The sequence below is a fragment of the Amblyomma mixtum genome, chromosome 1 (genome assembly GCF_055824585.1).
Source record: "Amblyomma mixtum isolate Tamu chromosome 1, ASM5582458v1, whole genome shotgun sequence".
NCBI classification, from domain to species: Eukaryota; Metazoa; Arthropoda; class Arachnida; order Ixodida; family Ixodidae; genus Amblyomma; species Amblyomma mixtum.
Window position 1 is genome coordinate 99,372,494 of NC_143012.1, and position 60,173 is coordinate 99,432,666.

At 46.2% G+C, this 60,173-nt stretch overlaps 3 protein-coding genes and 1 non-coding gene across 7 annotated transcripts; 3 read left to right on the plus strand and 1 right to left on the minus strand.

Moving 5' to 3' along the window:
* The first annotated feature begins 5,680 nt into the window (after positions 1–5,680).
* On the plus strand, positions 5,681–10,004 carry LOC149367322 (uncharacterized). 4 transcript variants are annotated; one of them, XM_089554974.1, is made up of 6 exons: positions 5,681–5,827; positions 6,156–6,268; positions 6,589–6,645; positions 6,758–6,908; positions 8,752–8,917; positions 9,288–10,004. In XM_089554974.1, the coding sequence occupies exons 3-5, from the start codon at positions 6,600–6,602 to the stop codon at positions 8,897–8,899; spliced, it is 345 nt and encodes a 114-aa protein (XP_089411100.1). In that variant the 5' UTR covers positions 5,681–5,827; positions 6,156–6,268; positions 6,589–6,599; the 3' UTR covers positions 8,900–8,917; positions 9,288–10,004. The 4 variants fall into 4 exon arrangements, with proteins under 4 accessions (XP_089411100.1, XP_089411099.1, XP_089411103.1 ...); XM_089554973.1 differs by lacking the exon at positions 6,156–6,268; XM_089554977.1 differs by lacking the exon at positions 6,156–6,268 and having other exon boundaries at positions 6,758–6,873.
* Positions 10,005–16,457: 6,453 nt separating this feature from the next.
* Positions 16,458–32,755, minus strand: LOC149367323 (uncharacterized). Its single transcript, XM_089554982.1, has 8 exons — positions 32,578–32,755; positions 32,109–32,262; positions 31,742–31,810; positions 27,867–27,929; positions 27,678–27,750; positions 27,544–27,591; positions 24,555–24,760; positions 16,458–20,545 (listed from the first exon to the last, which is right to left on the minus strand). Exons 1-8 carry the CDS (start codon positions 32,633–32,635, stop codon positions 20,371–20,373), a joined length of 846 nt encoding a protein of 281 aa, XP_089411108.1. The 5' UTR covers positions 32,636–32,755; the 3' UTR covers positions 16,458–20,370.
* An 871-nt stretch (positions 32,756–33,626) lies between these two features.
* On the plus strand, positions 33,627–55,993 carry LOC149367324 (cyanocobalamin reductase / alkylcobalamin dealkylase-like). The gene is made up of 4 exons (XM_089555010.1): positions 33,627–33,890; positions 34,222–34,416; positions 44,027–44,182; positions 46,776–55,993. Exons 1-4 carry the CDS (start codon positions 33,816–33,818, stop codon positions 47,100–47,102), a joined length of 753 nt encoding a protein of 250 aa, XP_089411136.1. The 5' UTR covers positions 33,627–33,815; the 3' UTR covers positions 47,103–55,993.
* On the plus strand, positions 38,083–38,154 carry TRNAS-GCU (transfer RNA serine (anticodon GCU)). The gene has a single exon. It is a non-coding gene; the product is annotated as a tRNA-Ser (tRNA).
* Positions 55,994–60,173: the final 4,180 nt, after the last annotated feature.

Here is a 60,173-nt window from a genome sequence, read left to right on the forward strand (position 1 = left end):
CAACGGCCGCGCTTCTGCCGTAGCAGGCGTCCGCAGGCGTTGCTGGTAAGGGCAGCCGAGCACTTGTGGCAGTCGCGGGGCTGCGGTGCTAGTGGCGGGGACCAGGCGTGACCGGCCAAGGTGGCGCTGAGGGCAGTGCAAATACTTCTTCCTCCACGGTGACGCGTGTTGCCCATAACTGCTCCGCTATCCGCCAAAACCAAAGCAGAAGAAGGATGCAAGCCTCACCTGGATGACACCACCATACTAGGTCACGGGAAAACAAAAAATTACAAGGAACTTTAGCGGCTAAAGGGGTGAAAGGCGAAAGCCTGAGTGCTGCATTCTGCTAAGCGATTGTTCACTTCACATTCTGTTGGTGCATTAATTAACTGCCAATGAATGACGCTTAATCTTTGCCTTTAGGAGTGGAACGTGACAGCGCGTTGTAGCGCTGCCAAGGAGTCCACGGAACGCCACCACCCGTTCGGCGCGATGCGTTGCCCTATGAACACAACGCTTTTTGAGGCAAGGAAATGGCGCTGTAATTCTCTGTCATCTCGGTGGACACTTGAACTGCACCGTGCAGGAAGGGAGGAAGTGGAGTGAACGAAGAAAGAGAAAGAGGGGCCGTAATGAAGAAAGTTAAAATTGTATTTGAGGAAAGGGAATTGCACAGTAACTGTCTTCACATACTTCGGGGGACACCCGTCAAAATTTGCGCGCCGTGACGTCACGACCATTTCGACCAATCTGAAACGCGGACAAATTTGCTAACACGTCTTAGTCGCGACAGTATGAGCCATAAAAGGATTTTGCCTTAAAAACTGAACGTGTGATCATTGAAGCCTTCAAGATCAGGACTATTCGAACAGAAAACTGCGTCGGCACACCGTCAGTAGCTCTCGAAGACAACGAATTAGACTGGTTGAGGTCACTAACCAGATGATAGACAGAAAGGTGAAGGCATCTTTTCAGATGCAAATTGATTATTTCGTTCTTAGATTGTTTATGGCATCCTGCTCTGTATAAAAGCGACACGTTTTGTGAAGTAAACAAGTTGAAAGTACGCGCTTCGTCCGTCTGTGTTTTGGTCTTTCTGTGCCTTTCAGCGCGATTCGATCACTATCCGCTATGCACCCTGGCCAATCCCCCGCCATAAGCCAGAGGACATCATCATCAACTGCTCCGCGCCTGTGAAGTTGGCGTTGGTTGTTTCCGAGCTAACATGCAGCAGTGATTCAACCAGGAATCGTGCGGATCGAGAAGAGTGGTTAAGCCTTTTTTGGACATTCCGCTCGTGTTGAGAGGACTCCTGTTAAGAAATAATGTCGAGCCAGATGACAAAAGTGCGCCGACGTGCCCCTGTTCTCTTGAATGGGACACCGAAGATAAGTGCAGGCTCTTAGAGCGCTAGTTTTTTAGGCGAAGGTTCCGGGCCTATGCGTAGTTGTGGCTGTCAACAACAGGCGTTCCATGGACACTTCAACCGCTCCGTGAGAGCAGCAAGAGAAGAGGAAATGAAAAAAAAAATTGGCAGAGGCTTAGCTTGGTTAAGCCCGGAAGGTTGCAAAAGCAAATTACGAGCAACTTTAGCGACTACAGTAGTGAAAGGCGAAAGCCTGAGTGCTGCACGCAACGCTGGAATTAGCTTAAAGTGCTATTGAAGTGTCCATTAAACCACAGAGTTGGTAAGGTGCCTTTCCTTTCCTCCAAATCAACGCAGTCTGCAACGCTGTCTATGTCAGAGCGCATCAATGAACGCCGGAATTAGCTTAATGTGCTGTTGAGGGGCCCACTAAACCACAGCGTTGGTAAGGCGTCTTTCCTTTCCTAGAAATGAACGCAGTCCCCTTTCTTACTGCCTGGAATCTGCGGCGCCGTCTGTGGCTACCGCTGGGACCACGCCGGCGACTACCGCCGGGACCACGCTGAAGGCTCAAAACCTAGCGTAGTATTGCATTCGCAATAAAAAAAGGAAGAGAGAAGGAAGCGCCTTAGTGGAGGATGGGGAGGGCTGCTGGGTTCTTTACTGCGCACTGGCTCGCACTACACCAGGGGCTTGTTTCAAGTGGGAAAGGAGGGCAGGGGCTCGTGCGAAAAATTCTGCATGGAATATACATGCTCAAACAATTTTCTTGTTCTTGAAGGTAAAACGCGCAATAAATAAATTCCATTGCCTCGCATGGCTTCTACTCGTAGTGTCCACCATCTCACCGTCTACTCCGTCTCATAAATACCTCCCAGCGCTATTGAAGGCAGAGACCTCCTCAGCAAATCAGGAGAGCGCGTTAAAGGGTCAGGGCCGTTTCACATGCATGCGATTCTCGCCTGCGACGCTGCGAATTCTGTCGGTCTGCGACTGGAGAGGGCCGTCGGTCTAGCCGCAGACGGCCTGCGACCAAGTTCCGTCCGGTTGGAATCCAGTCGCAGCGTCGGTGTGTTCGCTCTGCGACTGACCAATGGGCAGCGCCGAGACGGCACGTGACGTGACGTCACGCGGGAGCAGCTGACGCGGCCGAGACCGGTCTCCAGGCGCGCGAGCGAGAGCGCACGTGCGTCGAGACCGGCCGCGGCAACAGCTCGCACGTAACGTGACGTCACGCGCCGTCTCGGCGTGGGGTCACGTGGGAGCTGTTCCCGCGGCATAAGCAAAACTGTTTATTCTAATCAAAACATACGAAATATTGCCTTGCATCTAAAAACACGCTGGTCATAACATCGTCAACACATTCCGTGCAGCGTTTCTGTCGCGTTTAATCGTGGGTTGCCTATGCGAACATCGAGCAACCTTGCGTGTCCCTCCGACCGAATTCGCTGGGTACGCGTTTCATGTGAAAGCACTGTGCGAAAATCGCACTGCGGCATCACCGACTAGGCCGACTATTTTCGTTCTAGTCGCAGCATGTGAAACGGCCCTCAGTCTACTGAATTTTATCGACCATATTTTCTTTGCGGCGACCGATAGCTCTTTACTCAAATTACCGTTTAGCCAGCTGTGGTGCCAAGAAGTGCGGCAGAACATTTTAAAATAGAATTTATTGATGTGGGAACACATCTGTATGAGATGGTAGTCTCATCTGGCAACCATCTGGATTTCCGCCGCGCGGCGACAAACACGGCGGCGCTATAGTACACTGTAGCGGCGCCCGTCGAAGCCGGACCTCCCGCTTCGGACTGAATTCTCGTTCTAGCTGCCTTTTTTCAGTGCGTTCACTGGCCATAAATGGGGCGCCGGTCTTTCGCTCCGTCTAATCTCGCCTATAAGAAAACAAATGAGATAAATTTGCTTTGTTTTAATAATTAGAGTGACGATTCTGCCGCTCCTAGGCTTAAGTGGAGAGTCGGTTTGTTTACAGCAATGGTTCCCCTCCTGACGACCAGATGACGCCACTACAGGCTGAGTTTATTTTTGCGTCTCTGCTAGCATACGCTGAACTAAAGGGAATGTGCCTGCGTTTTGCGTACGTGTAACTATAAATATTCATGTTATTTACAGAAAAAGCGAGCGGTACGCCTTCTACAGTTTACTAAACCAAAACGTGCGTTTCTCTGACATTGGGGCATACAAATGGTACGTAGTATATTCACTTATGCTTCTACAAAAAAAAAGACTACCACCTTCTTGAACAAAATGAACGTTTGGGGTCGCCACCATGGATTTTTACGCTACTTTTAACGCCGAAATAAAATATAAATTAATGCCTAAACCGGGAGCAGTTCCCTCGTTATTGATGTTATATTGTCACCGACAAACGCAGCAGAAAAGCGGGAAGCACAGCGTTTCCTAGGACGAAGCCCGCCGAACCTCCGAGCTCATGCAGAACGAAGACGACGCGCGGCCACGCGCCTGGAGCCAAGGTTCGGCCACCAGGTGGCGCCGGCAGAGTGCCAGCAGTGTGGCAATATGGTGCCAACTACCAGAATATGCCATTCTGCCAGAACACAATTCTCACGGCTGCCGGGAGCCCTTATTTATACACTCATCTCGGTGAGTAAACTGACCCTTTAAAAATCGTCCTCTGCGACTCGTCGTCTGCTCCCGGTGTGCACAGATGGGGTTAGAAAGAGTCTAAATCGACGCTGTTTACGTACCATAAGCGTATGCACGCTTACGTATCTAAACGCAAGCATTTTTCGTGATGTTACGTCATTTGTCACATTATTTTTTTTTTAGCTTAGTGTGTGCAAACCTAGACGCGATGATAAGCTCAGCGTAGTGGCGCCATCTGGTTGTTCTAATGGGAACCACTTTTGTCAAAGAAACGACGCTCTTTTAGGACTGAAAGCGTCAGAACCGTCAGAAGCGTCACTCTGAATCAAAAATAAAGCGAATTTATCACTCGTGTCTTTTGTTTAGGCGAGATGAGACGACGCGAAAGTGAAGTGGCACATTGACGGCCAGTGAACGCGCTGGAAAAGGCAGAGAACCACGGCGGTGCAGAGAACCACGGCTGAATCGAATGCAGCTGGAGGTGCAGGATAGTGGTACACGTGTTTGACGGCGTGAGCAGACGACGCCAGCAGCGCTGAACAAAGGACTGTTGTGGTAGTGGAGGGGCCGGTGTTTCCAGGAGGCGGATCTTACGCTCGCTTATGAGCCTCGCAGGATGCCCAGAGAGGGAACAGTTGGGTTGTTTTCCAAACTAGGACCATAAGCGAGTTAGCGGAATTATAGAAAGTGGAGGAACTCGGGATATCACTGCAGAGCACTACCTTGAAAGTGGTACGCACCTGCGCAAAAGACAGAATGAAAACGAGGAAACACAACCCACGAAACACAAAACGTCTTACAAACGTCTCGGAACAGCTAAAAATGACTACAAACGTCTTGCGCTGCGTTCAAACGTCTCATAGATGTCGACAAGCAGAAGTTTCCTCTGCGACGTCTCTTAAACATCTGCAGTCAGATGTTTGCTGCGAAACTTCTGTGAAACATCTGAAGTCAGATGTTTTCTAGACTTGTTTCTAACACGTGGAACTTGAGACCACGTCAATGAGACGCGCCTAGCAATCAGCAGGGAGTTGCCGCCGTGGATTAAACATGCTGTAAATCACGGCACATAAATTAGATGGCTCTCCTGCTTGACGTTTCGAAGAGCAGGCGCGCCGGTCCACAGACCGCTCTTTGTATTCGAACACTGAAAGCGCGTTTTCTCCTACGTAGTCCGAATCACGTTCCACATCGAGTGCAGCTAAGCCGCCACTCGTAAGGCTGGATTTAGGTAACATATAATGGCCCTGAAAGCCGACGGTAGTTACGCGAGCGAAAAAATTTGCTTCATGTTGCGAACGCCTCTGTTACCCCTCGGCTAGCTGGCGGCAGCACGCGGATTGACAGGCGCAGCGTACGCTGCCTACGCCGCCTTCCCATATGCCTTCCCGCCGCCTTCGCCGGGCTCGCTCGCGCGCTTGTCACCCGCGCGCTATCGTGTCGGCAGATCTTGGAGGCAATAAACTTTCTTGAGTCACGCCGCAGCTTGCTGCTTGGTGTCGCTCCGCACGGTGGCGATGCAGGCTAGTTTGCCACAGTGGTTTTAACCGTTTCAAGCAGAAATAAATCTTAGTGCAAGCTGCAAGTGCTTAGTTTTACATGAAAGTATTAGATTCAGTTTGGTTTTTTTTGGTTCTTTGATGATTTGTTTATTTTTGCGTTTAGAAATTTATTACTTCATTTGGCGTTGCAGAGGCTAGCGATAGCTACGCGCGCAAAGTGGATGCTGCGTACGTTTCGCTGCGCCCTTTTTCTGCGCTGGTTGGCACTTGACGCCGCTGCAGTTTCCCCTTTTTCTGCGGTATCGTTTACTACCAGTTTTGCACTGAGATGTGAGCCTCGTTTTCCGCAAAAGTAAGTAACCTTCCATTTCTTTTCTGTGGTGAAAGTGTCGGCCTTGCTTTAGCTAAGCCTCTAACGCGCCTGATTGAACGGTCGGCTAGTGTGTCACTCCTTTGGTTTACAAATCACAAAACAGTATCAGCCAGTGCTTTACATACCAAAGTGCTATTTGAGCTTCTGTTAAGTGGAAACAGCTAGGCTATGCGAGTTACTTTCTTTACCAAGGCGGTGACAATATGAACGTGACAAAGCTTCAAACCAACCAGCTTTGTTTAAGCGTACGTTGATAAGGCGCGAATTTTTTCCTAGACAAAGTCTGTGCTCTGTTGCATTCTGGCAGGGTTTTATTCTTGCCAAGGACTCTCATCTGGCCACCTGTGTGCTCCAATTCTCCTTGCTGTGATTGCCGTCAGTGAAACTCCCGTTAAAAAGGCTTTGGTTATCTTCACTAAGGTATTTGTTTGGGCTAGTCGGTACATTGTTAAAACTGAAGGCATAAGGCACGAAGGACCTGTCCTGTCCTTCGTGCGCTGTGCCTTCAGTTTTTGGTTATCTTAACTGCGTCAAGCTTTTATTTCATTACGATTGAGAGCCCCGGCACAAAGGTAGTTTACTCAGTGGTGCTGCTCTGTATGTGTGCCGGCTGTTTGACAGTGCAGTGAAGTACTACGGCGCTTTGCAGGCGTGGCAGCTTTTATTTTTTGGGGAACCATTGCGCCATGCACAGCTGGCGTTGTCCCTGCTTCACTGTGTGCATTTCGTTTTGGGTACAGGCTGTTCAACAATGGTTTTCAGAGGACCTCCTTGCCTGCTCAACTTCTCAAGTTTTGGTAAGCACGTTTTGCAGCTGACACCTTTTCTTTCACTTCATGATTTCTTGTATAGGTCTAGGCTCTTTGCTAATGTTCATTCCACAAGCCCCATTATGTGTTTGTCCTTTAGGACCCCAACTGTTGGCCGGAGGAGCAAGGACCTGGTCTAGTTTCACGCAACTTAATCCCAGCACCTTGTACTTGGTTGTTCAGAAGACTTGGCCTGGAGATTGTTTCAGTTCTGAGGTGGGAATGTGGACAAATGCTTCTTGTGCAGTGGTGTAAGTAATCTCTTGCCCGCTGTTTGAGCTTCATCCATGGGCGTCCGGAGGGGGGGGGCAAGGGGAGGCGGCTGCACCCCCCTGGAAAATCACTCACTCGAACCGTGAGTGATGGCCGCACGCCAGGGCAACACCACCTAGGCCAGGGGCGGTGGTGCGCTCAGCCAAAAGGGTAAAAGCAGCCCCGCTTCGACGCTTGGTCACATCTGCGAAATGCCGCGTCCGGGCGCGCGTCGTTCCGCCGTTTTCAAACCACGCCACCGCCAGCTCTGCTGAAGGACGACCTGTTGCAGACATGCAGCGGCACCGGCGAGCATGTGCTTCGAGCCGTCTTGAGATGGGTGTCTGTTTCTTTGATCTCTAGAGAGATAGCGACACGGAGGCAGACAGTGCACAGGGCACAGGTCGCTACGTTCGTACGCCGGCCACCGATGAATTCTTGAGGGGGGAAGGACAAATCAGCCGTGTCCACCCCCGCTTTGTCGGGCTGCTCAGGGGCAAGCGGGCGACGAGTTGGCGCCGCCGCCGCGCGCTGTCTCCTCCGATCCACGGGAGAGCTCGGTGCGGTAGAAGCGCCGCTTTCAGAACCTTCGGCAAAGGGGATTAGCTGCTTTTGTTCACGGCGACGCAGTCTCCAGAGGCGCCCCCACACCAGCGTTCCTTGCGTCTTCTCCGAAAACCAGCGCCTTTGGTCAACGCAGCCCGATGGCGCCTGCCTGGCTCGCCTGTCACCTCTGGCTGGGCCTCAAATCACAACAGCGCCCATGTACTGTGCGTGTCAGTGCATGGTAAAGAGACCCAGGTGGTCGACATTATCCGAAACTCTGTACTACTCCGTCCCTCATAGCCTGAGTCGTTTTGGGGCTCTGAACCCCAAAAAAGCACAAAAACAAATTTTCCGGCCGAATTAGTTGCGGGTGTCCCTTCCCCTCGGAAGTCGCGCGGCGTTCCTTACACCCCAAAAGTGCGCATTCGTGGATATTGTGGCAAGTAAGCCCTTGCACGTGTGCGCGCCTCTGTGTTTGTGCTTCGGTGTTTTTAGTGGCGGGTTGTCAACGAAGGTGAGAACAACCAAGACAGCGGACGAGAAAACGACGAGCGGCGAGCAGTGTGTGTGCGGTTGCTCGACTGTGCGGATGCGCGAGCAAGATGGAGCGAGGTGTATGAAGCTGCGAGCGTGCATTTATCTTGTAAATAAGTTTTCGTTGTATATATATAGTCATCTTTTGTTTTCAACGTACTCGTTCAACCATTTTTCCAATCAATATATATGATGACTGTGCACTGAGAGCGTGTAATGAAGCACAGAAATGAATTTATCACCCGTGTAACTACGCAATTCGCCCAGAAAAATCCGAGGCGCCTACAGTTGCTGTTCAAGGAAGACTGACTGAGTGACTGTAGTTGCGTGTTTGTGAACATATTGCGCTGTGTGCTGGTCATCAATTCAGGTGAGTCGAGAACCCGTATGCAGTAAGACTGAGCACTTCGAGTATTGATAGTATCTTTTTGCATTTTTATTAATTTTAATTGTTTCTTTGTTGATAAACTCCAATGTATCTCTACAATCCGCGCTTTAATTTGCTGCTTGTAATTTTCTTTCATGTGTGTATTTTACTTATTTTTTATTTATATATAAATAAATAAATTTACTCCGCAAATAGTGCCTTTTCGCTACGAATATACCCCCCCCCCCCCTCCGGCGCCAACAACCAATGGGCCCCCCCCTGCAAAAAATTCTGCGGACGCCCTTGGCTTCATCGTACAGATTAGAAAGGGCTTGTTTGGCAATGCAGTGTTAAGAGCCTTATACACACGCACTTTTATTTGTCTTATCTTTCAGATGTGCCCCTGTGTGGCTGTCAAGGTTAGGTCCAAGATTTAACCCATCTCTTGTGTATACTGAAGTGATGCAGGTATTACCAGGACAGCAGCATCTCTTCTATGGTTTTGTGCGACGGTGCAAGATGTCAACCATCAACCACTTTTGATTCAGCCACTTCTTTCAGGTAAGAGAAAGCCTGTTTGCGAGATGCAGCTTAGGAGGTTCTGTGAGTACAGTGTGCATCACAGTAAGGCAGTGCACTTGCTATTGACTGCTTGGCTTTCAGTGTCCATGCACGCTGTTTGAATTTTGCTTCTCTTAAAGGCCTCCACAGTGGTTGACTTCTTGAGTTTATGGTGAGCCGTAGCACTCTGCTGAAATGCCGCTTGCAATGACATCATATGCTTATATGTTTTTGGTTAGCTTATTTTATTGCCTGTGCTGTCACTCCTTGCCATTTCCTGGTCTTATTTGCTTCCGACTCCTCATTGGCCATTCTACATGCACCTGACTGACTGTGCTTTTGGTTACTCTAATATTTTTCACTTCTGCAGGCTGCTGAACAGAGCTGGATTTGACTTCCCCTTGTATACCGTCTAGTTGGCATCCTCCTTGCAAGAAAAGCGATGTTTGGAACACCTAGCGATCTCTTCATTGCCGTCCACATCACAGCAACTTGCTCATCAACGCATCCGTTGTGAACAAGGCACGGGGCCGAATGAATTTTTGATTTAACAATTGGTTGCTGCTCGACACTTTCCCGCCATCCAAGTGCTTACCGTTGTAATGTCAGCCAAACCAGTGAAGCTACCTCCTCCATGGCTTCTAACATTAATTTCCTGGTCCCTTTCTTTTTTGTGTGGGTGTATGCACTGGATTCAATAAAGAGAAATGCAGTGACTGAAAAGTGTGCTCATTTTTCGGGTCTTTGCAAATCAGCTTTGAGTTCATTTTTGAGTGTATACCAGAATAATGAACTATAACATTTTTAAAGCTTTAGAGGGTTTAAAGGCAGCACTAAAAATCAGTCTTGAAATGCGTAAGATATTACAGGCACCCATTTCGGAAAAAAAAGGAACGGCTAAAAAAATTCTAAAAAAGTTCTACCTCAGAAGTTTTCTAGCCGTATACAAGCGTAGCGTTAGCAGAGCTAATAGAGGGCTAGTAGACGTCGAAGTCTAAAAAACTGCTTAGATGAAACTTCTTTTAGATGTCAAGCTTTTTCTTCCGAGACTTTTTTTAGACGTCTATTAGCGCTTTTCGTGTTTCGTGGGAAACGACGTGTACAATGCGCAACTTTTTGGAAGTTGCGCATTCAACATGTCGTTTGTGTTTCCTCGTTTTCGTCCCGTCTTCTGCACAAGTACGTACCACTTTCAAGCTATGAATAACTAGCCCAGATTAGAGTTTTAATAGGGCTTTAACTGGGGAGGACGATCTCATAGGGGCTCTGAAGGGGCTCCCAATAAAGTTGCTGTATGCCTAGGATGTGTGTGCCGCTTCACAAATATCCTCCAGCAAGAAGGCTGAGTTATCTCCCGCCAAAATTTGAATTTACGCCTCTTCGCGCCTTTCTCCTCTCGTCACTTTTTTCACGCTGACATCCCCCCTCCTATCCCCCACATAGTCTATATATAGGAGGTTTTGCCCTCCGCCGACTACCGACGCGCGCGGGAGGACAGGGGGGATGGGGCGGAGCTTCCCAGCAAAAAAAAAAAAACCATTGGAACCAACTGGATTTCCAACTGGTTCCAAATGGTTCCAATTGGACTAGTTGAGATTCCAATTGGTTCCAATTTATTGGAATGGTGTCCCAATTGGACGGTCCAATTGGACTAGCCAATTGAACCATGGTCCAATTGGACTATGCAATTGTGCCATTTGGGTTTTCAATTGGTGGGCCCAATTGGTCTTACCCATTACATCCAATTGGACCGCCCAACTGCACCCAATTTTTCCAATGAATGTTTGCATTTTTGACAAACAAGGTACAACCAATATGGTTCCTATAATAAGAGCTATCAACAGCCTAACCTACTAAATTGTACTCATCATCTGCACCACCACTGCAGCTGAAATTAAATTAAATAACTGCGCTCAGTGGGTGTGGGCAAGCGTCACTGGCCCCAGCTTGAGAGCCTCACAAATGGGGTATATAAGTTGGAGCAGAAGTATGTTCTCTGGATGTACATATTGAGCTAATATATGCTACTAGTGCCTGAATGTTGCTTGCGTGTGATGTATTTGTGCCTGCTGACTTTGATTTCCATAAAAACATGTTAATCTCAATTCCGTAGAACAATGTTGATTGGCACTAGGCACGACACCTCCCCGCAGTCCTCATAAATGAGTTTTCCTTTTGCATATTATAATATGTTCAGTTGTAGAACTATTTGTCCAAGATCTAGAGCATATCATTCACAAACATTTAGCTACCTTTCTCAATGAACATAACATATTTTGTGAATATTTTCTGGGTGAAATAACTGCCTGGCCTAGCTAATGGGTCCAATTGGCTAGTCCAGTTGGATCCAATTGGTCGGGTGTCCAAGAACACCACTGGAAACAATTAGTTCCAATTGGTTGGTTAGTTGGTTTATGGGGTTTAACGTCCCAAAGCGACTGAGGCTATGAGAGACGCCGTAGTGGAGGGCTCCGGAAATTTCAACCACCTGGGGTTCGTTAACGTGCACTGACATCGCAGAGTACACGAGCCTCGAATTTCTCCTCCAAAGAAATTCAACCGCCGCGGCCGGGATCGAACCCGCGTCTTTCGGGCCAGCAGCCGAGCACCATAACCACTGAGCCACTGCGGCGGCGGTTCCAATTGGGAAATCCAATTGGAACCTTTGGGAATGTACTTGGTTATATTTGGAATGTCCAGTTCCAATTGTTTTTTTTTACTGGGTTGCGGCCGCGGCCACGGGAGCTGCGTGACGTCAGAAAGAGGCGCCACGTCGAACCAATGGCAGCCCTTCGCTGGTGACGTAACAAGCGTGGCATGACGCGTTGCGCACGGATTCGGGCGAAAGCTCGGCACTGTAGGTCGCCGCGAGGCGCGGAAGCGCGAATTTTTAAAATTATATTGTAAATGATCGGTTCGCTTTTGAGGTACAGTATGCGGCATGAACACTCGGTGGCCTGTACTCTGCATAATGCAAGCGTATTATAGCCAACCTCGAAAGCACGTTTCAGGGACCCTTTAATAAAAAAATGAATGATAATCTTACAGCTATCATTACGGAATGCGCAGTAAAAATAGGTGGTAGGATAAGTCGACAGGATGCCGACAACTATTTAAGGAGACGGAAGATTTGATTAAGAAGAGCCAAAGAATGACGTACAGCATCTAACCCTACAGAGAGAACAGAACTGGCAGAGCTATGAGAGTTAACACATAAGCGCAAGGTAGCCGACATAAGGAAGTTTAATATGGCGAATCGAGCATGTTCGAAAGAACAGAGGTAGCCTAAAAGCAGTGAAGAGGAAACTCAGCATATGTAAAAACCAGATGTGTGCATTAAGAGACAAAGAGGGCAATGCCATTAGCAATATGGATAAGGTAGTTAAAGTAGCCGAAGAGTTCCACAGAAATCTATAAAGCAGCGAATTCAATCGGAGCGTTAATGAGAGAGACAGTAGGTGCAGCAACGGGACATCCCACCATTCAAGAAAGAGGAACTAGGGAAGGCCCTAGGTCCCAGGAAAAATCAAAAGGGGAAAGCAGCTTGTGGGGATGAGGAAAGAGCAGATCTTTTCAAGTATGGAGGGGAGATTGTGCTACAAAAACTAGCCACCTCGTATACGAAATGGCGTATGACCTTGGGAGCACCAGAAGCGAAAGCTAACATTATCAGAATTCGTAAGAAAGTAGATGTCAATGACTTAAAATTTACATACCCCTCGGTTCGATCCCGGCCGCGGCGGTTGAATTTCTTTGGAGGAGAAATTCTAGAGGCCCGTGTGCTGTGCGATGTCAGTGCGCGTTAAAGAACCCCAGGCAAGAGGTGTTCCAAGGCCTGGATTGGGAACAGTTGGGCATAGGAGTTAATGGAGAATTTACAATTCGCTGAAGACACTGCCTTGCTAAGTCACTCAGGACATGAACTGCAAAGTATGATCAGTGAGTTAGACAAGCAGAGGAGGACGGTGGGCCTAAAAATTAACACGAAGAAAACCAAAGTAATGTTCGAGTTCTCGCAAGGGAACAGCATGCAGTTCACAATTGGGAGCGAGGTGCTGTAAGTGGTAATGGAATACAGCTACTTAGCCTAGGGCAGGTAGTGACCGCTGATCCAGATCATGAAAGGGAGGTAACTATAGAAGAAAAATTTTCCGGGAACTGCACTATAAGTCTGTTTACCTTTAGGATTGTCGCAGTGGACCAACTTCCGCCGACTCATTTTGCGGACACTTCCAGCGTCAATGTAGCAATCTAATGCTCTTGCATTAATAAGAATTGGATGGAGTGCATATCCCTTCACAATGGCGAATTTTTTGTGTTCGAGCACGAAAACTTGTGGTGATTTTTTCCAGTTCAGAAGCACTTAGTAAAAATTATGAAGACAGCAAGTACAATGGTTTCCAAGGGAGAAGCATACCCAGTATACTAGACACTGGGATTTATTTGTTGCATTAGGATTAGCACATTTTCATCTGCACTGCATGGAAGAATTCTCGCCGCTTTCTTCGCTATGAAGCGTAGACTCTGGCTGGAATTTTTCCGCTTCATCGCCCAAGTTCGAATCGACATCAAGGCCTGATCGTCTCCAAACAAAAGTTCCTGTATTTCCTCATTATAGTGAGCATCTTTTCTCCTAATAAACAACCAAATGGTGCTTGAAGTCATGCTACTCGCACTATAAATACACATCAGGATGTGTTGACGACGACATTGGAAGTTATATAATTTTGGCGCCAAAAAATATATAAACTTAAACATAACCTGCTTGCTCGAGGATTTGAACAATAGTGACCAGTATACTGGACATAAAAACATTGCGAAAAAAACTACTCATAACTAAGGCTAACTTTTAACCATATTATTTCAAATTGAGTTTTATTAACTTGCATAAATTTATTTATTTGAATTGCGTGAAAACTTTGAAAGAAATTATTTACTTGAGCACATTGCACATGGCAGGAAAGCTCAGGTGAGACCCGATCGCTATCCGAGCTCCCGCCAGAAAGTGTACCGGAAGTCATGCACTTGCGCAAGGATTACTGGGAGTCTTTGGACGACGGCGTAGTAACGTTGGGCGCAGCGGCGTCGTCTGCTGCACTGCCCGCTGCGCATGCGCACTAAGACTGCGGCCAAGGGAGGGGGGGGGGGTAGCAGGAGTGAACCGGCGTTAAAAAATGTAGCGCCTGTCCTTTCCGTCCTCCATGTTATATCCATGTTTCAATGTGAAAGACGGACGCTATTACTGTGCTGCCCTCCTAAAAAGACGCGTTTGAAAGAGGAGCTATTATGGTCGAGATATTTCTTTTCTCTTCCGGAAGCCGTAGAAAAGGTTTCGGTTTTGATTTATCGCTTTTTCAATTACTTTTTTCTTATGTCCAGTGTGTACTGGTCGCTGGGTCGATAAGGGATACGGAAGGTTCCATCAGAGCATGAGTGGCAGTTTACCACTATCCCTTAAGAGAAAAGTATACAACAACTTTATCTTACCAGTACTCACCTATGGGGCAGAAACGTGGAGGCTAACAAAGAGGGTTCAGCTTAAGGACAACGCAGCGAACTATGGAAAGAAAAAATGATCGGTGTAACATTAATTAGAGACCAGAAGCGGACGGAGTGGGTGAGGGAACAAACGCGAGTTAATGAGATCCTAGTCGAAATCAAGAATGGGCAGTGAATTCAGGTGAGTAGATGAGATTAAGAAGTTCACAGGGGTGTACGGTGGCTGCAGGTAGAAAAGGACAGGGTTAATTGGAGAGGCATGGAAGAGGCTTTTGCCCTGCAGTGGGCATAGTCAGGCTGGTGGTGATGGTGGTTTGTAGTCCGATAAGCAAATATCCAACTCAAGGTTGCATGTCAGTGTTAGGGCGCCGCACCCCCCCCCCCCCCCCCCATCCTTCCTCCTTTTTCTATCTTGATATAAGCACTTTGCGGTCTGTTAGCATGGGCAGTTGACCAGCGGGACGCATGGTCCGACGGCTCCATGACGGCCTTGTCAATCTACTTCCAAGACGCAACATGTTCCGTAAAAGCTAGCCAAGCTTTCAGTTACTAAGGGCCACGACACCATCTCTCCAGCTTTTTTTTTATTACTAATTCTGCTTGAAAGCAAGCGTGCTAATGACTTTGAGTAGCGGTTCTGAATGGGCTAGTAGATAGTGAGACTAGACCAAATAGTGCTAGCTATTAAGCAATTTCAAATATTTACGACAATGAAGTCAGCCCCATCTGCTGTTGAGAACTCTGCCAAGACTGGATGAGAACAGTCCTAGTTCACTTTGATGCAAGATTCTGTTAGTTGCTCAAATGATATGGCAAATTTATTACCAAACAGAAGCCTTAGCAAGCCCTTAAAGGAAACACCACATTTTTGGAAGCATTTTTTTGCATCGGTGTGATCTGCTACACAGTGGTTTACATGAGTTAAGACAAGGAATTCACCTACAACAGTTGAATAATTTATAATGAGATTTTTTTCTCATATTGTTTCATTTTGAACAGCCAAACATGGGCTGCAACATACCAAGATGCGTTCAGCTCATGCGAGGCATGAAAAAAACTGCGATAAAAGCCATTTTGTTCATTTTTTGTCATTGCAACTCTTGAACAGGCTTGCCTAAGAGCCGATGAATTAAGGGGGGAAAAATGACCCAAAAAACAATTTAAAAAAACTGACATTTGTGGAATCTACAGCTATTATGTTCCAACTGTAGCAAACTTTTCCTTCAAGAAATCAACATTTTGACCATAATATTAAATTCAGATCATCGTGTGGGCTTAATTTATGCATGAGCAGACAATTTAATGGCATGAAAATTTTGGACATCTGGCTGTCTTAGTATGTCGATATCTGAACATCTAGGATAGACAGAGATGTCACACTGTTTGCTAAGGGAAGCTGAAGGCACAGTGCGTGCAATAATCAAAGCAGATTTGTTCAATCGCACTTAAAAAATTTATAATTTTCGCAAAGTTTATAGATCCATTACATTCACACCTTGAACACTGATATTCCAAGTGCTGCAAAATTAACTAATGAAAATAAAATGGTTTTGATTATATTGCACTCTTTGCTCACCATACTAAGTAGCCATGGATTAAAAATTATTTTTTATTAAGCAGTTCTTTTTGCACCGAGTTACTAATGAATGACTAATTAAAATTTATTATCTTGGGAACTGACTAATTTGAGAAAGGCAAGTTCATTGTTGAAATCAGTATAAAAACTGAGCAAGGTGGTAGAGTTTTATTAGGATTGAAGTAAAAATAAGGAAAATTGGTCTAAGACCAGTGTCTGCCCTTAAAAATAAAGCGGAAACCATACTGGAGTTCTTGTATGCCTCGTGTTGCCTAAATGCGTCTTGTATAGCAAAGCCACAGTTGGCTACTTAAACAAAAAGAGTACGAGAGAAAAAAAAATTCAAACACAAGTTATTTACCACTTGTTGGCACAATCCACGTGCCTTTCCATGTTTTCTGATGTGCTGTGCACCATTCTAAAGAGAGAAAACAACTAAACCTAAAGCATGGAGTCACCAGATCATTTTAGTGGTCAGCAATTTTTTTTATTCATGAAAGCATGTTCACTGTCCATAACACTTCAGATAAAACACCAGGTCCCTTTCTATGCAGGAAAAAATGCCACTAGAGATGTCTTGTTTAAATGCAGAACAGAAATAACATTTTCATTTCATTTAAAAGAATATAGACATCAATGTTTTGCATGCACGTTTTCTTTTTTCAAATGATGCTACAGACATTAATAAATATAGATCTCCCCATGGTTCTCGTCTACAAACCCTAAATAATTTATAATTTCATTTTCTCTTCATGCTGTTTTGGTTTAATCAGTCGAATGATAGCTCTGACGTGTAGTTAGTATGTAGGTCACATAAGGCATGGAAAAAAAATGGTCATAGAACTATAGCTGATGCGTTGATTCTTGGCATTCCAGCTATTACCTGAGCTCTTTCGTGCCTCATGTGATCTAAACGTCAACTACACGTTAGTCATCGTTCAGTTCATGAAACCAAAACAGCATGAGAGAAGAAATCAGACTAATTTATTTATCGGTTGTAGGCGAATAACGTGGCAATTTATGCATTCTAATGTGTAACACATCATTTGAAAGAAGAAAAACAACTAAAATTAGGTGCCTGTAGTCCTTTAAAACAAACAAACAAAAAAAGCCCGCAACTATGTGCACTGAGCTGCCAACTGAGCACTGTCTACAGTGTGTTGCGCATTTATCTGTCCAAGTTGTAAAAAATTCTCCTGTGCAAACTATTGCTTATTTTGGCTCATTCCATTGGTAGAGCGACTGCCCCGGTGAAGCGGTGGTCCCGGGTTCGAACCCCGGACCAGGATGAATTTTTCTTTAACTGTGATGTTTTTGAGAAAGTTGTATAGCTTTCCTCTGTAGCCGTATGGCTGCGCTTGGGTGGATGTCAATGAGTAATTATTCCCTTATTACAAACCTCTCCATATTAGGGGGTTTCCCCTAAACATTTGACCACCAACCACAAGGTAGCCTACGATAGTCTGCGTTTTTCGATAAATAATTTAACACGGAACTTACTTGGATTGTCCGGAATTTTCGTAGAGGCAAGAAGAACAGGCAATTTGAAAAGCTGTGTCATCTGGGGAACTGGACACCCTACCAGAGTTACGAGCAGGGGCACTGGTTGCTTCACATTCCGCCAGATGGCATAACCTTTCAAATCTGCATTCGCTTGCCTCAATGAAAATTATAAGCGCAGCCGATGGCAGTTTTTCAGTGATTCTGGACAATCCAGGCAAGTTATGATGTTCAAATATTCCTCGAAAAACGCAGACTATCACAAGCTACCTTGTGGTCACCGATTGAGCCCAAATATGTCATTAACTTGCGCAGGTCGATTTTATGCAAACCAGACAGCTAAATACAGAAGACTCGTTATAACAGGCAACAAGAAAAAGGTATATAGCCTCAATGCGATTGTGAAATGGCTCCTCATGGTTTATGATCATTTTTGATCTTGAAGAGAACTAGAAAACATCTACACATCTACACAGCTCCTCTGGAAACAGCAACTTTAGTGAAGAACTAACCACAGTCAAAAAAGAGCTTACAATTCTGCACCTGAGGTGCCTCACATGCAATGGTCCAAAGAGAGTGGCTGCAGAAATTCTTTCACAGTACATGGCTTGGAAAGCAGCTGAATCAAATATGGATACTTAAGCTCATGGCATCTACCTTCTAATATCACAGTCAGCCCAGAGATTAAACGGCATGCAAATTGAAAACAAGACGCTATAGTAAGCACCTGGATAGCATTGCTTGCATTGCAAAGCTCTGTGCTTAAATGCTCACCAAAACAGCACTTAAAAAAAAACATACAAAACATAAAATGTTGTACTGCACAGGAAAGCATCACAATATCTGGACAGCTGCTGCATATATTGCACAATGTAAAAAGAATTTACAAAACATACGAAATGCAAACACAACAAAAAGGTATAAAAATTTTAAATGAAACAGTCACTTCTGACGTGCCTAAACTGTGCGTAAATGCAAAAGTGTAAAAATTGGAATAGTTAGGATAGTCTGTAGAAAGTTTCCCAGCATAGCATTTAGACTCGCCCCCAGCAAACACCATTCATATGCAACCATTCAAGCAAACAACTCAGTTAAAAATAAGAAGCTTTAACAACACTTTTTTCTGCAGAGTTGAACAAAATACATTCAACTCTCCAGCTGAAGAACCTTAGTGTGGGCTAAAGTGCCCCAAGAAAGCTATTATTGTTCACAAACAACAGGATCCGTCCGATACCCCTGTTCTCACAAATCCAGTTATTAAAATGCCCGTCAGCTAGCCAGTAAAAAGCTCTAGTAAACAGACATGCACTGCAGAGAAACGGGAAACTCCCCACACATGTACAGGCAATGGTGGTCCATATAAAATGGGCTTTTGGCACCTCTCGGGCACTGCAATGCTCTAAAGCTTGCATGTTGGGGGGGGGGGGGGGGGGGATGAAATGATAAGGAAGTCATAACTGCCGAAAGAGTTCTGAGCATAAAGCACACTTCAGGCAAAACAGCCTTAAATGTAAGGCATTTAGTTGAGAAGGACGGCAGACCGGGCGAGTTGGTGCTCCATGACAAGAACTCTTTTCAACAGCACTAGACAACAAGACGAATGAGACAAACACGGCACCATGTCTGTCAATTCCTATGTCTGGTCTTGTTATGTAGTGCTGTTGAAAATAGTTCTTGTGATTTATTTAGGAGTATCTGATAATGGCAGAGATACCATGTAGGCACAAGTGGTCAAAGATAGCACTGCTCCCTGCAATTTGATTGCAAGCGTCTAGAAAAAGAAAAAAATTGCCGACGATTACGTTACTTCCTAATGCAAAATTTGAGCACAGCTCATCAGCTGTTTCAGCTTTTCGATAGATTGAGGCAAAGAATTCGAGCAAGACATGCATGTACAATTACAGACTTGTTATTTTTCACACATATTCCTTTTTCAGGAAACACTCCGCTGACAGTTCTTGATTGTTATGACTGGTTTATTGGTTTTTTTCATTTTTCATTTCATTTATTTATTGCTCTTTGTTGCTTTATTATGTTTTATTGGGATTTAACGTACCAAGGCGACTCAGGCTATGAGGGACGCCGTAGTGAAGGGCTCCAGAAATTTCGACCGCCTGGGGTTCTTTAACGAGCACCGACATCACACAGTAGATGAGCCTCTGGAATTTCACCTCCATAGAAATGCGGCCACTATGGCCGGGATTGAACCCGCGTCTTCTGGGCCAGCAGCCGAGTACCGTGACCACTGAGTCACCGCGGCAGGCTCTTGATTGTCATGAAGGAAGCTTTGTAGTTGGAGAAATAGGTAGATATATGCTTGACTTGCTGCACCAATGCCTGGTTCTAAGTTGCGCGGTGAAGAGATAGCAGGGATCGACTGAGTAATGCCGCTAACGCTGCTAGCGAGTAAAGTAAGCGTGGCTGCGTTTCGGCTTGGGATGCAAGCACCGTGATTCGCTGATGCTGAGCCAGCGCTTTGGCAACCGGAGAACACTGCACGCTGTCGCTGCCACAGAGGAAGAAGGGGGGGGGGGGGGGGGGGGGGAAGGGCACAGTGGCGAGCACAGTGGTGAGCACAGTGGCGAACGGCGGCGGCTATGCGTTTTGGTTTGGGCGTGCAGTGAAAAATGGCGCCAGGAGCGCGCGAAGCTAGAGCAGTGCGCTGTGGAGCTGGTTACAAGGGACAACGGCGACGCCGCGAAATGCAGGAACGGGCGCCAAAGAGCTGCGCTCTAAAATTTCTCTTACTGTCGACACGTACCGAGGCCCAAACATATTAAAGCACACAAAAACATCAGAAACATTTCAAAAAATAAACCACTGAGCAAGAGGTAATGAGAAGTGAAGCCAAGCACAGCAGATTGTGGAGAGACGAGGGTCAGTCTCGAAGGCCCAGTTCGGTGACCTTTCGTTGGGCGTAGCTCATGACAATCATGCTGGTCCCGTTGGCCACAAAGCTGCGAATGGAGCCGGGAGCCAGGCCACGGTACATGGCTGTGAAGCCACCCTTCTGGTTGTACACAGTCCGCATCCGTTGGAGCAGGGACACATTTCTGGATGGTAGCAAAGGAAAATTGAGATTTTAAAAACTGAACACACGGCTGCCGGCAAAAAAGTGCATCAGGCAGCACTAAAAAGCACAGTCAACCACATAACACAATAAAATGACGTGACGCACTGCAGCATTTTCACTTTCAAGGATGACTTATTCTCCAGATGCTATCCCCGAAACACTTTGTATTACAAATACAACATGTCTACGTGCATTGAAATACTTTGCTGCTGTTTTCAGATTATGATTTAAGGGCTGTTTCTAAGAATGTTCCAGCTTTCTCCCAATATTAAGGTATATGGTGCTCTTCAAACATTATTATTTTCGCACTGGACGCAAAATTTGTGCTTTCCACCAGGATCACTCATGACTGACGCCACACATCCCTCAATGCGTAGATTTGTCCACTTCTAACGTGGACATAAGAGTACGTGATCTAGCTTCACAGAGTGTCACGCAAGATTAATGCCCAGATTATTGTGGACATTCTAGAAGCAGGTGACCTTGTACAAATATATTGTTTTGGTAGCTAACACAATTTTTTTTATTTAGAATATACTGCAGGCCCTTACAAAAGGCCCAAGCAGCAGTATATAACACGAGGACGGAGGTTGGGACCTAAAAAAGGATTTCTTCACCGCTCCACACGTGCTTTAATTTAACCGCGTGGATCCAACCTTTGCGGTTATTTAACTCGCCATTGAGGAGGTGGCGCTGAGGAGAATCCTGGTGGATTCTGCATTGACGGCCGTGGTCAGGGCCTCCTCGACATTGCAGACCCCGCTTTTGAACTGCCCCTTCTGCCCCACTTCTGTTACAGATGTGGCGTTACATCACTTTATGCTCACTTTCCCCGGACTTCAGGAAGCACGCAAACACCTTGGAAATCACAGTTACCACCCCAGACGCTTGAATCTGGAGCCATGGGCCCCACTACCGGGCCTTGTTGGCTTTTATAGCCGACACTGGCCCGCACATGTACCTATAACCCTATCTCATGTCTATCTAACCCTATCTCATAGTGTTCCTCTCCCTCAGCACCTTGCTCTGTGCGCTCTCTCTCACACACACGCACCCACGCACGCGCGTTTGAAAACTATATATATATCCTATATATCTGAACTGTGGGTGTGTTGGCTTATTGAGGTTTAACGTCCCAAAGCGATCCAGGCTATGATGGACGCCGTAGTGAAGGGCTCTGGAAATTTCGGCCACCTGAGGTTCTTTAACCCTTTCAGTGCCAGGTTTTTTTACTCACATCTGCACACCCCCTGCCGGGTTTTTTTGCATGTTAGTTTCCTGGAAATTTTTTGCTAGTAACGGACTAAAATGCTCTGCAGGACATGTAGATATGTTTATTCAGGATAATCTTATAGATATTAGTTGTAATGAATCAAATCTTCCAGCAACAAACTGGCCTGTCGAATTTCCTCCTTTTACGCGGATTTTTCGGTGGCAGGGGGACTTCATCGCTGTCATCACTCGACAAGGCACTTAGGTCGGCTCCTTCCTCGTTCTCATTATCATTCGACTCCGAATTCACAAGCAATTTTGAATTTCTTCGTCCGTCAAAGCGCGGACGGGTGTGGCACATAGCCTCATGGCTGCTGTGCGCAGACCAAAACGAAGTGACTCGGATGTGAAAACATGCGCGCCATCTGTTGTTTAAAATTTATCCTACAAAATCTATGAATTTACGGAGTCTCTCCATAGATGGCGCTACATGTTTGCTTAGTTTTTTTTACACAAGTATTATCGGGAGCGGCAGGGGGCGAGTTAAAAAGCCAAAACGAGTTAACTCGGGATGGGCAGGGGGTGTGCATATGTGGTAGCCCGAGTTATCTCGGGAGTGGCAGATTAAGGGTTAACGTGCACTGACATCGCACAGCACACGGGCCTCTAGAATTTCTCCTTCATCGAAATTCAGCCGCCATGGCCGGGATCGAACCCACGTCTTTCGGGTCAACAGCCGAGCGCCGTAACCACTGAGCCACCGTGGCAGGACTTGTGTGTGTGTGTGTGTGTGTGTGTGTGTGTGTGTGTGTGTGTGTGTGTGTGTGTGTGTGTGTGTGTATAAAGAGAGAGAGTTCACCAGAAGCCTCTGTTGAGCGAACAGCACAAGAGTGCCAGAAGAAATCTGATCAGGCGTTGCCACAAACAATATTGTGACGAAGACGAAGCTGGCAGTGGCGCGGGTCGGAGCGCTCGCGCTAGGCCAGCGTCCATTAAATCATCTCATAGCCATCGTTCACCACGCCTCATTCTTCGGCTGGCCGCCTCGTAACAATATAGTCCAATGGGGCAGCTCTTTTGTTTAGTAATGATGTCAGCTTGAACCGTTCAAGCTTTGAAGTTTCACATTCATGTCACTGCAAAGGCCCTCAGTAGGCTGGCAGTTTCTGGAGGCTGGACAGGACAGGATGATGAGACAAGCAGAAAAAAAGCCTCATAGGTCCCAACTGGTTGGGAAAAGCCAACCACGCAAGAATCCAGCTACAAAGAATTATCCCTTTGAGGCGCTTTGTGCACAATTGTGCTCACAGCAAAGTCGCAGATTTTTGAGCGTGTGTTACACCTAGAAATGATTTTTTCGTTTCTCAGGTATCATTCACATCACAAGTAGGATGGCTTTTTTAAGCCATATAGAGAAAGGAGTAAATAATAATTCCCAAAACAGTGAACTGACTAGCATGTCATGAGCAATTATCAGCACAAAGATTTCGCCACCTGTTATATAATTGGCTTTCTTTATTAAATTTCAAAACGAATGGACACCTTTTGTGATCCTTGTCATGCTTACCAAACAGATGCTGGCATTTCAATGTTACTTCCAAAAACAGTGACACTTTTAGAGAAATTTTACACATCCCTCAAAGAAATTACCTGCAGGTAATTTATACTCAAAAACTAATACACTACCTTGGTTGAGGCCTGAATGTACAATTTAAGGAAATTAAATACTTTTTTGACAGAAACAAAAAGCACTGCCTGAAAGGTCTATCTAATAAGGAAGTAATTACTCATCCGACATCCACCCGAGCGCAGCCATACGGCTACAAAGGAAACCTGTACAGCTTTCTCAGAAACTTTATAGTTAAAAAAAAAATTCGGCCTGGTCCGGGGTTCGAACCCGGGGCTACCGCTTCACCGGAGCCGTCGCTCTACCAACTGAGCTAACCGGGACGGCAAGCTTATGGTAGGGCGAGAGCGAATTGATCAATAACTCGAAGTGGGAACAGTGTTGGTCAAATGTTTTTAGGGGAATCCCCTAAGGTGGAGTAAATTTGCAATAAGGGAGTAATTACTCATCGACATCCACCCGAGCGTAGCCATACGGCTACAAAGGAAAGCTATACAGCTTTCTCAGAAACTTCGCAGTTAAAGAAAAATTCGTCCTGGTCCCGGGTTCGAACCTGGGACCACTGCTTCACCAGAGTAGAGCGACTGCTCCTGTGAAGCGGTGGTCCCAGGTTCGAATCTCAGACCAGGATGAATTTTATTGCGAAAGCAATACTACTTGCACTTTCAAGCCTTTGCTGTGACGCGGCGGTGACCACCATCGACCTTTCGCATGACCTCTGTGTGACGTCACGCCGAAGAGCTGGGCGACCATCTCGTGCCGTCCTTGTGCGACAGCGGTGCACATGAAGATTGGATTGGATTGGAGTGCACTGGATTAGATTACATTAGATTACATTACATTACATTAGATTGGATTGGCTTGTATAACCGATGCATCACCACAAGCACCACCACCAGCTACACTACAAGCTGAACCATGGCGTAGGTACGGATATTGCTTTCGCAATTACCGGGCTTAACCAAGCTAAGCCTCTGCGAATTTTTTCTTTAACTACGGAGTTTCTGAGAAAGCTGTACAGCTTTCCACTGTAGCCGTATGGCTGCACTCGGGTGGATGTCGATGAGTAATTACTCCCTTATTACAAATCTACTCCACCTTGGGGGATTCCCCTAAACATTTGACCAATGAAAGGTCCATCTATACTCACTGGCCGTAGTGTCCCTGCACCTGTGACTTCATGTACTCCAGTGGCCAGACAATCCACCAGGCGGCCGTTGCTGCCAGGCCAGAGATGAGGAACGGCCCCAGCAGGGGGCGCTGGAAGTACTCGTTGAAGTTACGCCGGCCCGAGTCGAGGAAGATGAAGTACGACGTCATCAGCCCCACTGTCCGCATCCACGTCACACCAAAGCCCTGCACGCAGGCACTACTCGTAACAGTTCCCAGGGTCCTCTCAATTCATCATCTTTTTTCCTGGCTCAAAGCATACGGTGCTTCTCTTAACACATGCCTCAAAACAGCAATCAACTTTGTTGCCGTTTGATTGGAAGATTTGTAGAGAGCTTATCGCTGTCACTGTTAAAGCTCGACACCTTTGATGAGAGTGATGTTGTCGGCATCAACAAAGAAAAAAGATTTGTGCACTTACTCGTCAAAGTAAACTCAGTCTGCAAATAAAAAAGAATGCATGGCATCCCAGCACCAAAATAAAGAGGATTATTCTCAGTGACCTCTCAGGTAGAGCACAATTCACAAACAAACTTGTTCACCCACCTGGCATCAACATCACCATTTGAGAAGCAGAATTTTATTGAATGTAGAAAGGAAGCCAATAGCAACTCCTGACTAAGGCCTTCCTCTCTCGTGCTTTCATTCAGGCTGTTCTCATGCAACAGCTGAGAAATGCTTCCCGTGGCTACTTATGCAATTCTGCAATGCTTTGCTTTCAGTCGCCACTGAAGCATGCAGGCTTAAAGGGTCTAAGAGACAAAGCTTTTGGGTATCTATTTTCTTTTGCCTTGAAAAAGGCATAGTAATCAAGAAAATGACTTCAAAACATCACTGTCCAGCAACAATAATTAAGTACAAATGATCTTGTACTGGCAGTTTCTGTCTCGGTCATGGCCAGCGCTGAAACGCACCGTGACGTCACAGCTGACTGGCCAACCTGAACTAACACACTGCTGATGATGTCAAGTCGCCGGCAAGCACTGGCTGTTTCTGAAAACAATCACTAGGTTCTGGGACGACCCAATAATTGGAATTAGTGCACTCTGCCATTACTGAATTCGGGTGAAAATGCCAAGTGGCTCCTTGGACAACATTCAAAGTCATTAAATTATGTTCCACTCAATGCCTGGGACTGAAACTTGCATCTCCTTAGGCCCATGAAACTAAATCATATTGTATGTTTGTGTTCAAAATTTTATATCTGTACCCCTTTAAATCCTAGCCGCTCGAGTGACTGAGTGGCAACTGAATGCTTTGCCTCTGCAAGCGTACACTGGAAAGGCTTAAAGGTGCCTTGCAACTCTTCCTGAAGCGACGCCCACTGCAAAGCAAATGCCTCTCCCATGTCTATCCAATTAACTGTGTCCCTCGCCAGTTGCGGCCATCGTATCCCCGCAAGCTTCTTAATCTCAACCGACCACCTACCTATCTTCCGCCTCTGATATGCTTACCTTCTCTTAGAACCCGATCTGTTACCCTTAAGGACCAGTGATAATCCTGCCTTTGCATTGCATGCCCTGCCCAAGCCCACTTCTTCCTCTTGATTTCCACCAGGATGTCAGTAACCTGCGTTTGTTCCCTCACCCACTCCACCCACTTCCTGTCTCTTAACATTACACCTACCGTTTTTCTTTCCATAGCTCGCTGCATTGTCCTTAACTTAAGCTGAACCCTCTTTGTTAGCCTCCACGTTTCTGCCCCATAGGTGAGTACCGGTAAGACAAAGCTGTTATATATAGCTGGCATCTATTATGATGCCAGCTATGCTTGAAGTGAATTTTTCGTGTCAGACTGATACTGATTCAACAAGAATTATAGGAATCAGTGCAAGGGAATGGGAGTTATTCAATAAATAAATTTCAAAATACAAGCAAACGAAGTGAAGCCCTCAACTCGATTTTCATGGGACTTCCAATTTTACTTTGCTACTGATGTTACTGGGTGCGGCCAATCAAAACAGCCAATACGAGTGCATCACAAAATTTTGCACACTTCATGGTTGCCTGTTTGCTGCAACTAGTTATCGCTGAAGCTGACAGCCTTCTCCTGTGCTTGGCAAGTTTACAACAAGCCGCAAGGTTCTAATGTGCAGGCACGGTTCACGCTAGTGAGAGGTGCAAGCCATAGATGGCGCTAGCTGTCAGCCACATGCCCACCACTTCGCAGCCACACTTGGTGCCTCGTGGAACCGGATTATTCCTGCACTGCGCACATGCAATTTTTTTTTAACGAGTGGCGAGTGGTAGCCTCCACTCAGCCACTTAGCCATTGTCCGAGCGGTTCAATTGTGTGGGTGTGGGCAGGCTGTGATGACGTCACAAAGTCACGTGACCTAGCCAGCCCATCTAAGTTGCTTCTCAGGGGGATTTGTGCCATTACTCACCAATATCACCGACGCCTATCCAGTCCCTCTGCAACCTTGCAGAGCTGGTTGGCAGGAGGGCAGTATAGGTCATGTGACCTTGTTCATTACTGTATATAGCACAGAGAAAACTCAACTGTGACTGTGAGGAATTTGTTACAGATGAAGCAACTGCACAAAAGCTCTGAAGGTTTCATCCCTTATAGGTTTGATAATGCCATGAAAGTTTGAAAACAAAAATTAAATATGGTGAATTCAATACTAGGAGTGAATATTAAGGTAGCATTGTACGTACCCAATGTTGCGACTGAGAGAAGGATGAAAAGGAAAGTGCACGGGCCTGCCGACTGGCTCGAGCCGAGCCACCACCACTGCCATGTGCAGATAGAGGAGAGTTAGAAGATAAGAGGAAAGAGTTAAAGAAGAGACGCGCATCGCAACAACTCGGTCCGCCGAAGCGAAGACGCTGGCTGAAACATCCTATTACATCCTATTACTCGTTGCTGGCTCACAGGTAAGCTTTTCGTAAACCATTTTTCACATTGCTATCCTCTGAAGTTTGCTTCGAATTAATGCTGGTTTAGACTTGACAGATGCCACTTACCGTATAGACCTTGCGGACAGTCCATGTCTGGCCAATCTGCCGGCTTATCTGCAAACACAGCAATTGAAAGTCACTGTCCGCAAATGCCACCAGATGTGCAAAGGGACTTTTTTTCTTCTCAAAATGAGTCAAACCTTGGCATACTCTAGTGGGCACTCAATTATTGCCCGGGCAGTAGATGCGATGACGCCTCCAATTACAACCCTCCTGCAAGTGGAATACGCAGTGTCAGGCATTCCCCTAAACATTTGACCGACCACCAAAACACAGTTGTTTAGTCTAGTCATAGCTGCAATGTTTGTACAGATTCCATGAGACCTTACGTTTGGAGCCCCGCCGTGAGTGGGATCTGGCTTGTGCATACTGTGTTGTCGAGGTATGTATATCTGCAACACAAATGATAACTGATAATTAACAACGAAAACTGCAAAAAGCCACCAATATACAGGGGAGCAGGAGATATAACTGCACTGGGAAATGATCATGCTTTTCTGAGCACACCAGTAGCTTCACACAGCTGCAATGAACATACAGGTAAATGAGCTTTCAGGCATTCAGAATGTTTTCCAAGCCCTAACCTTTCTTTCATGTCTGTTCACTCCACTTAAGAAAAGTTGTATTTGGTCATATTCATGGTTATCTAGTCAGAACTACTGAGAGCGGCCCACATAGAAACCATAATCAGGTGTTCACTTCTAGCAGTACTTGTTGGGTTGTAGCACCGAAACAGACAACACACAGAAAGCTAGACGGGATGCGCCTGTCCCATCTAGCTTTCTGTGTGTTGTCTGTTTCGGCGCTACTACCCTTTTCTGGATTCACTTCTAGCCTTCACCACGGGAAGCCCTTACACAAAATTTTTGCTGGCACATTTCCTTCTTTGTAATGACGCGCTAGACATTAGAATACAGGGATCACCCCGTGATGTCCCTGTATGGCCACTTAATAATTTGCAATTGAATTTCATCTCTGACGCCATTTCAGTTTCAGTTCCAACAACCAACTATGGTTGTGACATCAAAGGTGGGTTTAGGTCACACTCATGAATCCCACAAGAAACTGCAATACAATCACCGACTGGTCAGTGGCAATCAATGACAATCACCAACCAGTCGTTCTAATTCACTGCAAGGCCAAAGCTATCCTGCTCCAGGAGCTGGAATGACAACAAATAATGTATGCCTCATACAATCAAAGCTTAATTTTACATAAAAAGCCATTGTTTGGCAGTTGAAACAAAGCAAAACAGCACAAAAGAAGAAACTAGATTATAAATTATTTAGCAGCCGTAGGCAAATGCCACAAACACAGAGGGTGATCCCTATGTTCTAATGTCTTATGCATCACTACAGAGAAGAAAACAAGCAACTAAAATGAGGCATATACAGTCCATTAAAAATTATTACTGCAGTTCTAGTAGATGACAGCACCGTATACAATTTCTGAGGTCTGCAGTGTCAGAACTTGATGTCTTGGGCTGCTGTGAGCAAGAACAACTGTCTGAAAACCTCACCCCCCCCGCTCCCCCTCCCTTAAAAAAACAAAAAACTTGAGGCCTTAACAACAAGAAAATGCAACAGCATTTAGGTTGCCTGCTATGGTGTCTACAAGAGGTGTCTACAAGAGGTGTCTACAAGAGGTGTCTACAAGAGGTGTCTACAAGAGGTGTCTACAAGAGGTGTCTACAAGAGGTGTCTACAAGAGGTGTCTACAAGAGGTGTCTACAAGAGGTGTCTACAAGAGGTGTCTACAGTGACAGTCTGCAATGAGCATCTGCAATGAGTGTCTAATGTCCTCGCGATTTTCCTTTTGGTGTGACATTAGGGAGTCTGCATTCTCAGGACACCCAGGGGCAGTTGTGGTGTTAGATGTGAATAGAACACAAATGACTGATGAGCACAGAGAAAATTGGGTGGAAATGAAAAGATATGCACCGTGTAGCATTCCAAAGTGACACGTCGGATATGAAGGATGCCATAGTGGAGGGCTCCGGATTAACCTAAGCCACCCAGGGTTCTTTAATGCACGCCGGCATCGCACAGCACCTCCTGTAGCTCGTCTGCATCTAAATGCAGCCGCTGCAGCTGAGACTGAAGCCGAGTCCTCGAGCAAAGCAGCCAAATGCCCTTACCACTGAGCCACCAAGCTGTATTCAGAATTAAAAAACCTCACCTTATACGAAAGAATGAGGAAAGAGGAATTTGGTTATAACCACAAAACGTCAGTATTTCTGGCATGCACGTCACAACTAACAGGCTATTTAGTTCTGTTTAGTCCAAGAACTGCGAGCTATGAGGCGTTAATCCACGAGCTCAGGCACAGTGCTGCAGATAGGAAAGCTCGACCACATGGCTAAGCACTACTAGCAAACGCAGTACCATCTGCTCATGATTATCACCGACTTGGGGCGGTCGCTTTGTTAAGTAACTGCATGTTAAGTAACTTACGCTGCATGTAAGGACATTGAAAACATCCGTAACGAAAGAAGAGACATCTGGGCTAGTTGGTAAGGTGACATAATGAATAAACAGCGCTGAGGACGAGGACGGAGAGCAAACAGGACGAGCGTTGACTCGCAACTAACATTTATTGAGGAAAAGACAGAATATATCCAAGCCAAGCAGCACCAAAACCACAAAATCATCAAAAACCAAAAACCATGTCATGACAACCCCCTACACATGCCCTGTTCAAGAAATCGAACCTCATTATCTGTTAAAGCAATGGAAGGGTCACTGACACATTCTTCCCCTAATCTCATGATACGTTTGGCCTCAATGGTTCCCCAGTTGATCTTTGCCGAATGGGCATCTAAAATAACTGTGTGATGGAAATGGATGGCAGCCATTACACCCCTTATGAAATAAAAACTGGTATGGCGCAAGAAACGGGGACACAGAAGGCACACAAAACACAGGACTGACGCCATCTGGTTTCCCTTATCTGGTTTCGCATTGTAAGGGGTGTAATGGGAGTTCCTAAGCAGTGACGAGTCGGCGGCGACGGCTGCGGCCATCTGCGCTGCGTGTGACGTCACTCGGTTTCGCGCATGCGCAGAACTGGCAAATCTGTGCACCGGCTCACGCGAAGCTCGGCTCCGACCCTCGTAGTGAAGCTTTTCGCTTCAAAATCTGCCCCATGCACAAAACTCGCAGTGACTCCTCTCCCAAGTGTATTCGAGATGTACAGGTGCGGCCAGTATAATACGGAGCACGCGAAAGGCGGCCAAGCTAGCAGAAATTGCATCTAAGCGCCACCTATCAAAGACATTCCTGGCTATCCGCGCGCAGCGAGAGTGCCCGCCGCCGAGCTACCCTCTTTGCTGTAACCCTACCGTTATCGCTGTTCGAAAGATGCTCAGCTGGTTCGGGCAACACCGCCAGGTGCTGCCTTCATCCAGGCGTTCTCACTTCAGCCTCGGTGGCAGCGCTGACTGAAGGGCCGAGATAACATGTAATGCCAAAACGGCCGTCTTGCGCCCGTTTACAGCGCGCGCCGCTCCTCGATGCGAGAAAGGGGGCAACGAAACGCATGGCACTGCCAGCAGAGTATCAGGCGATCATAGAGCAAGGGATTCCGTGCTATATGCTGCGATGTTGATAGGCCAGCGGAAAAAGTGGGTCCGTGCTACCGGCGCCATTTCGCGCCTCCAAATTAAGATAGTTCCTGTCGCCACTGCTAGGCAGCGCGCATAAGCACGTTTCCGCAGAGATGTGGCATAAGGTTAGAATAGTAGGAAACCGTAGGCAAAGTCGATGGAGAATCTTAATGAGGATTGCCAACACAGTAAACAAAAAAAATAATAAATAAAGAAAAGCTGAGCATGGTGGCAATTGCCACCACCCCGTTTCAAAGGGGGCGCTCCTATCCATCCATCCATCCATCCATCCATCCGCTGCTCCGCGACCCTTCCTGTGCTCCGTATTATTCTGACCGCACCTGTACAGCTGCCAAACTAAACAAAAAATACGGGCAATTGCATGAAGGAAATACAGCTGCTGCTGTTCCTCTAAGTCATTAATCATTCCGGGCGCTCACGCTAGGTCAGAGTGCTCACAAGTGGACTTTTCGGTCCTATGTCGGGCGCAGAGATAAAACATGACAGATAAGATTAAAACTCTAAGATTCACGGATGAGTCATGCAGAATTAACCGGTGCTGTACTGTACGAGTAAAAATTTTCTTTCCAGACCACTTACACAGCCTCGAAGACGGCGAATTGAACGGACCGGTAGATCCCAGAACCCAGGAGCGGCGGTACGCAGCCTCTGTGAAAGCAGAACCGAAACTTGAGCAATTTTATAGTTTTTTTTTTCATTTTTAAGGAGCTTTCTCGCAAAACAGTGGCATGACCGCGGACACAGGAAAACCGGTGGCAACTTTACGTAGTAGACGGGGAACCTGGAACTACTGTAATGACGAGGAGCACGTGCACAGCACGGGGTGGATTTGCATATATGCCACCGGTATAACACAGCAATCAAGCACGGCGGGATGCTTCATGCCCGATACGGAAGAGTGTTCCACAGAGAGCTGAGCTAAATGAAATTGTGAAGCTGCACTGACCTGTACAGTCCGATGACTCCGCCCGTCCTGAGAGTTTTTCGGAAGGACTGATACATACTACAGCTTTCGAAGCCGGCCTGCGCTTGCATTTTCGTCTTAATCGTGTCGAACGGATGACCCACACAGACATTGGTGACTCCATAAAGTACGCCAACTGCAACGAAGCAGTTATGGCGTTAATATTCGGCATCTCACAGACGAGCTGTCGCAAGGCGAGAAAAGCACCACACGATAAGCGCTGAAAGTAAGTAAAAGGCCGTTTCGTGATTATGAATTTACGACATAGAGCGCGCGCTGGCATAGTGTTTAAGCTGCAAGTGGGATAAAAGCTGACGTCAGATACCACGCCGCGGAGCGAAAGGAATTCACGGCGAACGTCCAGGCCAGAACAGCTGCGGTATGGGCCGTTTAAACAGAAGCTCTGTGACGTAAACAAAGCGGGAAAAGATGAGCGCCTCGAAAAACTCACCGCCCAGGCCGATAGCCCCTTCCTTGAACCAATGCGTTCGCTCTTCGTTGTGTGTCATCGCGACGTCTACGTACCTACCGAATCTAACCCAACGTCGTGTTACGAGTGGACGCCCGCCGGACCTTGACTGCGCGCGTTACGATAAAAGTGGGTATCGGTTGCCGTAAGCGCTCTCCACGCGCAACTTTTTTGCTTGTGTTTATGCCCGCCGGCGGACCAACCCAGACAACCAATCACCGGTCGCGCCGGTCAGCAGGCTGTAAAACGCACCGCTTCGCTCCACCAGTTGTATCAATCCGCCGCCGCAAAAGCATAGAGAAACATACTTACGTAAGTAAGTATATTTCTCTATGGCAAAAGTGGCAAGATTGTTTCGGTTTTCTGACCTGTAGCCATGACAACTGTAAACACACTTTCGTTTTCTCGGGACTACCGTGTGCTAGGTAAAGCCCCTCAATAAACCTATCGAGGGGCTAAATTTAGTGCTAGGCAGTTCAGTTCATGGAGCGATAACTCCATGAACTGAACCGTAGTTAACCGTAGTTGCCGTAGTTTCGTTGGTTCCAGACTGGCGGAAAGTTCAAATTGGTTTGCGTTTGTTCAAGGAGCAAAAAGAGGAAAAGGTAGCGGACGGAGCGCTGAGTTTAATATGCACTTGGAGGAAGTTTCCTTCCTCCATGATTACGCAAGTGGCTCTGTCACACGGTGTAAGAAGTTCTTACACCGTGTTCTGTCATCATGGTTTGTACTCCACTCATGTGACTTGCAACATGGGCAGAGACTACGTCCGCGAGGAAACGTAGTTTATGATCAGAGAGTTAAGTAGATATGCCTTTGCGCAATTAAGCCCAACCCAGTGCGTTGTTGTTGTTAACCTCATACAATGGCGCATGCCCACATGGGGGGATCGGCATAGTGAAAAACACAAGCACCGCCACATATTAAAAAAAAAAAAACACTTCTATGAGGTTGGCGGTAAATTTTACGACGAGCTGATGATGATGATGATGATGCTTTTAGCGCTCTTAGCGCCATCCAACGCATAAAGAGCCAAGCTTCAAGTCCCACTCGCGGCCGGTCTCGAGGCCCGTTCACTGATTGCTTCTCGGTGCGTGTTGGCGAATGCCCTCGTGGCGCGGCGGTTTATTGAAGCGCTTCGCTTCTGCTAACCGGCATCCGCTGGGAGAGTCCGCGAAGCGCCGGCACGCACAACGGAGCGCCTTATAGCTCCAGCTGCGATGCAAATCGACATCATAACCACCTTGCTGGAACAACTTCTGTCGCCCGTGGGCATCGAGACATATCCTTTCAAGGTAAGGCGAGCCCGCGAGCTGATCATCATAATTCGCTCATTAGCGAAATCCCTGTCAGTTGTGGGCCCAAACCACTCCATTCGGCGCCATACCAGCCCGCAGCTCCTAGCTACTGTTTTCCCTGTCACAGCGACCGGAGGGGAATCGCAAACGTGTTCTGAATAGATACATTGTGGTTCAAGGCCACGTCGTATTTTGACGAGGCGAGATAGCGGCCCTGTCTGTCGGCGCAAGATAGCGCTTGGGCAACAAACATTGACCACTAGATAGGCGCGGGCTTGGTCTAGTGACACGCACTCATTCATTGAGGAAACGCGTGTGCCGCTTGCAGATTTCGTGGTACAACGAGCGAGTGCCAGAGGCGTTCAGGTTTCCGCATCACCCGGACACGCTGTGTTTCGTGGCCATCAGCACACCGTCGACATTCGAGAAGGCCTTCCTGCCGTTTATCCTGGACAACCGGAACTCGTCGGTGAAGGACCCGTACGATCAGTGCATGAGCGCATGCTTCGCCCGCGTCAAGCAGGTGAGCGGGGCCTCTGCGATCGACTAACCTATTTCCGTACTCTCTCTCTGTCACATGCGCCGTCGATTGTTCAGTGAGTATGGACTGCGCATTTCACTTCACATACTTTCGGGAGTCTGGCCAGATTTCGAATGTGCTCTTCGATTGTGCACACCCGCTGCAAGCTGTTATTCATCTGTGCCTGGGAAAGATAAATTAAACCAAAATAAAGACTACTGGTTTGTTAACTTCCCGAAGCAACTCAGGCTATGAGGGACGCCGTAGTGAAGGGCTCCGGAAATTTCGACCACCTGGGGTTCTACAGGTTGGTTCCGATAACATGCAACACAACTTTCGATATGCTGATTTGTTTCTAAATTAATTAAATCCCTTTCCGAGCATTTCACGGTATGGTTTCCACTTTTTGTGCCAAGCAGTGCTTAATCCTCTGTATTGCGTAAAAGTGGTGAAATGTATCCTGAAAGGCTTGGAGACATAAAGGGTTCCTTGAAAGGTTCATCTTGTGCCCTGAGCTCAGAGGTGCCTCTTTCAATGTCCTGTGTTCAAGTAAATATATGCTCTTTTAAACTGTTTTTATTCCTTGGCTTTCTGTTAGCTCTCTCCGGTTTCTGCCATTGTGTCATCAGGCTGATAACATATCCTTAAGAGTCCAGTAAAATATGACGCACAGCTGATATATTGTGCTAGATGAGAAAAATCTGGCATCTGTTAGATCAAGTAGGTTGAATGAATCCCTTTTGCACAAGTTTTATCATTAACATTGTTTGGAACAGCCACATGCACATAAATCACATGTACCCTTTAATGTTGTTCCTGTCTCTACATAGCTGTAGCTGACAGTGTTATTTTGAGAGATGTAGGAAAAATATCTGGACACTCCAACCAGAGTCTCACGAGAGAGCCGACATTTCAGTTCCGAAATCACAACCGAGAGCGCAGTGCATTGAATTCTGTGGAGTTTGACCATTGTATCGATTTTGAGCATGCGAGGATTGTTGATGCTTAGCTCCAATCCATTGGAGGAGCATCCTATAGAATCCTGGCACATACAAAACACGGCATGAGTGTATGTGTGTGGCTTTGCCACATCGCAAAATCCGCCCGTCGCCATCCTATGATGACCTATTGTTAGCAGCCTCATGAGACGTTGGTCGGGGTGTCATTCTTTTTCCTTAAAGGGACAGAGCACTGAATTTTAAGGACCCCATTTTCTTCGGTCCTGCGGAAAGCTTGCTGTCTATGACGTTGTATTCTACGATGGTTTTATTTAAATACTGTAGGACATTTTTAAATCTGTGCATGCGCCTGTTTTTATGTATTACAATGCTGGAAGCCATGACCAGTGGACAAAAGCGCGGTAACAGAAAGTAATATAAATCTCACCGGCCACGCAGTAATAAGTTATATTTAGTATGTGGACATACATTTCAGTTTTCATACCCAAAGCTGTTATGTCGCAAGGATTTACGCCCCACTGATGAAAGCTTTAGTGGACTGGTTGCCGCTCCATCCAAGAAATTCAAAGCACTGTGGTGCTATCTAGTTACAAAAGCTAAAACCACATGGTCGACGATGCAAAGGGAGCGTTGCTTTTCATCAAATGGCGCACTGGAGAAAGTGTAAAGTATAATAAAACATGATGAACACTCTTAAAAGATAAAAACACTGTCACTGAAAACAGTTAAGCGATATTTTACTGACATGTGGTCACTTGGCGGACTACTTTGATAATGCGGGTTTCGCCTTAGGGTGGCTTTTTATGCAATTTTCGAGGCCCAATAAAAATTATAAATCCTTGTTTCTTTCATATTGCAATGCTCAATTCTTACAGTTTGACGCATGATCTTTTAATTTCTGCCATAATATTGTAACATGTTTTGGTCAGTGTTCAGTCCCTTGTAATTCACCTTGAGGGATGTGTGGCAACTGAAACGTTTTGTGTTAGTAGTCCCTGAGCTTTGGCCCGACTTAACACGCGTTCATGCTCATGTTCTGCTCTCCTATCCTCATCAGATCTGAGCTAAAGTGCGGCCTTTCGGCGTTAATGCGAACACACATCTCAAGTCTCGGCAGCCCCATAATTGTACGCACAAAATCTGGCAGCCGCAAGTCCAACAGTTCTTCCCTTGTGAATTTTCTTCATGTTCTCTGCTAGGGTCTCGGTGTGCATATGTTTGAATGCGTGCGAGACGGAATGCATACTGTTCAACCCTTTCAGGCACCATTTTTTATTTTGACTGAAATCATTTTTTCACCTAAGTAGTACATTCAGGCCTAAAGAAAGGGAATTTGTTAGTTTTAGAACGTGAAAGGCCAGCACGTAAGTTTTTACAACGATGTGGAGAATTGCGTACAAAGTGTCAGGTTTGTTAGAAATAATAACATCGAAATGCTCTCGTGTGTCAGGTAAACACCCCAGGGATCATGGAATCGCTTTGTGTTTCAAAGATCCACATTACGCTCGAAATTGAGCAAAAACCATCGATGTTTTCACCCGCGGCAAAATCTGCCTGCACAAAAACGGCGGACAAAGTGCTACCTGGCTTGCTCTTGTGTGAAATATTATTTACTGTATTCGCTGCATGGTACAAAAAAAGCAACTTATTTGCGACAAGAAGGGTGCTCAATTTGACTGAAATAATGAAATCACTGTTAAGTGCTCCAGTTTCCCAGAAAAAGCTGCAAGTTTGCCGCTTACACAATTGTGTACAAAGCGCCTGAAAGGGTTAACTCAAAATTACGAGAAATCTCATGGGAAATCACGAGTGACTTGAGAGCTGCTTGGCCGTTTGCAAACAGAAATCTTGTTTAGACTAATCAACCAACTTGGGAGGCTGCCCCATCATTTCTGGGAGACTCGTTGAAAAGCTGACTACCAGGGAGCACAGTGAGTGCTCTCAAACCTCTTACGGCACTTAGGCTACTAGAGGGATGCATTTTTTTAGAAATTGCGTGAAAGGCATATGTGCGTTATGATGTACACAGGATCATATGTAACGGAGATCAGTGTCCTCATAAAGTCATCAGCATTAATGATTTAAATAGGCAGAAATGGATGTCGATCTTTGTTTTGGTACGTCCACGACTGTTTGCGGAACGCGGTGAACCTGGTTGTGTATTGTAATGCTGTTGCAAATGTGTTCAAGAGAAAGCGACAAACCTCAGTCCAGCTTCTCGCATGCTTTGTGTTTTGGGGAGAATAAAAAGGTGGACGAAATGTCGGAGCACAACAGGCAGGCATAGACAATTTCACTGCGTCCTGTTACTTCAAATGATCGTTTCGAACAAAACGGTCATAATATTTGCTTAGAAGTAACGAAGGATCGAGTGAGACCGAAAGCTGAAAAACAAAAAGAATGGAAGAAATGCAGTGCGAAAGTGTCCTGTGCTGCATTCAAATGTCATCATCATCATCAGCCTGACTACGCCCACTGCAGGGCAAAGGCCTCTCCCATGTCCCTCACATATTAACCCTCTCTTTCGCCAGTTGCGGCCACCGTATCCCCGCAAACTTCTTAATCTCGTCTGCCCACCTAACTTTCTGCCACCCCCTGCTGCGCTTGCCTTCTCTTGGAATCCACTCTGTTATCCTTAAGGACCAGCGGTTATCTTGCCTTCGCATTACATGCCCTGCCCAAGCTCACTTCTTCCTCTTGATTTTGCGCCGCCGCGGTGGCTCAGTGGTTACAGCGTTCGGCTGCTGACCCGAAAGACGCGGGTTCGATCCCGACCGCGGCGGTTGAATTTCTTTGGAGGAGAAATTCTAGTAGGAAATCGCACAGTAGGAAATTCTACTGTGCGATGTCAGTGCACGTAAAAGAACCCCAGGTGGTCGAAATTTCCGGAGCCCTCCACTACGGCGTCTCTCATAGCCTTAGTCGCTTTGGGACGTTAAACCCCATAAACCAAACCAAACCAAACCTCTTGATTTCGACTAGGATGTCATTAATCTGTGTTCTCTCACCCACTCCGCCCGCTTCCGATCTCTTAACGTTACACCTATCATTTTTCAAATGTACGGAGCTTAAAGCAGCACTGCTTCTGTAGCAGTCTTATCGAATTGTGAATTTGAGCACCTTAATGAGTTAGCGCTTTCCGTTTTCTGCGTTCCTTCATGAGTGCATGGCTATTTTTGAAGTGTGGCTGTGTCAAGCGAGGAGAAAAAAGAAGTTGAGAGATATAGGCAGTGGCAGTCTTCTGTTCAGACCCTTGAGAATAAAACAGGTGTGAGTGAAATGAAAAGGCATGACTCTGTCATAAAACGATTGCATTCTTTTGTTCGGGGCTTTGTGCGCCTCTCGTTACGGCGAGCTAGTTGCTTTTTATTTTAGTTGTTTATTGAAGACTTGCTGGTACTGTTCTGCTCGTCTTGTTGAGGCAGAATGAATGGTAATGGTTGCAGGCCATTTCAGTCTGTTGTGGCACGACTGAAAGTCTTCCTGCTCATTTCTCCCGTTCATTTAATTTCATTTGATCACTATACTCCTAAAGGCTCCCAGAAAGGGGCATAACACAGCGGGGAGCAATGGACACACAAGAATACAAAACAAAATTGGCAAGAAAAAAGGTGCATTTCACAGGTACAGAATTGCATAATACTGGAAGCACTAAAAAACCAACCAGTATTATGCTCATAAATGAAAAAAACAAGAACTAAGGTGCATTTGAGGAATATGACAAATGTCGTTGCAAAACTAAATACCAATATAGCTGAATGAAACTAGTGGTAGCACAACCAGCAAGCAATGCTAGACAGACATTTGTGTTAAGATGCCCTGAAACTTGTTAAGGTTCATTTCTGTGATTATGTGCTATGGTAGTTTATTCCAGTCGATTGTAGCGTGCAAAATGCATTTGATTTTGCAAAAGCAGAAGTGTGGCATGAGATTCATTTCGCTTTTAACTGGCGACATCAGCATGGGGAAAAGTGTGGAGCATTGTGTGCAAATACTCAAGCTCTCCACCATGCTGCAACCTGACACTGACAACCCTCTATTTTCGCCGCCGCGGTGGCTCAGCGGTTATGGTGCTCGGCTGCTGACCCGAAAGACGCAGGTTCAATCCCGGCCGCGGCGGTCGAATTTCTTTGGAGGAGAAATTCTAGAGGCCCGTGTACTGTGCGATGTCAGTGCATGTTGAAGAACCCCAGGTGGTCGAAATTTCCGGAGCCCTCCACTACGGCGTCTCTCATAGCCTTAGTCGCTTTGGGACGTTAAACCCCATAAAACCAAACCAAACCAACCCTCTATTTTCAGTGCAATTTGTTGCATTTGGTAAATCTGGTAAAGAAGCTACTTGTATCAAATGCAGGTTTAATCACTTGAAAAAGTTCTTTTTAAGTTTTTGGACAGCATAACATGAAGCAGTTGTGTGCCTTTCATTTCACAGCATTTAGTTCTTGACTTGTCAAGAAATTTGAGTGTGGAACAAAATCATAAAATATTGATGTCGTGTAATGGCCTCAAGGTTGCATCTGAAATTATGTCTAACATATATTGTCGCGTGATGGTGACAATGCCGTGAACAACAGACGAGCAGACTGATGTTGCATTCAAATGAACTCTTTATCGGACTAATTTGTCTCGAAAAATACTTGAACACCTTGATGGCGGCAATAGCACAAGCGTTCTTGACAGTGATTGAAGAGCAGACTGTCCTTCCTTCTCGGCCGCACTCAGTTTATAAAAGCTAACTGAGACTTTTCACGATAAAATGTGGAAAGCACCTAAAATAAAACTGACTGGATTCCAAGAGAAGGCAAGTGTAGCAGGGGGCTGCAGAAAGTTAGGTGGACGGATGAGATTAAGAAGTTTGCGGGGATACGGTGGCCGCAACTGGCAAAGGACGGGGTTGATTGGAGAGACATGGGAGAGGTTTTTGCCCTGCAGTGGGCGTAGTCAGGCTGATGATGATGATGATGTCTACTATGGTATTGTTATAGCTCGTGTGACCATACCCCACATACCATACCATACCATACCATACCATTGATTTTGGTGTCATCGCCACTGTTTGACTGTCTAAACCAGAACAGCATGAGATAAAATTGTTTGCTGGGTGCTTTTTTTGTGCCAATTTCTTACATATTACTGCGGACAAAGAACACGCAATCAAAGTTTGATGTCTGTACCCCTTCCAAACAAACTAGACCTGTTAATCCTCATTGCAAGTTTCACCTCAAGCCATTTCAGCTGATTGCTGTTCTCACCATAGGTCGGCAGACTCACTCATGAGTCGACTCACTGTGGCTCACTCAGGCTTATTTCAGATCATGATCTGAGTCTTGAATGAGTCCGGGCTTTCATTCAGATCACGATCTGAGTCGTCCTAGTCAGACCAGTATAGTGTGGACCTATCAAATCAAACAAGTCCATGATGTGAGGTTGTACAATCCCACGATCCCAAGTGAATCAATCCATGATGCCGATTGCTCGCGAGTTCGTAACGTTCATAAATGTGAGTTTTCTGTGCACTCGTCATACGGAATGCACTTTTGGTCGAGATGATGATGTAGTGCAATTTCGTTGTTTCGTGGTAATTTTTTGTGGCTGCTGCACTTTCGAACATTACTAAATGATGAGAAAAGTTGATCAGTTGCTGCACTTGGTCTCATTGGATATCAGCTCAGACTTGTTGTATCGTGGTTGTTCTAGTTCTTTCTTTACTGTTTCTTGATTGGTTGGTGAACACATTCAGCAGCCTCAGGTCTTTATGTCCCGCGATCGGTAGATACAGGCCTCTCAGCCAAGTCTGGCTACACGCTAGCTGCAGTTAAGAGTTCATCATATTACCGTGTTTTTAGCAATTTTTTTGGCATTTTAACCACGTAACTTGGGTTGTTGGGCGTAAAAACTATTCAGCTGTCTGATGTGTCCGCTTATAGAAGCTCTGAGTCAAGGTGAGCCTAGGTGAGTGACGAGTTGAAATGTGCGAGTGAGCTCGAATGAGTGAGCGCAGATGAGTCTTGAGTCGAAATGAGTTGAGTCCAGATGAGTCGTGAGTCAAATTGAGTAAGTTCATAGAGTGGTGAGTCGAAATGAGTTCCAGGTGAGTCGTGAGTTGAAATGAGTGAGTGAGCCTAAATGAGTCGTGAGTCTGAGTGAGATGTGAATCACTACGAGTGGTTGACCCTGAATGACTGGTGAGTTTTAGTGAGTGCAAGTGAGTTGTGAGCCTAAATGAGCTTGAGTTCAAGAGTGCGAGTGAGCCCGAGCGCCTCTGAGTGTAAGTTAGAGCGAACCCTTAGGTTGGCCAAACTTTTGCGAGCGAGTCTTAGGTAGTGCTCGTCATTTAGCCGAGGTATGGTTCTCACAAAGGATTTTGGTGCCCGTATCTAGACAGAACAGTCTAAAGGGTGAGTAACACATGAGGCATTATTGACAGTCATTGTCATTTATGCTATAGAAGGGTGTAGCTGCTGGCTTTGCCTGTGTCATCAAATGGAGGTTGCTAAGGAGTGCTTAATCAGGTTGGCAAAATATGCATTTACACGTCAGAGAAAGTTGTGTCCTACCCGCATACGTAGTCTGCACAGACTCGCAGGCAGCTCTGCGTACTTTTAGAGCGCAGCTCTTTGGCGCCCGTTTCTGCGTTTCGCGGCGTCACCGTTGTCCATTGTAACCAGCAGTGGACACCTTAGTCCCGCTTTATGCTGCGGAACCAATGGAGCGAGACCTTGGAAAGCAGAGGGAAGGCGTATAACTGCCTTCTTGGAACAGTGGACACCTCAGTCATGCTTCAAGCTACGTGGCGGTAGTGACAGATGTGCGCTGCATGCGTTGGCATTGACAACATTGTGACAGAAACGCGGCGCTGAAGCCATAGGCCATTGGCGTTCATTGGCGTTGGCGCTTTACGCTCCGATCATTTTAAAGAAAGGAAGTGCGCATAACTGGCTCCGTGGGTCAGTAGTGGACGCCTGAATCGCGCTTAAGTACGTGGGGTGATGAGAGAGAGAGGTGTGGGCTGTATGCGTTAGCGCTGACAACTGTGAACGAACTCTCACTATCAACCATTAACTGCCACGTTCCAGGGTGGCAGGGTGGGTGGGGATTTTAATGTAGATATAAAGTCAAACGGGAATTTCTTACCACTTATGCGGGAGAACATCCCGTTCCTCTCACTCGTAACGCCTCCCACGGCTGTGACGACCTCGCGAAATACTTGCATAGACGTCGTCTTTGAGAAGTAGTCATTGGTGGAGCAAGTCGAGCATGTATCCTTCTATTTCTCTGTCCACAAAGCTTCCTTCACGACAATCAAGAACTGCTAGTGGAGTGTTTCTTGAAGAAGGAATATGTGTGAAAAATAACAAGTTGTCTTTAATTGTACATACAGGGTCGTCCACTCTTAGTTAGAATGCGCTAGCGCATGGCTGCACTCTTCAGAGGGCCACCGCATGCGACACAGTCACTCATCGCAGCAAAGTGGCACAGGAGAAGGTGTTCCTGGATGTGGTCCTTCACGTCATCTGCCGCTTCGCTTCGATGCGCAGCAGTTTCGGACGCAGTGACCCTCCAAAGAGCATGGCCATGCGCTAGCACATTATAACTAGGAGTGGACGACCCTGTACATGTCTTGCACGAATTCTTTGCCTCAATCTATTGAAAAGCTGGAACAGCTGATACGCTGTGCTCAAATTTTGCATTAGGAAGTAACATAATCATCGGCAATTTTTTTACAACAGAGCCCTCCCCTCTTCTACTTGGTTGGTTTGAAATGCCACACTCACAGCATTGAGCCCTCGACTGGTGACTGTTTGGTGGGTCCCTGGTCACGTGGGCATCTCCAGCAGTCATCTGGTTCACCGGCTTGCCTGTGCACTGGGTATCCCATGGAGGCCAGCCTGCCTAGTGTGACTGTACAGGTTCCCAGTGTTATTAAGGCGAAAGCCTGTAATGCCTCATCGTTGCCGACAGAAGGTTGTCAGCAGGGGTGTCACGCTTTTCGGCTGGTTGAAATGGCTGGGACATCAGAGTGCACGGATTCGAAGTAATGAGGTCACCCACGGATGCCTGGCACCCCCTTTTGGAGCAGACGACAATAAAAAATAGTTGTCATCTGCTCCGACAGGGGGCGTAAGGCATCCGTGAGTGACCTCATTACATACCTCATTACTGCAAACAGGGCCATGGATACAACCGAACTCATCAAATCAGAGAGAGAATTGTGCTAAAGAAGCAGTCAAAGTGTGTAGTAATGTGTAGTCAAAGTGTGTAGTCAAATAAAGCACTAGTGCAGCACAAGCAGTCTCGCAGTCAATGCCAGACAGTGCAGTGTTGCAGCACTTTAGAGAGCCATTGTGCTCCCTGAATTTTTGCCTTTGTTTTACCATGAGAGCGTTAGTACCCCATGTCAGAAAACATTTTCTAGCGTGTGCGTATTTCAGGGACCTTTTAATACTGATCAGTGGTGCATGTTCGTCAATGTAAGTGCTGAATGAGCACTGTATATGAAATGACTAGCTTCCTCACCCTGTGTTGCACAGAAGTCCTGAAGATAAAGTGTATGAAATAGATCGCACATTATCACTTAAGGCAGGCCATCTCGTTTTGCCAAAGAAGGCAGCAGCCTGATGAGGTATTGCAGTCTTCCTTCTTCTCCATTGCAGGCCTTCCCTGGCGAAGCACTGGAAGTGATCCAGGACTTTGAGCTGCACCCAAACCGGAGACCCAAGGTCATCATGCAGACGGCCGGCCACGTAGCTGGCGCGGTCCACTACTACAGCAGCCAGGGCCTGCAGTTTGAGGGAGAGCCGCCGAAAAAGGTTCGCCGCACGAACGTTTTGACTTTGCACACTAAGCTCATCAATAAATTCAAAATCTCTGAGGCGAGGGGCTGCTAATTGGGGAGCCTTGGCAACCAGTGGGTGGAGCTTGAGGGGGGAAGCTGGTCTTAGAAAAAAAAATTTTGTTAATGAAGTCACCATAATGGCATCTTCAAGAAATATCTATTTCTGCGTGCTGATTCCAGATAAGTAATTTAATTTTATGTAAAACAAGTCCTTGTGCACTTATATAATATGTTATGTAGCTTTTTGGCGAGAGCTATCAATAAATTTTGCTGTAGGAAACTTGCTAGGACACATGCCATTGGCTTGTCTTGACATCAAACTATGCAATAAGGGCGAAATTATCGTCCTGCCTATCACACAAGTTGAGTTACATGGTTTGAATTTGCCACTTTACGAACGGGAAGAAACTGATGGTTTCAAAATCCTATAACTCACCTTGTATAACAGGCACAATGATAATTTCACCCTTATTGCATACCTTCATGTCAAGAGAAACCAATGGCATGCGATCTATCAAGTTCCCTGCTTTCGGAATTTCTTTCAAACTCTCGGCAAACGTTACCTAGCACATTGCATAAGTGCACAAGGACTTATTGTACATAAAATTAAATTACGTATTTGGAATCTGCATGCAAAAATGTACGTTCCCTGAAGATTTCACAGTTGTGACTTCATTGATGAAAATTTATTTCTAAGACCCTCTTCCCCCCTTAAAGCTCTCTGCCAAGCGGAATGGCATGGAGCTGTCCGGTGATGAGAATTTCCGCCTGAAATTGTGCGTCAGTGATACTTGAAGTATTGCCATCCAGGCGTGACAACACCACAATTCGAGTCGAATTCATCGAGCACAGTGATGGAACAAGCAAGAACCCCCAGCATAGCTGTTCCCCAAGAAAGATGCATCTCAACACTAGTAGGCTCAGTTAAAGCGGCGCACTGATCGTTAATGAAGCGGACGCCGCAGAGCCTGTCAGCGCTTTTCATCTGTCGCTTTGCTTTTTGCGTGTCTCACAAACACACGTCTCTAATTTCTTTGTCGTTTAAAAAGCTCTGGCAACTGAGATCGCTGATTTCCTGTGCGTGAACAGCGTATTCTGCTGCGTAACAACTTATCAGCATTGAAAAGAAGACTACAGCTAGCTCTTGCTAGCAAGAACTAATTCACAGCACCAAGCACCTCAGTTTTTTGCCATTGCGTTGCCAGTTTGCCAGTTGCGTAAGCTGGGAGAGGTCATTGTGATTTCGAAGCCGCTTCTCTGTCTTCGACAGCAGCAAATTTTAGGCGGAGTGGTTTATTGTTGTACTCGGCCACCTGGCATAGGCGTACGCATGTGGTATAGTTCTACTTACATCTTGATGGCTTTGTGCATAGTTTGTATGTGCCTCTGTCTAAAGAAAAGAAGTTTGCGCTTTCCGCAGTGTTGATTAGCACTGTATTCATGTTCACATTTCCAGGCATTATTTTTGTCTTGCCGATGTCTTTCTGGGAAGATTTTCCTCTTGCCGATGCAGGGGCACTCTTGACCAACCACACCTCCTTTTGCCTTTCTTTCGGGGGCCAAGATTTGAGAGACGGTGGCTCAGTGGTTATGGTGCTCGGCTGCTAACCCAAAAGACGCGGGTACAATCCCGGCCGCGGCGGTCGAATTTCGGTGGAGGCAAAATTCTAGACACCCGTGTACTGTGCGATGTCAGTGCACGTAACCCTTTCAGGCGCCATTTTTTGTTCTCACTGAAATCAATTATTTTTTCACCTAAATAGTATATTCAGGCCTCAAGAAAGGAAATTTGTCAGTTTTCGAACATGAAAGACCAGCAGGACAGTTCTTACAACAATACGGAGAATTCCGTACAGAGTGTCAGATTTGTTAGAATTAATAACATCAAAATGTTCTTGTGTGTCAGGTAAACACCCTAGGGATCGTGGAACCGCTTTGTGTTTGGAAGATTCACATTACGCTCGAAGCTGAGCAAAAACCATCGATGTTTTCACTCGCGGCAAAATCTGTCTGCACAAAAACGGTGGACAAAGTGCTACCCAGCTCACTCTTGTGTGAAATATTATTGACTGCGCTCGCTACATGGTACAAAAAAGCAACTTATTTGCAACAAGAAGGGTGCTCAATTTGACTGAAATAATGAAATCACTGTTGAGTGCTCCAGTTTGCCAGAAAAAGATGTAGGTTTGCGGCTTACACAATTGTGTACAAAGCGCCTGAAAGGGTTAAAGATTCCCAGGTGGTCAGAATTTCCGGAGCCCTTCACTGCGGCGTCCCTCATAGCCTGAGTAGCTTTGGGATGTTAAACCCCATAAACCAAACCAAACCAAACCAAACCAAGATTTGAGAAGTGAGAGTGAATGTCCAAGTGTTGAAAATGGCTGATGGGTTAGTTGAACACCCTGCTTCTCAAGTAGAGTTGAGCTGTTTGCTGTCCGGACCCTCTTGACCGCTCGGAAGCCGTAAATTTTTTGCGAGATGACAGCCTAAGCGCGATCGCATTGCAAAACGCATTCATCCTACCTTGCCAAGCTGTCTTCAGCCGTGATGTGTGCAAATTTTTTCAGAAGCTGCTCGGGGTCTGCATACATCCGCGCTACGGCGGTTGGTTTGCCCTTCGTGGCGTGTTCATCTTCCGCGGCGTTGTCGTGCCCGAACTCCAGCGGAGGCAGCCAAAGGACGTCGTCGACGACGCGCAGCGGGCGGACCTCGTGCGCCTCTTCAACTTCCACTGGCGCGACGGGCGGTACCGCGACGTGATCGACGTTGAGGAGCGCTACTCCACGATGCAACAGGAGTACTTCAACACCCTCCCCGGCCAGAGGCACAAGCTCATCGAAAAGTGGAGGGCAGAGGCAAACGCAGCTGGGCCGATCGACGACGGCGATCGGTGACATCTGTGAGACTGTGTTAGCAGGGCTTCTTAAACGGGGATTGATTAGAACAGGAGATCGAGTTCAAATTTAAACTGAGTTGCATAATTTAAATTATGTTCAAATGAAATGAGGGCGTGTGCTTTGGATGGCATGATAGATCGTCTCTGTCCGATCAGCCATGTGAGGGAATGCTTCCCACTGTTGCTCCCTGCTAACATGGTTGCCTTGGCAACAATATTATTATGGTAGGTACCATGACACAGCGCACAAATTGAGACCAGCAGGAGTATTTATTTATTTATGTTTATCCACCCTGGAAGCGAAGGCATTTATGGGGTCACTGGGTGATGATGACAGACTGAATTTGGAAAGAAATTGAAATTCTTGCACTGTTGGATGTTTCAGTCACTCTTGGTTGGCATGAACACTGAACATAGTTCAGGTTTCAGGAAACATAGTTCCGTGTTCTTAATGGTCGTGACAGCAGAGCTTGTAAAGTGGTCAAATTTCTGAGCAGATTTGTTGGAGCTGGCGAACTTGTGACTAGAGTGTAGCAATGAGGTGTCTTGCTAAGGAAACGGACTTGTGAGTCATCGGGACAGCTGTGTCTGTCAAGTGATGTTATTTGTGTGATGACAAAACACTGTGAACTCTGACCTATTCAGGATTGTTTCTAGTCACCAAGCATGGTATCCTGCAGTCTGTGTACAGTAGACTCCCTTTAAGGCAAATCCGAAGGAAACAGAAAATTTGTTTGTCTTCTCTGAAAGTCGTTTAAAGGAAGTGCCCCCCCCCCCAAAAAAGATCCGTGAGCGTGCTAAGTAAGTTTACTTATATATTAGATGAAAACAATGAATAAAATAACCTTTACAGAGAGAGGATAATTGCAAACACTGTGTGTAAAAGGTGCTGAAAATCAAGAGGATTGTTTTTTGTTTTTTCGCGCCATGTCCTTTTCTCTCGCTCTACTTTACAGCGGCTTATATTTGTGGGTGTGTGCTTTTTTTATTTTTTTGCTTTTCATCCTGCTCCAAGCACTTCGAAGCTGCCCAGCAAGGCAGCTGAAGGAAACGCAATGCAGTTCATTTTAATCCTTTCAGGTGCCATTTTTTGTTTTGATTGAAATCAATTATTTTTTTTCACCTAAGTAGTATATTCAGGCCTCAAGAAAGGAAATTTGTTAGTTTTCGAGCGTGAAATACCAGCAGTTAAGTTTTTACAATGATGTGGAGAAATCCGTGCAAAGTGTCAGATTTGTGAGAAATAGTACCATCAAAATGTCCTCGTGTGCCAGGTAAGCACCCTACGGATCGTGGAATCACTTTATGTTTTAAAGAAGCACATTACGCTCGAAATAGAAGGATGTTCTCCCTTGCAACAAAATTCGTCTGCGCAAATATGGTTGACAAAGTGCTACCTAGCTCACTCTTATGTGAAATATTATTCACTGCGTTTGCTACATGGGACAAAAAAACAACTTATTTGCAACAAGAAGGGTGCTCAATTTGACTAAAATAACGAAATCACTGCTAAGTGCCCCAGTTTCTCAGAAAAAGCTGCAAGTTTGCCGCATACGCAATTGTGTACAAAGCGCCTGAAAGGGTTAAGCGGATTCTTTTCAACAATGAGTCCTATGGGAAACCAGCCAAATTGTCTCTCATTGCTTATCGTATCCAGGAATTCGTCTTAATGGGAGTCTACTGTGTGTCATCATACTGTAGTTACTCGCGTGACTTGGCAAAGTGTTACACCAGGATGCACTTGCATCTTGCCTTTGATGGTGTCGATAGCCATGCTGCTGAGTTTGCGAGTCATTTGTCGCATTCTTATGTGTGTGGATTTGGTGCTGCCAAGATTTCCTCCTCATGAGGTCACAGGCCAAGCTTGCATAGCATGTTTTACCTACATCCTTGCACACTGCAGTCTTTGCTACACTGTACAGCCATTTGTAGCCGCACAAAACATGTTCCCATTACGAGCAAGATGCACTTGCGTTTGTTAGAGGCTCTCAGCACAAGAGTGGAGGAACTGATGGAGGTGTCAAGGGGTGTGGAAGGTCTGTCGGGCTTAAGCATGTTCAGTTCGTTTATAAAAGCGCACAAATAATTACTGCACTCAGCCACTAGGTGGACTGGGGTGTCATGCAGTGCTGAGGTGTCCCATGTGGGTCAGTCATGAAAAATGTTCCCCTTGCACGCTCATTTTCTCACTTAATGATGGACTGTTTGGGTCTACTTAGAGCACATCATGATTCGCAATCTGTAATGGCTGAAACTCAGGGGATCTGCTATATATATATATATATATAGGTTCAGCATTACAACAGACGCGACTGTTCTTTTAAGGTTTCTTTTGCCAACAGTTTCGGGAATGGTATACTTGTGAATGAGGGCAAGGGACCGTATAATAGATAGCATGACAGCTCTCAAACGGGCCGTGGCTGAACAACAACAACCAGAAAAACAGACGGGAAGGTGGAAATGGTAAAGTAGTAGCAAAGAACGAGTTCCACCTCCCCGTTTGTTTTTCTGGTTGTTGTTCAGCCGCGGCCCGTGTGAGAGCTGTCGTGCTGTCTCTTATACGGTCCCTTGCCCTCATTCTCGAGTATGTTTTGAGGGCGGAGATTGTACCTCCTCGCTTGTTCTGTGTACTTATATTGACGAAACGGATTCATTGTAAGCCTGCCCTGATGAATACCATTCCCGAAACTGTTGGCAAAATAAAGCTTAAAAGAAGAGTCGCGTTTTTCGTTATGCTGTACCTACACTAATAACCCAGGCCATTGTAACTCCTATTGAATACAACACACACACACTTCTATACATTTCTTTTTCTTTGGTCACCTGAGTGAACTATCAAAAATCTCGTTTTTTTTTATGCAAAACTACCTTACTGCTGTGTTCATCTAAAGTAACAAGTGCTGTCAGTTCTTGTACTTTTATCTTTGCAAAATCTTTCTTTGGTCACGTTGGAGCCCGGTTTAATTGCACTATTTAATTTATGTGTTTTAAATTCACTTTAGAGTGCTAAACAAAGCTGTATAGAGTGGCCTGGCCTACATGTGTACAGTGCGCACGCTCTGTATGAGGTAACACTGTATAATCTCGTGTAAGCGCTGTGCTCCGTGTTTTGGACTGGATAATTGAGAAAAAAAATATGGTTATGCATTTTTTTAAATTTGTGTATGGGCTGCATCTTCAAAATTCACATCCGAATTTTGAAGAAAAAGTGCTGCCTTACACGAGTTTATACGGTAGGTGTTAGTGACTCCATGTGTAAGGCACATTGTGATAACGCCAGCACATGCATAGCAGTGAACACGGCTGCACAGGAGATTACCCGAGTGTTGTGATGAAAGGTGTAACATTGCAGTTTTGTTGACCTGCAGAGATTATGTGGATGGCTGTCTTCCAGACGCTGTGATGCACTTGCTTCTCGTACTGATTGTGTTTCTCAGCGATGCATTTATGGCACGGCCCCCTTTGCCGGCCTACCAGCAAACCTCGCCTTAGCTCTTTACAGCTAAGCCATGCAGGGGAGCTTGCATTTGGTGCGAGCCTAACTGCTGCCGGAAGAATGCGCACTTTTTGATATTCTTTTCTTGTTATTGTTGTTGCTCTTGTACATGTGGAATGCATTTCGAGGTTGAAGATGTTCTTTAATTTCCTCCTCTTTTTTGTACTTTTGTTCGTATTTTTATCTGTCATTCTGCTTTTTTTTATGCCGGTCTGAAGTTGGTGTAACTTCGCTGTGTTTGCTATTGTGTGCATTGAAATGCCTCCCATGTAAGGAGGAAAGCTGTGAGCCTTTTTCTGCCGACTTCGTGACGATGGCAGTGTCTAGCGTTGGTTGTTGGACTCTGTATAATGGTACAGGTTGTGATAACGCGCCGGATTTTTGTCGTTCCTGTTGTTGCATGGATCCTGGTGTGTTTTTTTTGTTTTTGTTGCTTTTAATTTGTGTCTCCTTTGTTTTCGCCTATTTCAGTGAAAGTTCGAAGTTTGTGTTGTGCACTGAATCGCAGTTTTGTGGTTTATTGGCGCATTGACATCACCTTGCAAGCGGTTTTGTTTTTATTTATTGAAATGATGAGCTGCCTTTCCAGGAAGCCAAACTTTTCCTGTGTTCCTGTCAGCCTCTCTCCTTTAGGCGGTTACCCTGACCGGTGGTTTGTTAGCATGGTAGAGCGGATGTGAATGGAAGGGAAACATGCTAGAAGGCGGAAGAACTGCGTTGACAAGGTTGCGAAATTTGGTGAGAAAAAAAAAAGTGGTCGCGGATGATACCCGAGGCAGGTCGAGATCATTGGGCTGGGCCTTATCTTCTTGCCTTGTGTCAGTCTGGCTGAGGATAAATTCCATCCAAAGTGAGATCTGAGCTGTCTTTTTTATCCTACGAGGAAGCCAGGAAACTTCTAAAAGCGTAAAGGCAATTCAAAAACAGGCTGCATAGGCTCTGCTTCAGCTTGCACACGTCTGATTGGAACAAGTTTTCAAGGAAATCGAAAATTTTAATGTACCGAGACACTGTTGCACATCAGTAATTCAAATTGATTTCGAAGGCCTCCTTTGTAAAATTTCTCATAGCCTAGGCGTAGCTTTTCGTAAGTCAAAAACTCAGTAATTTTAATCCGAGCTAAGCAAAATATTTTGAACAGTTGTTGCCAGGAGGTGAAATTTTTGTGGCCAGCAGTGGAATTTTTTTTTTTTTCAATGTTGCCTTGAACAGGCTGTGAAAGTCAAAATTTTTCATTCGGACATCATTTAAAAGCCGTTCGACATTTTCTTCCTTTTTTTTTAATGCAGAAGACCAGTGTGCCTGTTATGCTTGCATGCTTATTGAGGTACTCATTAAGAAAGATCTTTGCGGAGGTGGCATTTCGTTTTAAGAAACCTTTTTTTTTTTTTTGTGTGCCTAGAAACGATGTCGTACGTGCGCACACACACACACAAAAAAAAACTCTTCATATGCGTGATCATTATTCGAAATTCAAAGTGCCAGGCTGAAATCGTAGGCATAGGTAATCATGGGCAATGTTTTGCCTTCAGTCTGTTGACTGCTTTTGAGAGAGTGTTCATATGCCTGCAAAGTGGTTTGCTGCAATCCTGGTCTGCATATTCGTTAATTGCGGCAATACACACTGATACACACAACTCACCCAGATTAGAGTTTTAATTAGAGTTTTATCTGATTGCCTTGCAGCTTTCTGGAGAGCAGTGTAGGCTGATAAGAATCTCAGTATCCGACCTGAAGGGTGGATCACACGGGGGAGAGATATAAAAAGAATGGGAAAGGGGTAAGAAACCTTATCCGAAAGGAGGATTTGAACAACAGTCTGCAGTGCCCAAAATCCGAACTTGCCTAATTCGACATTGCAGTTGTTTTTTAAACGATGCTTTTATCTCGTGAGCACAGCATATATTAAGGGGCCACTGAGGACAATATGAAGTTGGCCTGTTTTGATTCTCTCAGATCATGAATGGCAGTTTACCAACATCCCTCAAGAGAAAAGTATGCAACAGCTGTATCTTACCGGTACCTATGGGGCAGAAACGTGGAGGCTAACGAAAAGGGTTCAGCTTAAGTTAAGGACAACGTAGAGAGGTATGGAAAGAAAAATGATAGGTGTAACGTTGAGAGACTGGAAGCGGACAGAGTGGGTGAGGGAACAAACACGGGTTAATGACATCCTAGTCGAAATCAAGAGGAAGAAGTGGGCTTGGGCAGGGCATGTGATGCGGAGGCAAGATAACCGCTGGTCCTTAAGGGTAACGGAGTGGATTCCAAGAGAAGGCAAGCATAGCAGGGGTCGGCTGAAAGTTAGGTGGGCGGATGTAAGAATATATTGAAATGAATTCAAGCGCACAGGAACACGCACACAAGAGGAGGAACACACAGGACAGGCGCTAACTTCATCTGATTTATTTGCAGGTAAGAGAGCGAAAATACATACATAAAACGAGACATGCACAGTAAAGAAACAGATCGTCATATCACAATGCATGCTCAAGGTATCTGTATTCTGCCTGCAAAAGATTAACTGACGTGTCACTCACACAGTCACGCCCCCTCTTCCTGATGTGAAAGGATGTAAGAAGTTTGCGGGGATACGGTGGCCGCAACTGGCGAAGGACAGGGTTAAAGGGAGAGACATGGGAGAGGCCTTTGCCCTGCAGTGGGCGTAGTCAGGCTGATGATGATGTATTGATAGATGACCGCATTCTAATGACAAGCATGCTACTTTGGAAACTGCTTTTAAGAGCTACAAAAGGACAAAAAATTTTGAGGACACTTACATTCCGCCTTGAAGGGCGTGCCGTGATAGCATTAATAAGTCCTGGCACCAGCTGATTTTTCCCTTGCAGACATTGACACTGCGTGCATCTTGTGTGAAGTGTGAATGACCACACGACATACATAAAAGCCCCGCTTTAACGAATGTGTGAACGTACCTGCGTGGCTCATGGGTTGCGTTTCTGACTTGCAACCTAAGGGTTGGGTTAGATTGCCCTCTTAATTGCCGCAATTTCAGCACAATTCATTTACTTTACGTACTTGCATATCGTAATTATGTTTGAGTTATGTTGCGACCTTCTAATTGGCGGATTTTAATGTTTTTAATTGCTTCTCAAATCTGCCGCTTCACTTGTGACGTGGCCACCTTTTCAACCAATCCGGATTTTTCGTTCACAGCTACAACAGGTTTTGGCACTGGATTTTTTGCAGAACGGGACTCTCAGAACCGTCGCTTTTAACCCTTTCAGGCGCCGTTTTTTGTTTTATTGAAATCAGTTATTTTTCCACCTAAGTAGTATATTCAGGCCTCAAGAAAGGAAATTTGTTAGTTTCTGAGTGTGAAAGACCATCTTTTACAGTGATGTGCAGAATTCCGTACTAACTGTCAGATTTGTCAAAAATAGTAACATTGAACTGTTGTCATATGTCAGGTAAGCACCCTAGGAATTGTGGAATCGCTTTGTGTTTCAAAGATGCACAATACGGCCGAGTTTGAACAAAACATTGTTTTCACTTGCGACAAAATCTGTCTGCACAAAAATGGTGGACAAAGTGCTACCTAGCTCACTGTTGAGTGAAATACTATTTATTGCGTTCGGTACATCGCACAAAAAACGAACTTATTTGCAATCAGAAGGATGCTCAATTCGACTGAAAATCACTGCTAGGTGCACCAGTCTCTCGGAAAAAGCTGTGAGTTTGCTGTGTACACAACTGTGTACAAAGCGCCCGAGAGGGTTAAATGAGCAATGCTGGTGGTAGTATGACTGGCAGATTTCGCAAGAATATTGCGATGCATGGACCAGGTTTTTTTAGGCATGGATCTTGGAGGCTTGGCTTTACTGCTGTTCACTTCCAGAGGGTGATCTCGGAGTCCTTTTCAGTGCAGCCATTGCAGGTTTTAATTGAGTGGCAGGAACACGTTTGAAGGTGATTTTCCCAGCAATAAGGGTCTCAAGCATTGCGGAGCCAGAGAGAGGCATAGAATCGATTTTCATCAAGAGCACTAGATGGATGGAGCTTTCCTCGGCGTCCATTTAAGGGGACACGGGGGTCAAATTGCAAAAATCTGGAAAAAAAATTTTATTTAAAAAAAAAAAACGCCAGATTTGGCATCTATAACATCTCTTTAATTATATTCTGAGAATTTCCCCCCAAAAGCAGCTCAGAAATGACTTTAAAAAACAACCATAGGTAGCAAAAGAATAGGCTGAAATCGTCGTGAAAACGTCAGTTCTCTCGAGTGTTTTTTGACCTTACTGCCCTTCTTGCAGAAAGCAAAAGCATAGCAATGGATTCACAGATTTTTCATGCAATTTGTTGCATTGTGTTCCTTGATAAACTCTTTATGCAGCGACGTTCCTGTATTTCTGAATTCTCATTTTTTTACTCCTTGACTAATTTGACACCGCAATATTGAGTGCATTATGCAAGCATTTTGCTTAGAAAAAAAATCAGGCTGCTTAAAATATTTGAACAATGTCACTGCATCAACCGTTCCTTTGGGTAACACTTCTTGTAAACTCGGTAAAGTTGCTGCAGGCTCTGACCATTCAAGTCTTTCTTTCTGCAAGTCTGATATAGCAATGAAGCATATAAAAATGTCAAAACTACCAAGATATTTCAGTGAAGTTTTGTATTTAAGCATTCAGTGAACTTCCCAATAAGCATGCCGGATTTCGTAGCTCTGGAGCAGAAAATAAAAAAAATTCACCTCTGATCACCGTGTTCCCCCCTTTAAAATCCCCCCAAAAAATGGCCAATAAATTTATTTTTTATTGCTGTATCTGCTTGTATGCCTGTTTTTTTTTAGTCTGTGCTTGAGTTTCACTGCTGAGATCGACAGGGAAGTATGCTGCAAAAATTTGCTTCATGAACTGTGGTGGTTGTGCATTGCGGGGAAGCTGTCTAACAGTGGGCGTTTTTCTCAGTGACTGCTCTCTGCCTAGATACTCTCGCCTTGTAGAGCAGATTTCTTCCTGGCTGTTTTATCCATTTTGATGCCGTTTGTTTTCCTGCACTCGGAGGATGTAATGCAGGTCGAGACATTCTTTGTTTCAAATTCATGAATTTTAAATTTCTTCTGCGATATTTTCTAAGTTTAGAGTGACGTTATATTGCATCGCAAAAAATTTGTGCTTTGCAAAAAAAAATTCCAGGAATGTCTCTACCTCTAGCACGCAGTAGAAATGCAGTGAATATTGTAGTACCATCCTTCTGCCACATTTTCTTAACTATGCAGCCTTTTCACAAAATTTAGAGGAAAAGTATGTACTAGAAAACGGTTTTCAGGAGTTAGTCAGTGAAGTTTTGTGAGAGTGTAAATAGAAGCACTCCTAATATGCTCAAAAAATTTCATGTACATATATAAAGAAATAAAATTTTTGCTGAAAGCGGAGTCTCCTCTTTGGGGAAACCTGACTGGGCTCACCTGGATTCAAAGACCACATAAATCGACTGAGTTCTTAGCCACCTTCGAGTTGTCTAGGAACAACTGCGCTTATCCACTCTAGTGCATAATCTGTGCGAAGAACTGCAGTGATGCCAGATGCTGGCAAACGGTGGTCAAGTTATGCGATTACAGAGGCCAGATACAACTGGACACTTCGTCAGTGTTAACAATATGGTGCATACATGGTTGTAGCATCACATCAAAACAGTGTAATTGAGAGTCGAATGTATGAAGTAATGGGGGTCTTCTCAAACCAGGCTTTAAGGTGAAAGCCTTTCTTGGCTCATGAGTGGTGTGGACTGAAGTTGTAGATGGAAGTTGTCTGCAAAAGTGTCCGCTCAAACTGTCAATCATAAGAAAAGGATAACAAAAGAAAATTGGGGTCCAGATGGGAATTCAGCCTGGGCTGCCGGCGTGCGAGACAGGGACGCTGCCACTCCGCCACGACACTGACGTTTAAAGCTGAAAAAAGGTGCGTCTAGTGAACGCACAGCTCTTAAAAACGTATCTTCGAGATATGTACTGAGGCCTACATGAATAATTATGAGCATATTAATTACAGATGTCGCAATCAAGTGAGTAACAAATTTACTCCGTGCTTGGTGTGCAGTCGTAGCGCCATCCTGCGACACCAACTGAAACTCCCCGCAGATGGCACAGGTGGCGGACCGTGCACAGCTTTTGCATTTCTGCACATAAGGAGACAAGTGCACTGCAAAACTTTTTGCAGGACCCTTAGGTTCATCACCATCATCAACCTGACTATGCCCACTGCAGGCCAAAGGCCTCTACCATGTCCCTCCTATTAACCCTGTCCTTTGCCAGTTGCGGCCACCCCTATCCTTGCAAACTTCTTAACACATCCGCCCACCTAACTTTCCAGTGCCTCTGCTATGCTTGCCTTCTCCTGGAATCCACTCCATTACCCTTAAGGACCACCGGTTATCTTGTCTTCGCATTACATGCCCTGTCAAAGCCCGCTTCTTCCTCTTGATTACAACTAGGTTGTCATTAACCCGCGTTTGTTCCCTCATCCACTCCGCTCGCTTCCGATCTCTTAACGTTACACCTATCATTATTCTTTCCATGGCTCGCTGTGTTGTCCATAACTTAAGCTGAACCCTCTTCGTTAGCCTACACGTTTCTGCCCCATAGGTGAGTACCGGTAAGATACAGCTGTTGTATACTTTTCTCTTGAGGGATACCGGTAAACTCGATTGATCATGCTTTGCACTTTGTGTCCTGAGTGACTTAGCAAGACAATGCCATCAGCGAATCGCAAATTACTTAGGTATTCTTAACTCTTATCCCAACTGTTCCCGTTTCAGGCTTAATTGCTCTCTGCGATCCTCCTCCAATGCCACCCCTATGCTGCAGCAATCAGAGCGCCGGATCTGGCAGCGCGCTGCTCTAGTTGCGCGCGCTCCTGGCGCTAGCTCCCGATAACTTAAATTGCTCTCTTCGATCCTCCTCCAATGCCACCCCTATGCTGCAGCAATCAGAGCGCCGGATCTGTCAGCGCGCTGCTCTAGTTGCGCGCGCTCCTGGCGCTAGCTCCCGATAACTTAAATTGCTCTCTTCGATCCTCCTCCAATGCCACCCCTATGCTGCAGCAATCAGAGCGCCGGATCTGGCAGCGCGCTGCTCTAGTTGCGCGCGCTCCTGGCGCTAGCTCCCGATAACTTAAATTGCTCTCTTCGATCCTCCTCCAATGCCACCCCTATGCTGCAGCAATCAGAGCGCCGGATCTGGCAGCGCGCTGCTCTAGTTGCGCGCGCTCCTGGCGCTAGCTCCCGATAACTTAAATTGCTCTCTTCGATCCTCCTCCAATGCCACCCCTATGCTGCAGCAATCAGAGCGCCGGATCTGGCAGCGCGCTGCTCTAGTTGCGCGCGCTCCTGGCGCTAGCTCCCGATAACTTAAATTGCTCTCTTCGATCCTCCTCCAATGCCACCCCTATGCTGCAGCAATCAGAGCGCCGGATCTGGCAGCGCGCTGCTCTAGTTGCGCGCGCTCCTGGCGCTAGCTCCCGATAACTTAAATTGCTCTCTTCGATCCTCCTCCAATGCCACCCCTATGCTGCAGCAATCAGAGCGCCGGATCTGGCAGCGCGCTGCTCTAGTTGCGCGCGCTCCTGGCGCTAGCTCCCGATAACTTAAATTGCTCTCTTCGATCCTCCTCCAATGCCACCCCTATGCTGCAGCAATCAGAGCGCCGGATCTGGCAGCGCGCTGCTCTAGTTGCGCGCGCTCCTGGCGCTAGCTCCCGATAACTTAAATTGCTCTCTTCGATCCTCCTCCAATGCCACCGCTATGCTGCAGCAATCAGAGCGCCGGATCTGGCAGCGCGCTGCTCTAGTTGCGCGCGCTCCTGGCGCTAGCTCCCGATAACTTAAATTGCTCTCTTCGATCCTCCTCCAATGCCACCGCTATGCTGCAGCAATCAGAGCGCCGGATCTGGCAGCGCGCTGCTCTAGTTGCGCGCGCTCCTGGCGCTAGCTCCCGATAACTTAAATTGCTCTCTTCGATCCTCCTCCAATGCCACCGCTATGCTGCAGCAATCAGAGCGCCGGATTTGGCAGCGCGCTGCTCTAGTTGCGCGCGCTCCTGGCGCTAGCTCCCGATAACTTAAATTGCTCTCTTCGATCCTCCTCCAATGCCACCCCTATGCTGCAGCAATCAGAGCGCCGGATCTGGCAGCGCGCTGCTCTAGTTGCGCGCGCTCCTGGTGCTAGCTCCCGATAACTTAAATTGCTCTCTTCGATCCTCCTCCAATGCCACCGCTATGCTGCAGCAATCAGAGCGCCGGATCTGGCAGCGCGCTGCTCTAGTTGCGCGCGCTCCTGGCGCTAGCTCCCGATAACTTAAATTGCTCTCTTCGATCCTCCTCCAATGCCACCCCTATGCTGCAGCAATCAGAGCGCCGGATCTGGCAGCGCGCTGCTCTAGTTGCGCGCGCTCCTGGCGCTAGCTCCCGATAACTTGATTGCTCTCCGCTCCTCCTCCAGCCACCCCTGTGCGGCGGCAATCGGGGCGCCGGATATCTCGATATGTGCATTGCCCGAGCCGAAACGCATAGCCGCTGTCGTTCGCCATTGCGAACCACCTGCCTATATAAGTGTTTTATTCATTGCCAGTTCTTTCTGAACCATGAGCGAGGCAACCGGTGGAAGTCCTTCGTCTGCCGCTGCTGATAAATGAGCTGCCAGAATAGAGGGCCAGCGCCGTCAGAATCCGGAGGAGCGTGACGCCAAAGCTTCGCCGCAGTCGAATTCTTTGCCTCAATTTATCGAAAAACTGAGATAGTTGATGAGCTGCGCTCAGATTTCGCATTGGGAAGTAACATAATCGTCGGCAATTTTTTTTTAGACTCGCCGTTCTGCACTGCCGGCCTAACTCATTGATCATGCTTTGCAGCTCATCTCATGAATGACATAGCAAGGCAATGTCATTAGCAATGTGTCACTGCCTGACGCCCTTCGTTATTGGAGTTTTATTAAGGCGAAAGCCTTCAATGCCTCATGCTGTCGTTAGCATCGGTGTCTGCGGCCATGTCGGCAGTTGTGTCCGCGTTTTGAGGGGTGTCCACCGAGATATGTGACAGTGCGGTTAAGGTGTCCACCGAGATGACTGAGAATTACAGGGCCAATTCCTTTCCTCAAAAAGCGTTGTGTTCAAAGGGCAAGGCATCGCGCAGCAACGGATGGTGGCGGTTCCGTGGACTCCCTGGCAGCGCTGCAACACGCTGTCGCGTTCCACTCCTAAAGGCGAAGCTTAAGCGCCATTAATTAGCAGTCAATTAGTGCTGAGTGATTAATCAGTAATTAGTCATACATCGTCATCAGTTATGTGTGACGTCACCAGTGTCACATAGGCAAAGTGGTGCGGAAAACGCTTTCGCCTCTACGCACTTTAGACAGTCAAAGTGCCCCCTGAATTTTTTGCTCTTTAAGAAGGACTAAGATGGCTGTGCAGTCCTTACAGATATCTTCCAGTATTTTCACATAAGCCTCTTCTACACCTGGATTCCACAATGCCTGCACGACTGCTGAGGTTTCCATTGCATGCAGCAGACGACGGTCTTGCCGCTCGGACAGAGGGTTTAGGCATCTTTTCTGGGGC

Bases quoted from the DNA above. Each gene is read 5' to 3' on its own strand.
- LOC149367322 (XM_089554974.1), top strand. From the start codon at position 6,600: ATGGTTTTCAGAGGACCTCCTTGCCTGCTCAACTTCTCAAGTTTTG. The intron at 6,646-6,757 runs GTAAGCACGTTT...TTTGTCCTTTAG, and splicing joins GCTCAACTTCTCAAGTTTTG to GACCCCAACTGTTGGCCGGA. The intron at 6,909-8,751 runs GTAAGTAATCTC...CTTATCTTTCAG, and splicing joins AATGCTTCTTGTGCAGTGGT to ATGTGCCCCTGTGTGGCTGT.
- LOC149367323 (XM_089554982.1), bottom strand. From the start codon at position 32,635: ATGACACACAACGAAGAGCGAACGCATTGGTTCAAGGAAGGGGCTATC. The intron at 27,930-31,741 runs GTAAGTGGTCTG...TTTGTGTTGCAG, and splicing joins TTCGCCGTCTTCGAGGCTGT to ATATACATACCTCGACAACA. The intron at 24,761-27,543 runs GTAAGTGGCATC...GCCTGCGTGCAG, and splicing joins CTGTCCGCAAGGTCTATACG to GGCTTTGGTGTGACGTGGAT.
- LOC149367324 (XM_089555010.1), top strand. From the start codon at position 33,816: ATGCAAATCGACATCATAACCACCTTGCTGGAACAACTTCTGTCGCCC. The intron at 34,417-44,026 runs GTGAGCGGGGCC...TCTCCATTGCAG, and splicing joins GCTTCGCCCGCGTCAAGCAG to GCCTTCCCTGGCGAAGCACT. The intron at 44,183-46,775 runs GTTCGCCGCACG...AAATTTTTTCAG, and splicing joins AGGGAGAGCCGCCGAAAAAG to AAGCTGCTCGGGGTCTGCAT.